The sequence below is a fragment of the Nuphar pumila genome, chromosome 6, assembly GCF_984573655.1.
Source record: "Nuphar pumila chromosome 6, dmNupPumi1.hap1.1, whole genome shotgun sequence".
Classification (NCBI taxonomy): Eukaryota; Viridiplantae; Streptophyta; class Magnoliopsida; order Nymphaeales; family Nymphaeaceae; genus Nuphar; species Nuphar pumila.
The window spans coordinates 78,426,345-78,498,433 of NC_143254.1; positions in this window are offsets into that span (position 1 = coordinate 78,426,345).

Consider the following 72,089-nt stretch of genomic DNA (forward strand, 5'->3'; position numbering starts at 1 on the left):
TTTTTTAGGACAATCCGAATCTCCCACAAGGGTGGTGCCGGAGGTTCTTTTCTGCTAAGACAAAAATTAAAAATTCCAGAGGGTTCAAAACCCAGTTCGGGATCCGATTTATTAGAGAGGGTTGAAAAACCCAAATCTGTCCGGATTTTTGTAAACAAATGAAGATTAAACTCATACATCTATCATAAAAATTTTGGAATTTATAGATGAACAATTAAACATGAAACAAAGGCTGGATTGACGCTTAAAATCAAAACCTATAAACTAATAAGCAAACACTAAAGAAACTAATCAAAATACCTATAAAGTATTAAAATAATCTAAATATAAAGCCTATAATACGAAATTTACATGAATTTAATGATAAAATCAAAACAATCAAGGGATACAATCTAAATTAGATATTGGCCATTGAAGTGAGGGATCCAGTCCATCCATCGGATGGATCCTCTCACCTACATGGCCTTGACATGAAGAATGGACATTTTCAATCATATAATCCCAGTTCTAAACTATTCTCTCTTTTTTTTATTGAATTCATCACCTTAAAGAGGACATGCTTTTTTTCAAAAAAGTCGGTACAACACAAAGAGGAGTCTGGGCTTACCTTGGATCAGCTGAAGGAGGGCGGATGTGGTGGCTGCAGTGGAGATGGTGGCTTCCACCGTTGAGTGGACTGGAAGTAGTAGCCTCCACAGTTGGGAGGACTGGAGCAAGGTAGATGGGTGCGCCAGTTGTAATGGCTGTCACTATGTGTAGAAGCTGCAGCAAAGGGGAAGACTGGCTGCTACTTTGATGGAGTTGGAGCCAGGAGGTTGCACCGGTAGTTGGGGCTGCCTTAGAGGGGAGAAGATGCTTATGGTACCCCCCTTTATGTGGATGGAGCAAAAGGAACCATGAAAGAGTGGCTAAGAGAGAGAGAAATAGAGAAGGTTGAAGATTCTTTGGTGTGAATGGGAGAGAAGGTTGAAGAGCCAAACTGCCCTGCCGTATGATAGGGTTGATTCCCTTGTGAATGAGAAGGAAGGGGATGATATGGTGTTATCTAGGAAAAATAAAAAGAAGACCTAGGTTTTAATTAATGAGAGGGATGGATTTAATGAGAGAGATGAGAGGTGTGCGTGAAAAAAATCCACATGCCCAGCCGTGTAGCCTCTTTTATTTGGAAAGAGATGGGAGTAATAAGAAGGAAGGAAGAAAGGGAGGGAAAGAAAGAAGAAAGGAAAAAGTAAAGAAAGAAAAGGAAAGAAGAAGGAGAAGAGAAGAAGAAGAAGAGGAAAGGCTGTACGTGAGTGGACTGGAGAAGAAAGAAAAGAGGGAAAAAAAAAGAAAGAAAGAAAGAAAAGAAAAAGGAAGAAGAAAGAAAGAAAAGAAAGAAAGAAGGAAAAGAAGAAAGAAAGAAGGAAAGAAAGGAAGGAGGAAAGGGAAAGGAGAGGAGGAGAGAAAGGAAATGGAGAGGAAGGAGGGCTAAGGTGGTTGACCCCCTTGTGGGTCCCACCTTAGGTAAAATAAAATAATAAAATAAAAATTAAATAAAGAAAATAAAGAAAATGTAATTTTTTTCTTTTTTCTATGTAAATTAAAATAAAAAATAAAAATGGATGGACCATCTTAGAGCGGGTTCAAATTCCACTTTTAAAACTCATTTTGACAATAAGAGGGGTAAAACAGTCTTTTCAGAAAATTTCCAAACGAAACGAGCTATTTTTGGCAGTTTTTGAAATGAGCTCGGATTTTGAAGTTCAATACCTCATTGCGAAGCAAATCTAGTGTAGAATTTGAAAATTTAATTTTGAAAGAAATCCAGATTGTTTTTCTCGAGGAAATATTTCCAAATTTAGACTCTCGGGGGTAAAAATGTCAATTTTGAAAAACTCGGGATTTGAAATTGATTTCTGAAAGCTTTTGAAACTTGATCTGGATTGAAATTTATAAAACTGGAGTTCTGGACTTCGAAAATGAAATGAAATGTGATGAAATGTTATGAAATGCTGAGAAATGATATGAAATGATGAGAAATGACATGCGAAATGCAGACCTTAATGAAGAATTTTGAATGTTAGACCCCGATTGGCAGTTGTACCAGTTTAAAAAGCAAAAAAACTGATAAAATTTGCAAAATAGTTGAAGAAATGGTTTTTGGACTCTATTGGGTTAGAGTGACACTGAAAATTGGGGTTTGAGCTGAATCAAACTGAAATGAGCTGGATTGGGTTGGGTTTTAGAGTTTCAGAACTCAAATGAACTGATCAGACACTGACTCAACTGGACTCTCCGACTAAATTTTCAAGAAATACTGCCATTTTTAGAGAAATGGTACGGAATGGTCACTGGAGTGAAGTGAATTAGGGATCTGAGCTGGCTTTGAGCTAAAAAAAAGGCCAGTAATACTGACATGAACTAAAATCGAAGCTCGAACACTAGCTCAATTGGCTGAACTCAGCTCAATTTCAGCTGAAAGAGCTGAAATGGGCTAAAATGGGCTCTTGGACACTTAGAAATGGTTTTGAACTAAAACTGGAGTGCTTGAACTCCTGGTGAACTCAAGTTAGACTCTGGGGAACATGACTGACTGTAAATAACTGACTCAGAGACAATTGGCTTGGATTTGAGTGAGAAGTGAGCTCATTTCTGAAGAAATGATCCCATTTTGGCAGGAATGGTTAGAAATGAGAATGATCTGTTCATTATGAGCTCGAGTGAGCTTGAGATAGCTGATATTCTAACTGTTCTGAACTGACCAACAAGTTTGGTTGACTCCGACTGACTGGGGTCTGGGATGTCCTAGGGGTAAAATGGTAATTTTCCTAATGAAAATGCGTAAAGTGATGATTTTCTGAAACTAACTCCGGGTTTGACTCCTACACTAACCTAACAGGATTGGCACTGCACGAGGAGGGTTATTTGAGAATGGATGTGAAAAATTTGGGGTGTTTACAATATGACGACCACTGCGCGTTGATAGGTTACTCCAGCAATCTTGAGCCCAAATGGCATGACTGTGTAACAGAAAGTGCCCCATGGCGTGGTGAAGGATGTTTTGAATTGGTCACGAGCGGCCAGTTTGATTTGATTATATCTGGAGTATCCATCCATAAAAGAGAACATGGCATGACCGGCCATGCTATCGACCAAGAGATCAATATTTGTGAGCGGATAGTCATCCTTTGGAGTAGCCTTATTGAGATCACGGAAGTCGATACAAATTCGAACTTTACCATTCTTCTTGGGAACTACTACAATATTTGCCAACCAATCCGGATAATCTATTGCTTGAATGAACCCTGCTTTAAGCAAATTCTCCAGCCCTTCCTTGACCTGCTGCTCGATTCGAGGATCCATTTTCCTTAACTTATGCTTAACTGGCTTCACATCAGGCTTCAAAACGAGTCGATGTTCCACCAATTTAGGATCTAACCCTGGCATATCCTCATAAGTCCATGCGAACACTTCTTGATACTGCTTGAGAAAATCGATGAGCTTTTCCTTCTCATATGTGCTTAGGCTGGTACCGATCTTGAGAATTTTAGGACTAGCTTCTGAACCAATATTGATGTCTTCAGTTGGATCCTAAACTAGGGTCGATGGCTCATCTTGTTTCTGAATCGCTGTAAATTTTGGCAACTCTGGAAGTGATGAATCAAATTATGCCATTTTTTCTGGCTGCTTTGTGACCTTACTGTCCTCCGCTCTTGCCCTGACCCAATAAATCTTTGTAGGTTTCGATGTGATTGAAGAATTGATGACTAATCTTCTTATTGATTGGGAAGACATTCTAAATTTTTTAAAAGGAATAGCTTTTTAGAAAAAGTTCATTCATTATGGCATAAATTGCATGAAATGAAAAAGGATAAGAACAATGAATTTTGAAGACAAATTGCAGAGGAGTAAGAGAAAGATGACATCCAGATAGACGAGAAAATTGATAGCTTTATTGAAGACTTAAAATGAAATGATGACAAAATGAACTAAATGGGACATTGTCCCTACAAACTGCAGAAATCAAATGAATGAAAAAGGAGAAAGACAGATGCTAGAATCTTTTAATGAATTCCCTTAATGAAGACAGTATTTTTGTGAGGTCTTTTGCCCATGAATCCCAATCCTGCCCTGCGCGGATGATGGTCAGGGATCATTGGCTCTAGCCGACCATCTTCATTCTTGCCCAAGCCTTTGAAAGGCTGATAACCATGCTTCAGTAACAGGTCAAACCCTTTCTTGGTTCTTATAAACTACGGGAAAAGAGGATGGTCCTTGAAAGTGATGTAGTCGAGGCAACCTCCAATTTTGAAGAAATATGGCCCTTGCCATTGGACCATTGCTGCGGTATGCTTTACCTCTGGAGCTGCCTCTAATCTTAACATTTCCAGACTTTCACTGAGGATAACTTCTTTGCTTTCCCTGATGCTAGGAATATCAACAGTATAGGTCGGCCGAGGAATCATAGGCTGAGGCAGCCTCTCTTCTAGATCTTCCCCCAGGACAGTAGTTATCATGCCACCATTAGACCACTTAATACACTGGTGTAGGGTAGATGGCACTGCATTGGCATTGTGAATCCACGTTCGCCCCAGTAGAAGATTATACGTTGGCGGCACATTGACGATGTGAAAAAACACTGTGTGAACAGAGTAGTTGATAAATATTTCCAAGAAAATCTTTCCCTTTGCTATATGTCCGTGATTATCAAATCCATAAATGGTGATCCGATCTGGCGTGTATTCTTCTTCTTTTATGCCCAGAGCCTTGGTAGTCATTTCAGGGCAAATGTTGAGGCTACTACCTCAATCTACAAGCACATGGGGTACAGTCATTCCCCGAGTTTGCACTACAATGTACAGAGCATTGTTATGAAATGTGTGAGGTTTGGGCAGGTCCTCATTTGAGAAAGTTATGGGAGCATTGGTCATGGCCTGATTAACGATCTGAGCCATGTCTTCAGGCATGGTGCCTAGCTTGACCTTGATTTTCCGCAATAAATCGTCCAGGACTTGCTGATGCTTGGGAGAGGCACGCGCCATGTCAAAAATGGGGATATTAGAGAGGGCAATAATTGGTCTTTGCACTGTATCAACCTTTTCTTTTGATGCTTTCCCTGTTTCTGAAACGGGTTTGATAAAGCCCTTGGGAAACCACAACATTCTTTTGGCTACTTCTGGAGATACTCCGGTAGGTTCCTTTGAAACTTTTAGCTTGTTGAAGGCGGAGACAAGGTCCATATTCTGAGAATGGGATTGGGCCTTATGCAGTACTAATACCTGATGTTGTACATCGATATCACTGCTAGGGCATGGTTAAATATGATCTTGTGGCTGAAAAGGATGATCAGATATCATTGCAGTTGAATGCTGCAAGAACGACTGATTTAGTATTCCCATTTTCTCGTCTTCGGCCCCTTCTACCAATAGATTTTTGTCAATATAATCTTGTATGATGTTTTTTAGAACAAAACAGCTCTCAGTATCATGTCCCACTGTTCGGTGGAACTTGCAGAATCTGTCCTTCATTTTACCCATAACCACTGGTGGATCAGCTACCCTTGGAAGCTTAATCATGTCATTGCCAAGCATATATTCTAGCACTGTTTCGAGGGACTGATCCAGAGGGGTAAACTTGCAATTATAACTCCATCCTTCACGCTTTGGCTTTTCTTGATGTCTCGACCCTTGATCAAGAGTCTGTTTTGGTTGTCGGTCATACTGAGGGATCGATTTGTCTTTCTGATAATTTTTGTTGGGATTTGACCCTCCTGAACCATAACTGTGATCTTCCCATTTTCTTTGTTCTGATTCTTGTTGTTATTGGCAGAGTAGGTAAAATGAGTTTTCTTCTTTGATTCTTGCTGATTGTTGCTTTTGGTGAACATGAAACCTTCAAAAGATCCATTTTTCATACTCAACTCAAGTCATTCGGCTCATTCTGTTAGTTCTATGAAGGTCTTTGATGGGAAGGTGAAAATTAGTCCCCTTAGGGGTTGCGAGAAGTTACTTAGGATTAAAGATAGTGTGTGTCCCTTTGATATCAGATCATGCATCTTGTTACAAGCGGATCTCCACCTATGAATAAAATCCCTGGCTTTCTCATTTTCTTTCTGCTTCAGACTGCAGAGGTGGCTAAGAGTCGGGAGGGCTTCAGCATTGAATAAAAAGCGCTCAATAAACAAATTGACCACTTTGTCAAACTCTTTCAGCTCTATAGGGTTAATGTGTTCTGAATACCATTTCGCTGCAATACCCTTCAAACTGCGAGGAAAACAAAGGAACAGGGCTCGATTATTCCTTCTGAACTTGGAACACTCTGCAAAGAATAGGGCGATGTGCACCTTTAGGTCACCCGAGCCATCGAATTTGATAAATTTCTTGGGGAGATTGTCAAGATCATCATCCCCATCCAGTCCGTCATAGAAATCTTCATTTGTGAAGACCCTTTTGCCCTTGTCACGGGCCTGCAGATCCTTGACCATTTTCACTACGTCTCTAAGCTGTGGCTGAGTAGAGTCATTGACAGATTGATTCCTGGATTTATAGGCCGACCCCTGCCCTTGAATCGATTTTTTAAATGCTTGCTGAGTTTCATATTCTTCGTCAGTATCTCCCGCTTATTCTGCCTCATCAGAGGTTTCTTCATGACGACTCTGCTTCTTAATGATCTTCACATTCTTTTTCACTGTTCGGCCTCTGACCTTTTTCTTATTGTGCGCCTTTCCTGAGCTAGCCCCTGTTTCCTCAGTCAATAACTTACTCATCATTCTCTGGAACAATGAATACATCGGTGGGTCGATGTCATCATTAGCTCGCTGATTTCCATTTTCGACAAATTGTGAAGAGGCCATTTCTTGCACTAAAGCTGATGGGGAACTGGTAAGCTGGTCTGGCACGGTCTTCTTTCCGGACCTCGTCTGAACCATGTAATGATGCAAGTGCTCTCTGTAGGGCAAAACTGAGGGTTAACTGCTGAAAATGATTTTTGAATAAGAAATATTTGTTGGATATCTGGTAGACAATTTGAAGGATGTCCCACTACTAGGGACTGAGTCATCGCTTGAGTCACGACAATTGCACTGCTATTCTTTGTAAAATAAACAACTGGAAATATGCCTTGTTACCTAGGCGAGGTCGTCAAACCAAGATAGAATGGAAATTAAAGGGGTTTTATTGAAGGAAAAAAACATGATTTTATTAATAATAAACTTGACAAAGGGGAGGGGGACAAACAATTTTCCACCACTCCTGATAATCAGAGGACACTCGAGGACCAGGAAAAATAGTGAGAGTAACAAAAGAATCCCAGCCATGTCTGGTATAATGATATGCTCCAGACCACTGATCTGATGTGAGATCGAACTCTGGCAAGATCCCTGATAGTAGACAAATTTCTATGCTCTTTTGTCTCTGAGAGAATTGCCTGACACACCGCTCTGGATGGTAGTATGCACAGAAGAATGGGCCAAGTAGCCTAAATCGCTTGCCATATGCATAAGTATATCTGAGAGGTGATTCTTGACGATCAAAATAGTCCCACACGACTTCTTCCTCCTGAAGGTTATCGATCAAGAATCGGTATCGCGCAACTGGAAGAAGCTTTTCACTATTGTATCTGAATGAACTGGTTCGGGCTGGCACATGTCGGACGAACCAAGATTGCAATGCATAGGTGCACCCTTCGACTAGAATTGATTCTTCGAGTGTGAAACGGGTCAACCCTCGGTACAGGAAAGCGAGTGCGGTCATGGCTACAAAGAGGCGGCTGGTCTGTCGACTTCCCCACCTTCGCAGAAGTTGAACTATCCTGATATTCATGTAATTTCGTCCATCTAAAACGAGAGCCAATCCCATAATGCATAGGACCATCGCATGCTGGACTCTCTCTCGAGTTGTTTGAGATAAGGAACTGACTTCTATAAATGCCCCATATTGTCTGTAGATTTTGAGCAGATTCACATATTCGTTTCCATTCTCCTCGATTAATGGCCAAGACTTGCATCTTGTCATGTGAGCTAAAGCATCTCGGGGATCCAGACCCTTGACATTGATAAAAAATTGATTCTCCAGTGGATCTCCAGGCTGACCAGCTGGTTCAGGTAATCCCATAATTTCTAAGAATTCGTCCATTAACAAAGTCATTTCCCCCCATGGGAACCAGAGGATACTAGTACTCGGGTTGCACCGCTCTGCCAGTGCGTAGATCAAATTGCCGTTGACTGTCTGCTTTCCCACTGCGGATGCCAGTTCCAATCCACAATCGTTCAAATGGTCCAGAAAAATACGAGAGAAGTTCTTGAGCCATGAATAATACCATTGGGGAAGGAAGGATCTGGTGCTGAGGACTCGATGTTCAGGAAGACCTTGTCGTACCTCGTAGGAGATGTGACCCTCAGGAAAGACTGAATCGAATTGACCGGATGCCATCAGACTGGAAAACATGGAAAATTTGGAATAAGACTTAAGGATTTTGAAAAAGATACAGGCAGGATAAAAATGAAGCAGAAAATTCGAGATCCAGAAGAACGAAGGGATGGAAAATCACCTGGAGTTTTGAAGAAAAATAAAGGAGGATTTGAAAAATCGTTCAGGGTTTAAATAAAACAGAAATTTTAGACAGTATATGAAAATAGATGGAAAAATTAGGGATTTTTGAAAATCGTCTAGTATTTTGGAAAACTTGTGGAAAATGTAATAAAAGAAACTAACATTCAATCAGATCTTGTACAAACAAGTATGCACATACAACATTCTCTAAAAGCTGACTCTAGATGCACAAGTTTTGAAATAGCTGTACGACCTTAATCCTAACTCTAAGGTTCAGATCAACAGTGTCCAATCATGCTGTGCCGATATACTTAGGCCGAGGACCGATGTACGTGGCATAAAATCAATTTATGTAGTTCTAAGTTCAAGTTTTCGAACATCCTTGAGCGTCTGCCGATATACGTTGGACTATGGCCCTTGGTACGTAGCAGGGAGGCATTAACCCAAACAGGTGGCCCAGTTGTGAGGCTTTGTCCCGAACTATGGTTCTGGAAGAAAGCCCAGCAACGTGAAGACCGGGTAAAGATAGGTGGGGTGGTTTTTGAAAACATGATCACATGCAAGAAAATCAGAAGGCTCTAAAACCTAAAGAGATAGAGATTTTAAAAATTTTGAAGAAGCAAACATTGTTTTCATACAAATCCTAGATTAAGGAGTGTTGTATTAGACCTAGGTCTATGTGAGCATGAATAATTCTCCTCAATATGGTCCTACCAAACCATGCCTAGTCTACATGCAATCCATGTCAGCTGGGTTCAAGTCTAGGCTCCTAGGTTCACATGATATCATGAAGTAAAAGCTGACATTCCATGAAACATGATTTTGACAATTTGAACTAAGTTAAGCACACAATTGATCAGGCGAAGACAGGTCCCATCACGGTCGCCAAACCTGTTATCATCGCAAAATTTTACTTTTGCAAGTCAAACTGACCTTTTAAAAAGTTTTTGAAAATAACTTGCCTCCGTTTTTAAAACGCAGAATAATTCCGAAGAATGGGACTCGCCTGTCGGTACGAGGTTCAACCGTTTTGGGTTCCTTTATAAGGAGTAATTGAACCAAGGATCAAAAGTGTGCTTAGCTTTGCTCAACTTGTCTAAATCGTGTTCTATTTCCTAAATGCACAAAGAATCAGGCATGTGCTATGAATTTTCAGAAAATGCAGATTTGAAAGCATGATGTTTGCTTCTGAGATTTGAAATACTTGGAAAATTCTTGGAAAAGATGTCACTTGGAAAATCATGAATCATGGTGAAAGAATATTTCTGAGAAAAATGAAAATCGATTTCTGAAGAAATTCAAGTGTTTTGTGAAAATCAATTTTTGAGGAATTTCAAATAACTTTGAAAAACTTGATTTCTATGAATTCAGACTTTGAAATTGAATATATAACTTGGAAAATCAGGATTTTGAACTTGAGAAACACTTGAAATATCCTTTAAAAACTCAGAACTTTGAGAAAATCGATTTCTGTATAAAAATTAGAAAATTTTGAGAAAATCAATTTCTTTGAATTGGAATTGGGATTTGTAAATAGAATGAAATGAATGAATATGGATTTGAAAGACTTGATTTTGAGGAATTGAGAAAATACTTTTATATTTTTTGAGAAATGCAGTGCATTTTGAAGTTAGCCTAAGAGTGTAGGCTGAATGTGACTAATACGAAGATCATAAATCTGGGTCTCATTCGTATTCTGACTATGACCATAAATACAAATTCCACCGAGTTTGTCAACTCTATAAGAGCTAGTGCATGTGCCATTCGTGTAGACCATGGTGAATTTGTAAAATGTGCATGAATGATAAACATAACAGTTATATATCAAAGTTCAAACTATATGCAATGCAAGTCCTAATCTAAGCAGAAATTGAAATTCTTATTCCAAATTTAATTATAATTTACATCACTAATTGAATTTAAATACAGGAAATTAAAGGAAAATAAAGTCTTCAATATCCCTGCAAAACTAGAAAACTTGTTAGTTAAGATATGTTGGCTTTTCTAGATTTATCTAGTAATATATGGAAATTACTGGATTTTGCTAGATATAAGCCTTTTTTCATGATTCCCTGAGATAAACATAATGAAATAAGAAATAAAATTGAAGAAATATGAAAAAAGGATTTGAAAATTCGAAATTAGGATCAAAATGACCAAAATACCCCTGATAGCAAGACTATGGCCTTTAAATCAGGGTTTCAGAAAGATATTTTGTACAATGCAAGTTTTGAAATTCAAATAAGGATAAATCAAACATAAGATGACATGACATGATTAAAAATATGAAAATTAGGGTTTAGAATTTCGAAATTGAGGCCAAATGACCAAATTGCCCCCGATAGCAAGACTATGGCCTTGAAATCAGGGCCTTTTGAAATAAATTTTGGTAAAAACTTGGGATTTGGGATTAAAATAAACATAAAATCGACCATGAAGCATCCTAATATGATTCTAAACATGAACAAACCCTAAAAACATGAACTTATACATGAAAATCAAGAAATATCATGAAAATCATGATTTTATCAGTGTTTCGGGATCCTGCGGGCACCCTGTTTTGCAATTTAATCCATTCAAGCATCCAATGGATTCAAAAATTCCTAAAAATAAGCACCTGCACTTGTTATCACCCTAAAAGCAGATTGGAATCATAAAAATATATTTTTGACATTATTCCAATTCGAAAATTACATTAAAACCCTAAAATAAGCTATTTTTACCCATGGTCACATAACAGTTTTAGTGTTAGACCCGAATCAGGAGTCAATCCACCATGCAAATTTCTGAAATTTTACAGAGGTAAACTAGACATAAAAATAAAGAATATCCCTTTTACAAATCGGAAAAATCATCTCTGATGAGGGAGATACCCTTCCGGCAATCTGGACTTAAATATAACGAATCTAAAATTGGTTAAAACAGGTACTTTCGGTTAAAAATACATAACAAATAGCAGTTTTCATCAAAAATTTCTGAAATTTCGGAAGTGAATAGTAGAAAAAAAAATAATGAACTTTTGTTTTTACAGATCATAAATCGAATATACGGTTTGAGATCTATGATCAGTACAAGTCCGATTAGGGTTTTGGTAAACCCTAACAAGTTTTAAATTTTGAATCTGACTTTCTGACAGAGGAAAAATATGAAACAGAGGTAAAAAATTATTAAAATTTCACAGTAAATATATCACATCAACACAAAGCCACTCCACTTTACTAATCTCAAATTAGATATTGGATGAAAGAAATAACACATCTGCAAGTTATGCTTGAATTTAAATAATGATTTTAATCAACAAAAATCCAGATTTGACTTTGTATTTTATTAACAAAGTTCCCGAATCCCAAAACGTCTGAATTTTTTACAGTAGTTCACTGACACATCCTTGTATCACATATAAAAAAATCAACAATTTTTAAGAAGTATTTCAATACGAACTAACATGCTTTCTATCAATCTAAGCTTAAAACACACAAAAATTTAAGAAACCCCAATAAAACATGCTTTAATCAATGAAAACAATAAAAAAAAATACTTAAACAATAAAAAAAAAATAATTTAAATGCTGGAACACATGCAATAACCATTAATATACTAAAAAATAAATAAAACACAGGGAATCCATGGATGGAATTAATTTTTACCTTTGAAATCACGGATTTAACCCATTTAACGGGTAAATCTCATGTTTTCTTGGTTAAGAACATGAAAACCAATGCAATAAACGATTCTAACATATTAAAATCCCTAGAAAAAAGTAAAACAGGGTTAGATCATCTTCTTGGACCAATCTTGAGGTTCTTGAGGTTGAATCCATGGTTTAATCCATCCAAGGGGAGGCGCCAATGGCTAAATTCTCATTAAAATATGAAAAGGCATTAAATAAAACTAAAAAAAATAGAAAATCATTACCTTGAGGTTGCAGCAATGGAAGAAGGGCTGGAAAGGAGAGAGAGGCTCCAAGAATCCAATAGGAGAGATATAGGGAGGTTGACCCCCCTTATGGGCAATTTATAATAAAAAAATTAGGTTTTTCTACTTTAAGCTTTTTTGAAAAAAATGGACTCTAAAGGGGGGGGGGGGGGCGATTTTCCTGGAGGATTACCTATATACCCCTAGCCTAATTAACCCTAATTAACACCTAATTAAACTCCTAACTAGACCTAAAGAACCCCAAATATGGCGCCACTTGGCATTTTTCCACATTGGGTTTTTAAAGTTTTAACTAAAACCTTTAAAAATAATAGTTTAAAAACCAAATTTTAAAATGGATTTTCAAAATAGATTTTGACTCTTCTAAACTTCTAAAACTAACCAGGACACTAACTAACCTTAGTCTAACCCTGATTTTCTCAAATGTGGCGCCACTCCGAGTGGACCCCACTTGAATTTTCAAAAACGATTTTATAACTTGAAATTGAGAGGATTTTCAAAAGTAAACTTGGAATTAAAAGTTTTGAAATGACATAGAATTCCAACTGGGTCAGAACTCCTCTGGATATGGTGCCAATTGAGTGGGCTCCATATCGAAGTTTTGAAAATTTGAAATAAAGACTGAAAATGGCTTTGAAAAAGGGTTAAAATCAACAATTGAAATTCAGAATTTTTGGCAATAGAGTCTCAAGCGAACTGAAACTCTGGGCTAGAGTCCTGAAATTTTAAGACTCTCAGATTTTGGATTTTAAAAGCCAAATGAAGGAGTTTTTAAAAGATTTTATCAGAACTAGTAAAAAAATGAGTCAGAAAACACAGTCAAGGTTAGAGTCCTAACTCAACCGAAACTCTGAAATAGAGTCCTGGATTAACTGGACTCTGTAAAATGACCTAAATTTTGAAAAACAAATAAAAATGAATGAAAACGGAAGTAAAAACAGACTTCAGAACAGATTCCTGACAGGATTAGGTCTCTCAGACAGAATCCTGATCGAACTAAAACTCTACATTTTTTTGGTATTTTCTGAAAAACAAACAAAAGAACTTGTGAAAACAGTGAAAATAATGACAAATATTGAAATAAAACAAAGTTCTGATTCAACTGAGACTCTGAGAACAGAGTCTCGTTTGAACTAGGACTCTCAAATTTTTGGATTTTCTGAGAAAACAAATGAGAGAATTTTGAAAAATAGTTAAAAATAGAATAAAATTGAAGTTTTGGTTCAGAGTCCTGATCTGATTAGGACTCTGAGAAAGAGTCCTGATTCGACTAGGACTCTAAAATTTTTTGGTTTTCTGATAAGAAAATGGTGAAATTTAAACAAAGCTTTTGAAAATCAGTGAAAATAAAGTGCGAAAACACACTTTGGATAGAGTCCTGATTCTATCAGGACTCTAAGATAAAATCCCAGAATTTTGAAATTCTTTGATAAAAGTGTAGTAGTTTTGATAGATGAAAAGATTTTTGAAAGATTCTCTCAAAATTGAAATTAAGATCAGAGTCCGGATCCAACTAGGACTCTCTGAACAGAGTCCTGTTTTGACTAAAACTCTGAGTTTTTGGCTCATTTTGAAAGATTTGGTTAAAAATAGGTAAAAATAGTGACAAAAGACAGAGTCCTAGTCCGACTGAAACTTTGAAGAAGAGTCCTAATCCGATTGGGATTCTTGAAGAAGAGTCCTAATCCGATTGGGATTCTTGAAGAAGAGTCCTAATCCAACTAGGACTCTGGAATTTTGACCAAAATGGAAGATTTTGAAAGGTTTTCTCCAAAATAGATAGAAAAGGTAGTAAAAAGTAGAGTTCTGATCCGACTGAAACTCTGGAAAAAGACAACCTGATCCAACTAGGACTCTAAGATTTTGGCAAAAATGGAGAAAATGGACAAGGGATATGACCATAACTGGTTTAAAATCAAAATAGAATTTTGAAAATGTTTTTAAAAAGGTAAAAAGATAAAAAGACAGAGTCCTGATCTAACTAGGACTCTGAAATTTTTGAGAAATTTGATAAGTGAAGGAATCCAGAAGCGACACCACCTAAATGGGTCTCATCTGAGAATTGAAATCAGTTGAAAATTGAGTTTAAAATGAATCCAGAGTGTTTTCTGAGAAAAATATTTCAAAATATAAGGTCCTGGGGGTTGGCAAATGACAAAATGCTGATTAAAAACCTAGGTTTTAAAACTGATTTTGAAAGAAAAGTTTTAAAACTCAAATCTGGATTAAATATTTTGATAACAAGAGTGCTGAATCTCGAAAATTAGATGTAATGACATGCAATGGTATGCAATGCAATGAAATGGTATGCAATGCATACAATGATATGCAATGACACAAGAAATATATAAACACTGGATGAAGGTGAAAATTTGGGGTGTTTACACTTTCTCTGTTACACTGCAATCTACATTCATTTGCACTTCACTATTGTTATATCCACCTTAGCACCTACCTACATGCTTTACCCACTGTAGTTTAACTTGCATAGCTTCCCACTTATCCACACTGTTACAACACTTGCAATCACTATATTGCTATACACTACATCCACACTCCACACTTATCTCTTATTTTTCACTGTAACTGCCCTTACTCACCAATCCCACACCTGTTTGCCTCTCTAATTGCTGCAACTACAGCAATAGCACCATCTCCACCTTACCTTCACAACACCTTCCCTGCCAACCACACACTCCTGTAGTTGCATCTTACCTTCACAAATACACAACCCTTCACTACTTGTTTGTTGTGATTTTCTGCATCACTAATGCAGAAATCCCTGCTACAATCTCCTATCACAGATTCTCACAGCTGCCTCATTTCACCTCTTATCATCCCTGCACTATTCCAACACACATTACAACACATTGCCATCACACCATCACTACTGCACTCATATTTTATCTTCTCTGCACTTTATATTTACACCTTAATAGTGTATTTTGCATAGCCATTTGGTACCTCTTTAATTCACTTGTGCATGTCCATAGGCTGCTTGACATTTCTAGCTCATCTCATTGTCTCCTTTGCATATTATATGCATGTTATCATCATGTTCGCATTTCCATGAATGTATATATCATATGCATCTTAGTTCCAATATAACACCTTAATATTTAGCATATTGTTCTATGCTAACTCTGTTTTGCAGGAATATATGAGGAATTCAGGTTTCCTTTCTTAAATTAGAGACTTCTCATCTTTTCAAATTTCATTCAATGATGTAATAGCTAGATGATAATAAAAATTATTTACTTTTCAGTATTAGATTAGAATGCATGAGCATGTAGATATCACAAATTGCTTGTTTCATATTATTTTCTTTTATTTCAAAAATTCACAAATGGAAACACAAATGACACGTGCACCATTCTAATAAAAGGTAATTAATCCTAAGTAGACGATTTGCATTTATGGCCATAGTCAAAATGTGAACAATACTTAGGATTTTTATCTTTTATGAGATAACATTGTGTGAACACCCAAAATTTTTCAAAATTTTATAAATATTCCCCTTTTGCCCCTGGCCCCATTTTCTGAGAAAATTGAGTCAAGTTCAATATAAATTTCAGTTATTCTTCAGATATTCTGGAATAAAATCCATTTTCTATATCTGACTCAATTTCGGATCCGGATCCAGTTTAGAATCTAAATTTGAGCCTTGTTATCCAATTTTAAAACCAAATTTACAAAAATACCAATAATAATTTCTGAAAGGCTCAAACAGTCCATCCGATGTCTGTTTGATCTACGACTCTGTATTTTTTGATTCAAGGTTAAAAACTCGAATATTTCCTCAAAATCTGGATCTAAACCCGTTTTTTGAAGAAATCAAACCCAAATTCTCATAAAACCCCTTTTCTTTGTAAATATTTCTCAAAAATCCAAAAAAATAGTTTTGAATCACTTAGTTTTAAAGTTTTTTTTATGTCAAAAATACAAAAAAATCAGAAAATGCAAAGAAAATACAAAAAAATAGCTCTTAAACCTCCTTTTGAAAACATCTTTTAGCTAAAACCACTTTTTGAGAAAACTTTTGAAAAGGACCGCCTTTTTTTGAAAACCTTTAAAAATGAAGACGCGTTCTTTGTTAAAAGTTTTTTTAACAAACTTTCTGTTACGAAGGCTCTCACTCTCTGCCTCGAGCTCTCTCGACCTTTCTCGATCCTTCTCCAAGGGTCTACATAAATGAGCACCGCCTTCACCAAAAGGGGGCATCGATTCTCACCTCCTTATGGTTCACGTTGTTAGGAAATGGCTTTGAATACATTAGGTTCAATAATGAACCAATACACATGCACATGAAGTGCGGATATACCCACCAAAGGGGAAAACACAAGCACATAATGTGCTAACACATAAACCCACGAAAGGGGCAAAAATGCCTATAAGGCATAAGTTAATATTATTGAAGAGAAGAAGAGTGTAACACCCATTACAATGGAGCAAAAGCTCCTCCAAGAATTAGTAAATACAAAGGGGAAAGCCCCTATTTATGCACAAAGAAGAGAGGAAAAGGAGAGTTCAAAAGGGGCTCCCCATAGAGACGTTGGGAGTCCCCAACGACCACATTTGTGACCGTTGGAGGCCCCAACGAATCTATGTGGGCCCCCCACTTGCATGGAATAAAAAACAAAAAACAAAAATAAAATATAAACTAATCCTAAAAAATAAATAGTTGTTTTCTAAAAACAACTATATAGCAAATACAAAAAGATAGAAATACCCCTATTGGGTATTGCACACATATATGTATATATTTATATATATATACATATATGTGTACGAGTACACATATTTTAATATCCCCCCTCAAACTTTGCGGAAAAAAAAAAACCGAAAGTTTGGAAAAACAAAAGAAAGTCTTGAAAAGAAGTCCAATTCTTCAAAAGTCTTCAAGGGAAAAACTCCATCTTCATGACATCTCCAATGATCGAATCCATGATGTATCCAAGGTACCACATCTTAGCGATCCTGTAGAGAAAAACAAACAAACCAAGAGAAGACTCAAAGTATACAAGAAAAATAAAATATTCTAACCCAAGAATTGCAACAATAATATATTGACAAGCAAAAGTGGTTTTAAACAAGATAGTAACAACTTTTCAAATCATTAGATAAGAGGCAGCATTCCTTAAGGATGACGGTAAATCATGATTTACTAAGATGAAATATGTCTATTAAGAGACATTTAAAACAAAATCCAAAAAAAAAGGATATCTAAAAGAAAGATCATAATAGGATAATTAAAAAAAAAAAAACTACTTAATCATTTCAGTACTATGTGAAAAAGTCTTCAAGAAAAACAATGTATAATGTCTTCAAAGAGACAATGCATATGAAGTGCACCAACTTCCACAAATCGTTTTGCACAAAGGCCCAATAAGTACTCAAAGGAATTTATCAATACTTGAAAGGAAGAAATATGGGCACAAAAGAACACAGATACAAATGTCCAAAGGCATGATGAATATGGACTTCAATAAGAGGGGCTTTATAAAAGCATATTTAACATGCATAGATCATCAATAGAGTTTTTCACATCTTTAGGGAGAAGATCTATGTCAAACAAATGTCATATATAAGAAGCATGATTTGACTAAGTATATTAAAACATTCACCCAAGATTCAAGAATGAATGTTATTTGAGTAGAGAACCTTACATATTTAGGAACATCTCACTTAAATGATTGTAATTCCAAAAACTCATTTTGCATATCAAATACAAAGGTGGTCAAAACCATAAGCACTTAATATGTAGATTAAATGCCAAAAAATCAATTTGATTCTAAAATATGCATATAATGATATTATTCACTTGTATCTTTAAAAGACAAAATATGAATGAAATTTCAACAATAGTTCATCCACTACAAGCAACTACCTCATTAGTCCTCCAAAACCCACAAATCAAGTGTATATGCTACTAGATCAAAAACATAAATATAATGCCATTAAAGGCCAAAGACACACACAAAGGTGTGTAAAAGAACCTCTTGTCTACATGTAATAATACTTGAAATGAGTACATCAACGATAAGAACAAGAGAATACACGCCAACATGGACAAAAAGCATATCTTGTCTACGTAAAAATACACTCAAGATCAAGTATGTTCAGCTACTAGAACAAGAGTATCAAGCCAACCATGGGCTAAAACACAATACATCTCTTGTCTACATAAAATGACACTTGAAATGAGTGAAAGAAGCCAACCATGGGCATACATCTCAGCGACTAAAACAAGAACACAAATGCCAACATGGATTAAAATCACACACCATGGTGTGAATCAACGTGCCTTGTCTACATATAATAACACTCAAGACAAGTGTGTTCAGCTACTAGACCAAGAGAACAAAGCCAGCAAAGGGCTACCAACACACAAAGGTGTAATAAAATTCTTGTCTACATATGATGACACTTAGATAAGAGTTATAAAAGGAAAAGACTTTGAAGACAATAAGACTTATAATGACAAACATATAACAAATAAAACATTAATTTTAATATACCTTAAAACATTTAAGGTTCCAACAATCATATATCTATCACAAGTTCACATAATAATGAGCATCCATAAAAATAATGGCCAAAAATAAGTGACACACTCATAATTAGAGATCACATAACAAGTCATTTTAGGGTCAAACTACAAGTTGACAACCTAAAAAGACATAACACTAGGTGCCCATAACTTACCTCAACAAACATCTCTTAATATAACAATAACAAGGCCAAAAAAAGATTGATGCATCATATAAAAAATAAATGCCATAAAAAGGCAAAGAATACATAAGAAAATCATTTTCCAAATACGTGATTTTACAAAGCGAGCCGATTTGAAAAAATCAAATCAAAGGTCCAATATAATCAATCACAACAATAATTTTGTATAAACACGAATTATGTTTAATCATGATCAAATCTTTAAAAAGAAATCATTTATATCAAAAGGCTTATTTATGCCACAAACACAACATAGAATATTAAGCAACGTCATGTGCAAGAACCGATTTGGAATAATCCAAGAATCAAATCAAGCCTTTAACTATGATAGATATAAACTGCAATTATATGCACATTAAATGATAATAGATGCATTTTTACGCAATACAAGATGTCGAATAACAATAATCTTAAAATGAGCAAATAACAAATTTAGGACAACATATAACAAGATATTGCGGAAGCACTTACAATGATAAAAGAAACAATCTCACAAGTCCATTAAGGGACAAAAACAAACACAAGCCCTAAAGAAGACAATATAAACAACTCTTATTGAAAAAAGAGAGAGAGCTCCCACGCATTCATAAAGATGGTAATATTTAAAAAATCTCATAAAAACCAATATTGTCATTTAAAAAGAAGCTTACAACAATCATGAAATCTTCTCAAAGAGTATATACTCATAAGAAGATTCATAAGGATCAAAAGGCCTCTCAAAGAGAGATCCAACACAAAAATAAATTCTCAAAAGAGGGTACATACGAAAGGAAGAGGAAAAACTTCATTAAAGTAGAGAAAATCCCAACAAAAAAGAATAATAGGATTGCATTACGGCATAAATCTATAAACAAAAATTAATAATAATATTAAAAACATATGACTTAATAGATTATAATCAACTCCTAATGTAATAAGTATGCAACAAATATTAATGAAGACCATAAATTTTATAATAAAACACATTCTTGAAATTGAATTGAAGAATATAAAGAAAATAACCATATTCCATGAGATCATTTTTAAAACTTAATTCAACAGGTATTATAAAATGCCTTCTTAATCAAATATTGCTCATATGAAAAGAACTCATTAGGTAGGAAAAAAAAAATTAATAAGGAATTTTTCATAGTTAATATATGTCAATCACAGGATATTATGAAAAGTCTCATATAGGACATTTTAGTGGATAAACACATACCTTTAATATGAACCAACAATTTTGATGAGAGTATGTGAGCAATGCTACATATCTCACAAACATTTTACTTTTAACATAACTTTCTTAAAAGACTTATTTTTCATATAAACGGTATTCTTACAACCAAAATTAGGTATAAATTCAAAAATTCCAATGGTCATAATTTTTTATCGACCCATTAGACCATGTTTTGAGCAATCACATATTTAATTATTCGAAAAACAAGTTCACCGGTTTTCGAATTTACCAATAAAAGACTTTCAAGAAAAAACATACGAAAAAGAATAATATACGAAAAAAAAAGTTCAATGAAATGTTAAGAACCCAAACTCATAATGACAAAGAGAACACATATGCAAAACATATCTAATTCTTCATAATGCACAATACTTAAAGAAATATAATGCATACCAAATAATTTTAAGAAACAAAAGAGAGAAATGAGGACTTCACCATTTTTCTTTAAAATTTCTTGAATAAGACACTTTCCGATGCAACAAAGAGCCACTCGATCCCAACCTTGCTCTGATACCATGTTAGGAAACAGCTTTGAATACATTAGGTTCAATAATGAACCAATACACATGCACATGAAGTGCGGATATACCCACCAAAGGGGAAAACACAAGCACATAATGTGCTAACACATAAACCCATGAAAGGGGCAAAAATGCCTATAAGGAATAAGTTAATATTATTGAAGAGAAGAAAGGTGTAACACCCATTACAATGGAGCAAATGTAATAAACAAAAAAAAAATTGTTTTGATTCAGGCCGGATCCGGACCCAACCCGAACCACCGCCTCTCGCTGTCATTAAAGACAGCGAGGCAGGCGATAGGGGGGTTACAAAACCCCCCCTCACCGCCTCTCACCCTCTCGTCTCTTCCTGACTCTCCCTCGCTCGTCTGCTGCTACCACCAGCGACCCCCCTCCGACGCCGACGCTGCTGCCGTCGGCGACCTTCAGGTACGCTCCCCCTTTTCTTCTCTTCTTTGTTTCCCCTCTTTGCTCTCTCGTCTCTTCCTCGATCCCCTCTCTTTCTCCCTCATCTTTTTGTTGCACAGGGAGGGGTTTGAGTCGCTTCCATGCTGCCCTAAATCATAGGGGAGGGGCAAAGCCCCCTCCCTGCGACTCTTTTCAGCGAGGGAGGAGTCAAGCCCCTCCCTGCGCTGTGTTTGGTAAGGGAGGGGCCGAGCCCCCCTCCCTGTGCCACTATTAGGAGGGGAGGGGTCGAGCCCCCCTCCCTACTCCTTACTCCCCGTGGGGTCACGGGAGCGGTCGAACCCCCTCCCTGTGCCCACTCTTAGCAGGGGAGGGGCCGAGCCCCTCCCTGCTCCCTATATCAGCAGGGGAGGGTTCGAGCCCTCCTCCCTGCCTCCTGTTCGGCAAAGAAGGAACTCGCCCCCCTCCTCTCTGTTCTCTTTGTTACGGTACAACAGAGGAGGGGCTCGCCCCCCTCCACTCTGTTCCCTCTGTTCGGTAGGGGAGGGGCACGACCCCTCCCAGATTCTGTTACGGCAAGGGAGGGGTCGAGCCCCTCCTCCCTGCTCCCTGCTTTGTGTTATGACATGGGAGGGGCTGAGCCCCCTCCCTGCTCTTTGTGTTGGCAGGGGAGGGACTGAGCCCCCTCCCTGCTCTTTGTTTTGATAGGGGAGGGGGTCGAGCCCCTCCCTGCTCCTTGTTGCGGCAGGGGAGGGGGGCCGAGCCCTACCTGTGCCTCTTTTCTCGTTCGGCAGGGGCATCGCCCCTGCCTTCGCTGTTTTTCGGCAAGCCGGGGCAAGCCCCCTCGCCTCGCTTTTCCCTGGCATCAAGCGGGCCTCCGTTCGTTGTTGACAGGCAGAGGCTTTGACCCTGCCTCTCTTCTACCTTCTCAGGCAGGGGCACAACTCTGCCTGCCCTTGCTTTATGAGGGCAGAGGTGCAACCCCCTACCTCGTCGGAGTCCGCCGACGATAAGTCAGCAGGGGTTCGCAGCCCCTGCTTTTGCTTCTTGCGCTTATAGTAGGTGTGCATGTGCACGATGCCCCTGCCTCTGCTTCCTTTAAGTCAAGATGGCGACAGTGCCCCTGACCTTCTATTTTTGGTGGTAGCTTGCTAAGATCGTTACTTTTGCGGTTCGTGCGACGGATCATGCTCGCACTCCGTGACCCGAGCCGCCAATCGCGTACATCCGCAGATGACAACAACCTTGCAACTCTCAAAGGTAGGGGAAGATTGCACAGAAGACTTGGACAATTGAATTAAGTTCAATTAACTAAAAAGGGCAATTAAATAAATATATATGCATATATATATCATATATATTTATACGAGTATGCATTTAACTCAAGGACGCGGTTTCGCGATGTGACGCCTCAAACCCCGACCTTGTAAAAACCCTTGGTTTTTTAGCAAAATTTTTTTTTTTTGAAGGATATACAGAGTGAAAAACAACTAGCGGAAGTAAAGGATGGAAACAGGGGTGAAGCAAAGGTTGCGAGTCTGAGCGAGCCACAATGAGAAAACCAAACCACAATAGACAAATAAAGTGTTTTTCATTTCCACAATAGTTACAATGATACAAAAACGAGACTGAGTACAAAAAGGGTCAGTCTCCCAAAAAGGAGAGGTACAACCCCTCAAAACCCCAAAACTAGAAGAAGCCAGAATCTGCTACAAAGTGTGGGTCTCAAGGCTTCTGCTGTGTGCCGTCGCATCGCGCTGCGTCTACTCGTCACCTGTATCCCCATAAAACGGGGTCAGTACTCTTGTGAGTTGGTGAGACAAACCATCCATGCATTATCATTTTTAAGGAAAAACAGAAAGTAAGCAACATGCTGCAAGTGTGCTAAGTACCAGACTGTAACTAGCATGATAGAACAGTTAGAAACATTTAAATAAAAGTACAAGTGCGTGTCAGGTAGGTGCACGTGCCACAAGACTGTAAAACTACAAGTAAGTAACAGTGCAACAACTAGAGTAACAGAGTAGAAACTGAACAACAGGAAGTAGTAGCTAAGTAACAGAGTGGGAACTAACCAACAGAGTGTAGCAACTGAACACAAGTATATACGGCTCTAGAGTAACAACTACAGTAAGTCAGTCTGATTGGTTAGTCCTTATGTTTATCTTTTTACCTTTTTCGGGTACGCGAAGGAAAACCCTCGAGTTCTGTGAGACATGCACCCGACGTCTGTTATTCAATTTCTAATATGGTAACCGAGGATGCTACAGAACGAGAAAACCACCTGCGGGCGACACGCAACCAGGAGAAACCTATCGCAGGGGCAAAGGATTGTAATCCATACTACTGCAGTAGCAAAGGTCCCTGTAGAGGGCAACCTTGACCTCCCTAACTCCGAGTGACTGGAGGTCAGAGGGCATATCGGCTCCTCAAAAGAACAAGTCGTAGTAACGACACGTCACTCGGGGTTGTACCATTCACCCTCTCCCTGGGTGACCAAATTGTGAATGGGGCACAGTAGGTTTATCTTATTTAGGCTCAAACTTCAAGTCATACCTCCTTTCGAGGTAGTTGTGCCTCATGGTCCCCGTGGGGTACGCAAACGAGGACTTGGCCTGCCCATTCACGTGCTCAGCCTCACACGTCCACTACGAGCACACCGCCTGTGAAGACAATAATAATATACCATTTTTATTTTATGCCTAGGGCGATACGAACACGTGAACATATTCTCATAAACCCGGGCCATTGCCCGTAGACTCCAACCGAGTCTCAGAAGCTCAATAGGTCAAAGGTGTCGAACCCTATAATATTTTCAGTTCTTTTCCAAGTGTATGTCATGTTGAGTGTAAAGCACGCCACTGGTGCAGCGTATATCCGTCGATATACGAATGGAAGCCAAACAGGAAGGCACTCGACATCTGAGCTAGTGACATACGTGTCAAGACGTGCCAACTTGCACGGGCGAAACAGGACACCCCACACAGGTATAATTTCGCACAAGTATCGTGTTGTGAGCAACGATACGTCGACAGGAAGGTAAGGTACCGCTAACTACAAGTTCTGAGTGGCACAAGGCTCAAAATACATATACTATAGTTACGGGGTTTGCGAGGAGTGTCCCGAGCCTGGACTACGTATTTTCCTCCAAATACGCATACAATTATCATAACGCGACAAAACTCGCGTAGCAAAGCCATCCCAAAGGATCCTCGCGAACCCGACACTCACGAGTGTCAAGGGATAGAATCCAACCTAATCCCCTGCTTATGGGAACAACATTAGCATATCCAGATGTGCAACCACACTCTGCTCGAACAATTGGGGCACGAACAAGACTGAAAGCCTGAAAGGTCCATAGAACCGGACAAACCCACGCGAGCATGTGTCACGACACCGCTTGCAAGCTCAACCGCACGGCCACCCCTACGGGGATGCGGGGTACGAGCAACTGAAGCCTTAAGCAGCAATGTATGTTGCTAGCAAGCGACGCATTCCGCTATAAGGCTATAACATCGCCTATCGACACGGAAGAGCAAACGTTGCCACGGGAGAGTTTCCGGGGAACTCCACGGGGTCGTGCCATCCTTGTTGAAACCCGCAAGTGGTCTGGACCCCATGCCAGAGTCCAACAAAGGGCTGCTCTACTGGCGGCAAGGTGGCCGAGTGCCTTAGCACCCGATGCGATTTGGCGCTAACGGGGACCAAAAACCTGGAGGGGCTGAACAAGTGGCTAGGCCACGGGGGCCCTGCCACCCCTAGTCCACGCCCAGTTGGAAGACCAAGAGGGACTGATAGCCATACGGCTACAGCCAGCATGGCAAACTCGGGTGTGTCAACACCCGGCTAAGCCTAGAGCGCCCACAAGGGTGCTAGGCTTAGCCCAGGGCCCAACGGGCCAACCAAGACCTCAAGCGAGGTCTGGTCCGCACGTGACCAGACCCAGCTGGGTGTGATCATCGCAAAAATTTTCCTCTCTGGTGGTTTCTCTCTCTTCCTTCTCTTTTTCCTTTCCTACCTCTATGTCCTCCTTTTTGAAGGGAGAAAATAGAAGACGGAAAGAGAAAAGAGAAGAGAAAAGAAAAGAAGAGAGAAGAGGAATTATTTTGCACGGTCTCACTTGACCTTTATTTGAAAATATTTAGAAAATTACTCGCCTCCGTTTTGAAATATATTGCGGGAAAAATGGAGAGACGGGATTCGCTCGTCGGTACGAGGTTCGACCGTTCCTGGCGCCTTTACCAGGGGTAATCGAACCAAGGATCGAATCTATGCCTTTTTGCTTTGCCTATAATCTAAGAATTTATTCTAACTCTAAATGCACAATGAATCATGCTTGTGCAATGCAAGAATGTATGCTCCCTTTAAAAAGATGTTTTGAAAAATTTTCAAGTATTCTGAGATGAACTTGATAAAGGAGTGAAGAAATGATTGAATCTAACTTTAGAACTTTGAGATAGATCAGAGGAGTTCTAAGTTTTTGAAGTAAATCAGGATTGGAAGGATAAGTGGGAAAGGATCACTTGAAGCTTTGAAATGAAAGGAAATAAAGTTTCAAAGTAAAAAAAAAATGGACTTTGAATTTGAATTTGAATTTAGGAAAGGAAATGAATACTTGAGATGGAATTGAATTTGGATTTTTAAGTTTGGAATGGATCTGAGATAATCAAATGGTATTTAAGAATAGAAATGGATTTAGGGAGTTTTGGATGAGATCTGAAAGTGGAATTGGATTTTAAATCTAGAATTGAGAATAAAATTGGATTTAAAGATGGATTTAAGATCTGAGATCTGAGATTCGAGATAAAATTGGGTTCTGGATCCTAAGATGGATTTAGATCTGAAGTATGAGACCCAAATGTAGAATTGGGTTATGGATCCTAAGACGGATTTGGATCTGAAGTCTGTGATCCAATGTAGAGTTAGACTCTGGATCCTAAGATGGATTTGGATCTGAAGTCTGAGATCCAAGGTGAAATTGGATTCTGGATCCTATAAGGAAATTGGATCTGAAATCTAAGATCCAAAAGTAAAATCAGAGTCTGGATCCTAAGGAGAATTGGATCTGAAGTCTGAGATCCAAAAATGGATTTTAAGTTCTGGATCCTAAGGAGAATTGGACCTGAAGTCTGAGATCCAAAAGTGGATTTTGAGTTCTGGATCCTAAGAGGGATTGGATCTGAAGTCTGAGATCCATTATGAGTGTTGAATCCTGGGTCCTAAAACGGATTTGGAGTTAAATTCAGAAGATGAATCAAGAACTTCTAAGTCTGATTTTGATTTGGGAAAAGGAATTTTTAGAAATTGAATCTTGAATATACAGATGAATTTCAAACTTAAATTGTACTTTGAATTTGAGATAGAATTTGGAATTTGAAATATAAGATGATTCTGAAGTTTCAAAGTCAAATGGGACTTTGAAATTGGATTCTTGAATTCTTTTGAGAAATAGAGTTGAATTTGAATTTATGAATGGGGTTTGATCTGAGAAATGAAGGAAAGAATTACTTGGATTTATGGAAAAGAATTTAAAAATATGATGCAATTCTATCTAAATGATGAATGAATTTAAATTTTTGAAATTGGATTTTGAAAAGCTATTCCATTCTTTAAATGAAGTAAAACAAGATTGAAGATATAATACATCCTTGACTATGGTCATTGAATGTATTATATAATAATCTATATTTAAATTCAAGAGAAGAATAAAATACATTTAGTGCTTTTATAGAATTTAAAATAAAATTAACTCTCAATATACCCTGACTATGGCCATTGGTATATATTTTGAGTCAATTTTAAGTTAAATTCTAATAAAAGGAGAAAATATTTAAGGAAGTATGATGAATTTTGAAAATGGATCCAGTGTGGATCCAGTGTTATTTCGTAAAAGATAAAAATCCTAAGTCTTGTTTACACCCCGACTATGGCCGTTGGTGTAAATCATCAACTTAGGATTAATTTACCACTTATGAAATGGTGCACGTGCCATTCGTGCTTCACCGTTTGTGAGAATTTGAGAAATAAAGGAAAAAGCATGAAAACAAATAATTCATGGTATTTACAATGCTCATTCATTCTATCTAAGACAGAAAATGTAAATTCTCATTTAAGATCTAACTATTACAACATGTAAAATTGATTTTACAACTCCAAATAATGAATATTTCCACATATTCCTGCAAAACAATTGGATTAATATGAAGATAGAAGAAAAAATGCATATATCATATGGAGGTTAATGGTAAAAATGATCATAAGCCAATATGTTTATAATGGAGAAAGTAAAAATGACATACACCTGTATGTATACCCATGCACATGTGCGTATACGCATGTAGATATATGTGCATATATATATATGACATATACCCTACCTTAAAAAAAAAATGAGAATTGGGATGCACACTCACACTATGATGATGAGTTGAACTATTTCAACTTATTGATATGTTGAACAGACTACAAAAATCATTTTTTAAAATCAGGCTCAAAACTGATTTTAGGGTAAAAATAGGCCTCAACAGATGAAGAATGTGCAAGGTGTTAACAAGACAGATGGTTGTATGTTATGTGTAGAAATCATAAGATACACAGTGAAAATGTGCAAGGATGAGTTGTTGATACAAGAGAAATATATAGGTGAATGCACAGTAATAACAGGAAAAAGAAAATGCCATTGATATGCCAGGTGGTATAATGATATGAGGGGTGAACAAAAACTGGGAATAGGCTGGGTTGTGCAGAGGTTAACAGGTAGGCAGTTGAGTATGATTGGGGTATGAGATGCAGACCATGAGATGGTGGAAATGCAAAAGAGAAAAGACTAGCAGGTTGCGGCTGGTAATAGATAAGTATGGATAATCACGATGTGGGATGCGACAGTGAATGGACGCTGCTATCAGGGTCATGCAAGTATTACTGCATATCACTGTATGCCAATGCCATAGATGACCACTAGATGCAGTATATGAATGGAGGTAAAGCATGAGCATGATAGGCAAGCCTAACAGTGACGAATCATACCTATGTGATAAAACAAAATGGCATGGATGGGCTGAGTGCAAGAAGTGTGCACGGATGATGGGGTGAAGCAAGTGTTTACAGTGAGGCTGAAGTAGGAGAAATGATAAAATGGTGAAAATGAGGTGAATTACCGATGTGATAAAAAAAAAATGTAAATGAGGACCCTACAGGTGAATAAGATGACGTAAAGAAAGAGAAAAATAAAATGCAGTAACACACGCCTGTGCTATGGATATGTAAGATGGATGACTTAACCAGATGATTACTTCCCAACATCAAAGAGTGTTATGAGATAATACACCTATGATTCACAATAACAAAACAGAAGGACAAATGAAGGGGCCCATATAAACCAGCTTATAGTCATGTAGACTGCCATCTGGAGAATTCTATTGAGCATTCAGATCTTGATTTTGGCCAGCAAGATCAACCGAAATATCCGATACCTTCATTTCAGATGGAGGTGAATGCTTAGGGTCAATGGTGAGATGGGTTATATCCAGCTCAATGGGTAGTGATTTCGATCCCAACATCCTGTCCCCTTTCAATACCTTGGAACCTTCTGCTCTAGTGTTCTATGGTTCGACAATGTTATATAAAGGAGTTGACATGATTACACCATTGATAAAAAAAAAAAATCCCCAAAGCGAAACCTGGCTTGCCCACCATGGTTGCCTAACATAGTCTGTACTAAGAACAGAATCAGCGATCTAGCCCTTTTCCTGAGCTATAGAGGTGGAACAGATGGGAATTCTGTAGTGCAGAGCAGTGAAGGTACGACAACATAGGCATATATATGGGATGGATGTGAGGTGTTGATGGAGTCATGGTGAATAAAATGGTGGATGCAGAGAACCCATGATGATAAGATGAGTTAAAATACATAAAATATATAGAACACACATAAATGATGTAATGATATCTAATGAGATGTAATAACGAGAAGCAGGCTAACAGAAACAAAATAGATTTAAGCGGAATATAAGAAGAGCGATAATGGAGAGAGCTGTAAAACAGATAATCAAATCAACTACTATTGAGATACAAAACGAAAAGAAAGAAAACTAACTAAAAAAAAAATGTTGGATGATCTGAAACAAAATAAGTAAAGAGTGCAGAGGATCAAGAGTCTGATCAAGGGATTGGCATACATATGCAAGAAAAAAAAAATATGAGCATTGCCACGAACTTTATGAAAGAACGAATGTATATATGGAGGTAAAAATCTCAACAAAATTAGCATCTGAAAATCAACAGTTTAAACAAAACGCAGTGAAAAATTCATAACGAAATTTCAAACATCTAAATGTGGCACTGTTGCCTGCTAGCAGTGAATCTGAGATTCTCATATTGTGGGCCTCTAATTCTGTTGGGAACTCACTCCAATTAACTGCTAAAAAAAATGCAAATATTTCTGAACCCAGCTTTCGCCAGAGGATACAATACTCAATGATTTTAAAATCAATAAGTCTGATCGAATTTAGATTCCCTGGAGTTCAAACGCACACCAGCCTCAAATCATGACATTGGATTTTCATTACTGATCGTCAAAGAACCATAAGGGTGTTGATCAGGAATCTCAAGTAGTCATCATTGATAATTATGGATTAGCCAGAGTGGCGGTGAATAGAGATCCCCAGAGGAACACGTTGATCGATCTATCTGTAAAGAAGATAGAACTCGACAATCGAGCCAGATGAACAGTGTATCTAAACCACCATTTACAGAAGCATAATCTCACAGAGAAAACATAAGAAAAAAAAAGGGTGTTCAATGAACTTAATTCACAAACGAGACCAACCTATTCTCAGAGATTATGAATTACAGAGTTAAATCATAGAAATGTATTACCAATAACCGGATGTAAAAAAAAAAAGTCCAAAAGAAAGAGAAAAAGAGAGAGAAAAAAAAACCTGCAACCACAAGAATGAAATGTCGAAATCTGAGAATTCCTCTTGATGTTGCACAATATGCGTGAATCAATGTTTGTTATATGCAAAATTGATATCACGGTAGTGCTCCGATGGGGCCAGAACAAAAGAAATCCAAAACAGAAACGAGAGATGAATTCCTACCTTGTTTGCTTCAATTGAGAGATGGAAGAATAGATCGTTGCCTCTGTAGTTCTACTGATGACCAATCGGGGCTTAGTGGAGATTTCTTTTATATTGTAACCGCAACTCTCATTTTGTAGACGCTTCGGAACGAATGACCACTTATATTTCAGGACAATAGATGCTAGGGGCGATGGCGTTGATGGATATTCGCGCTTCTTTTTTTTTCTCTTCCTATCTTTCTCTCCCCCCATTTCCCTTCTCAATGCATGTTCTTATAGGAAACAGAAGAAAAGTCGAGAAGGTTGTGGTAGTTGAGGATCGACGGGTGGATGAAGGTCTGGTGATGTCGATCGGAAGGTTGAGCAGGAGGGGTTTCGTAACCCTAACAGAAATTTTTTATTGAAGCCCTCTTATTTTAGATATTTTCAAAAGACTGGTAGTTTTCCAAAAAGCTTTTACGAAAGCTGATTTTCTAGTAAAAAGGCTTATTCTTCAAAAACCAATTTTTGTTTCTTTTCTATATTTCTCTGATTTTTTTGTCATTTTTGGGCATTAAGATTCTAAACCTAAACAATACGAGGGACAAGACCATTTTTTGTATTTTTGATAAATATTTACAAAAAGAGGGTTTTCAAGGCTATCCTGGGAAAATTTCTTCAAAAGAATGGGTTTGAACCCAGGTTTTGAGAAAACGTTCGAGTTTTGACACTCGAATCGAGAAATACAATGTGATGCATCCAAACGGATGTCGAATGGACTATCCGAGCTATTTAAAGGCTATTTTTGGTATTTCTATAATTTTAATTTAAAATTTGAACAAGGAGATTCAGATTTGGATTTGGACAATGGATCTAGATCCAAAATCAATTTAAACATATAAAATGAATTTAATTTCAATAAAACTTGAGAAATGAACCAGAATTTAGATTTAAAATGACTTATTTACTCAAAAAATGAATTTAGGGGCAAAAGGGGAATATTTAAAAGATTTTGAAAAATTTGGGGTGTTCACACTGGGTCACAAAAACCCCTGGTCTGAACCCAGCCGGGGTTCGGACCAGGGTGTTGGGCCTTAGCCCACACCCTTAAGGGTGCGGCTAACCCAACCACCCAAGCAAGGGGGGGTCAAACCCACGGATTTGGCCTGGACCCTATTAGTCCAGGCCCAGCTGACAGAGAGGGGGCTGGGGCACATGGGAGTGTGCCCTATAGGCACCCCTGGTCTGGCCCAAAAGTGGGTCCAGACCCAGGGCACCCGCTGGGTGCGCAACAGACCACAAGGGGCGTCAAGATGGTGGGGCGCCCACCCGAGCTGGGTGGCGCCACACCGAAGGGAAGGTCTGGATCCCTGTAGGTCTAGACCAAGCCTTGTTACCCCAGCAACTGAGGTTGCTGGGAAGGCCACGCCTGGTCTGACCCTGCCGTGGGTCCAGACCAGGCCCACCAAGGGCCAGCGCGCCACCTAGGGGGCGCGCCCAGCACAGGCCCAGGTGTTTTAAACACCTGGCCACAAGCTGCACAGCAGCCACAAAGGTAAAGGGGGGCGGGGGGGGGGGGGTTCTGCCACCTGCTACAGACCCTAGGTCTGTAGCACCTGGCTTAACCCAGCCCAAGGTTGAGCCTAGTCGCACCAGCTTGGTGCGCCCACCATGTGGGTGTGCCAAGAGGATGGCCCAGGTGCCACGCGCACTGGGCTCTCAGCTGCACCTAGGCAGCGAACAAGGGGGCCTGCACAGGCCCCTGGTTCGAGCCAAATGGTGGCTCGGACCAGAGTTGTGGCCCTTTGACCACGCAGGTCGATACCCACACAAAACCACCGGGTGCTAAGGCACCCGGGTGGTTCGGTTGGGCCAACAAAGAGAGGGGCTTACCAATGGTGGGCTCACCTTATAGGTGGGTCCACTCCGGGTGGGTCTGAACCCAGGGTGGCCCAGACCACCCTGCCAAGCTGTGAACACCCCAATTTTTTCAAAATCTTTTAAATATTCTCTATCTGCCCCTAAATTCATTTTTTGAGTAAATGGATCATTGCAAATCTAAATCCCAGTTCATTTCTGAAGTATTATTGAAATTAAATTCATTTCATATGTTTAAATTGATTTCGGATCTGGATCCATTGTCCAGATCCAAATCTGAGTTTCATTGTTTAAATTTTAAATTAAAATTACAGAAAAATACCAAAAATAGTTTTAAATAGCTCGGACAGTCCATCCGACATCCGTTTGGATCCATCACGTTATATTTCTCGATTCGAGTGTCAAAACTCGAACATTTTCTCAAAACCTGGGTCAAAACCCCTTTTTCTGAAGAAATTTCCCCAAAATGGTCCGAAATTCTCAGAAAAATACTCTTGTAAATATTTCTCAGAAAAATACAAAAAAAATAGTGTCTAATCTTTGTTTTCTCATAAAATCTTAGATTTTGATTCCGAAAATACAAAAAAATAATAAAAATATTGAGAAAAGAACGAAAAATTTCAGAAATAAATGAAGGAATTTGCAAAAAGATTGGTTTTTGAAAAACCATTTTAGAAAAAAAAAAGACTTTTTAAAAAAAGCCCTTTTTTGAAAAAAGCTTATTTTCGATGTTAAGAGTCGAGTTAGGGTTTTGAAAACCCTAACTCTCGCCCTTCTCCTCCCTCAGCCGCCGCTCTCCTTCCCTCTCCATGGCGCTCTCCCCTCTCGCGGAACGACCTTCCCATCTTCAAACCTTCGATCCCCATGGGACCTCCCTCCACCCTTCATCTTCAACCGAATCCCTCCTTCTCCTCTTTAAAAGAAGCACGAAGGGGAAGGATTCGGGATCCGTCTTCACCACACCATCGGTCTCCTTCCCTTCTCTCTACTTCAGAAACCGCCTTCACCCCTCCCCTTTCCTGTACATAGCCTCCTCTTTTCTTCACTCACGATCCGTTCTCACCCGTTATCACCCCAGCACCCCTCTTCTCCTTCACGGTCGTCTTCTACCCCTCCACGCTTCTGATCTTTTTCTCCTTTTCTCACTTCTATTTCTCTCCCTTGTCTTATCCCCCATCGACGGAAGGAAATCCAATTACAGTTTCTCTTTCCCACTGTTATATTTGATCGGCTGAAGGCATCAATCGGATCCTGCAAACAAGAATACAAAAGGAATCAACTACATCTAGAGAGAAAGAGCCTCCCTCTCTTTTCAATCCCTACAATAACTAGAAGAAGATTTTCTTTCCTTCCTCAGGATTCCTCCAAAATGAAGGTAAGAAACCCCTTTCATTTTTGTTTTATTTCCTTCTTTTCTCTTCTCTTTCCTTATGAATTTCTTTTAATTTCAATGTATATTTAAAACCTGATTTACCTTATATTCTCCTCCATCATTTGCAATTTTTAAACTCCAATGTCTAAATTTTGTAGATGTTCGATGTTTCCTTGTTACTGAAATCGTTCCCTATGTACTGACGATCGATGATGCCTCGCAATGGCATCATCGATCCATCCATGTTTACTCTTTCCCTTCTCCCTCTGTTTTACTTCTGATTTTTCTTTTTCTTTTTTTTTTATTAAAAGCATCCATGTAATATCGGTTTGCTCATGGCAAGATCCGATTTACAAACATGCGACAAGAGAATAATTCCAACACTCTCTTACTTTTTTTTTTGACAATTTCCCTGATCCTCATGATTTTAAGGTGAGTTCATTTTTTTTTTCCTTTTCTGCAGTTTATTCTGTGTTCATATTTGTATAAATGCTATTTCTATCATTCGTATGGTTTACCCTCTGTTTGGTTTTATCCCATCCATATTCACTAAAAATATGTGTATATATATAGTCATTCATCTGTTTATATGAATTCATTGCGATTCCATTCCTGTGTTTCACTCCGCCTGTCTCACCATATGACGTCTACTTGATTACCCATTTCTCTGATCAAGCTTCCATAATATTGCAGGAATATGCTGGTTTGCTATGGTCTATCCCATTTGTTCTTCTTTTTTTTTTATTTAAGTAAAACGTCTGACCTGATCTAATATTAGATTAGGCTTTGCTCTAAGTAATCTTACATTTTATCTGTTATTTGCATGGTGACATTCATCTTTTGTGCTTGGATTTCCTTGACGCAAAGGCAATCGGTGTGCCCTTGCCATGTTCCAAACAGAAGACAAAAGAGAGGCAAAGGCATGGTGATGCAACGAAAGTTTATAATCATCTGTAAGAGATGTAGACAGGTACCAAAAAATAATAATAAACAAAACCTGATGTTAGATCCGTTAGCTGTGGAGATAAAAGGGACTCAGAAGATAATCAGTTTGCTGAATTTGAGTAAATTCTGAAGATAATCAGGTCCTTGAGTGTGTTTAATCATTTGTCAGGGTCTTTACACTCAAGGACCATTGATTTTCTCAAGGTTAACGTAAAATGCAACCCTGATAAGAGTGATACAGCTACCTGGTAAGAGCGATGATTTAATAAGAGAAGCAGAAGACGTTGGCAAATAGCCGTGTGATTGGGAACCCATCAAATTCCTTTATTCTCTCATCTGCATCTGACTGTATTCGTGAGTTATTAACATAAATTGCAGAAGATGTGCATGGACAGAGCGTTAACATATGGTTCCATGTCTCAGAAACAGAATTTTTTTTTCTGCGTCACTGGTTATCAAACAGCCACCAGCGCTTATGGCAATCAAGGAAAATTGGGACTCGATTTTGTCTGCAGGTTCAGAGATTCATTTTTTTTCAACAGCTGGGTTCATTTGCGACCATTGATGGATGGTTCAGTAACATTTCCGCAAGCTCAGCTTCTTATTTTTCATCTTTTTGATAGTCATTTTATTTTTATTTTTTTGATTCCTGTTTTATCTCTTTTTGGTCCTGAACTTTGATTCTTGTTTTGATTTGAATTTCTTGTTTTTCATCAGGTTTATTCAATTAAACATCTATATCATCATCTGTATAACTTTGCTTGATTCTACTCAATATGTTACCTCCGGCCTGGTACCCTGTAGTTGTATATTCTATATCTCTTCTCAGCAATCTCCTTGTAGAATTGCTCATGCACCATAGTTATTTTTTTTTATTTACAATTGCATTATGTCATTTATCATATGCTTATATTGCTGACTGAAAAGATGGCTGGGTTGTTAAGTTTAGAAATTTTGAAGATGTTTCGATAAAGTAACGAATGTTGGGAAGATCTGATTAAAGTTAATATATTTAAGCTTATTTTGAAGGTAGTATGGTGGGCTCTTCCATGTTCATTTGCTGAAAGAATGTAAATAACATCAGTGAAATAACATAAAAACAACCTGGATATGGATAGAATGCAATCACCAAAGCAAAACAGGAGATGGTGATAATCGACTTTCGAGCAGCAGACACTTGCTACCGAAGTTGGCTTGAAGTCCTTCAGTGCTACGTTGAACGACGAACTTCGTTATCTCCAGCATTTCTGCAGCAGCTAATTCACCATCATCCTCTCTAGCTTGTTTTATGCTTTCACAAACTGTCACATACCTTCACTACTGCTATGCATGTCATGCTCATCACCCACTGTATATCATTTGGTGTCATATACTATTTTTTTTTTAATACCTACTTTCAGCCACTTTATACAGCATGTTTCCATCTCCTTTCTTCTTGCTAAGATTTTCTGTATATTTCATCTACCTCCACAGCACCTACAACCTGTTACAGTGGTTCATCATAACATACTATCCACTTCACTACACAGCTACCTCCACCTGCACTAGTCATATCATTTGCGCCTCCATCTGCACTTCATACATTCCAAATTGTGTTCTAAGTTGTAGTTGTGAATATTAATTATATCTGGTAAACTTCATCACTTATCATATGCCAACCCATGTAGCTGCACCCAATTCGCCCGTGCATATTTTCTGCATATGTTTCCACCATTTTACATAATACACATCCTCTGTTGTCACATTTATTTCATTTTTGTGTGGTCTTTGTGCATTCACTACATACCTATACTCTCATAACCCCATAGACACACTGCACTTGATTGTAGGGTCCAATCTCAGTCCCTCTTTTGCAGCCACATAGGTGCTAAAATATCACTGCAGCTTTATCATCTTTTTCAGTAGGGCTAGGTATTGCTGTAATCACCATTAGTGTCTATAGTTATCTTCTATAAAATATAGCAATCCCCTAGATTGTTGTAGCTCCCTACAACCGGCCAGTAGATCGTTATGAAATACCTTCACTATCCCTTGACATCCAACATCATCATACTTATACATACAGCTTAGCAATCATTTACCTTCAATTCTCATCCACACAGCCCATCCTCATCCACCTACATTGAGTGTATATATATATATATATATATATATATATATATATATATATATATATATATATATATATATATATATATATATATATATATATATATATATATTGGTGTGCACACATGTATGATATGTATACGCATGTCTAGGTGTGCATATACATATATTGGTATATAATGTCATTTCTCCATCTTTTTCACCATTTATATCTTGACTTTTGCCATTGATATCCATGCGATGTATACAAATCTCCTCTATGATCATACTAATCAAGTGTTTTTGCAGGAAATACATGAAAATATCTATCTTCTTGGAGATTATTTCAATTTTTAATTAGATTCAAGTTGTAATCGCTAGATTTGAATAAGAATTTACATTTTCCTGTCTTAGGTAGAATGAATGAGCATTATAAATTCACAAAATTGCCTGTTTTCATGCATCTTTTCCTTTATTTTTCAAATTCTCACAAATGGTGAAACACGAATGGCACGTGCACCATTTCGTAAGAGGTAATTGATTCTAAGTCGATGATCCACATCAATGGCCATAGTCAGGGTGTGGATAAAAACTTAGGATTTTTATCTTTTACGAAATAACACTGGATCCACACTGGATTCATTTTCAAAATTCATCATATTTCCTTAAATATTTTCTCCTTTTATTAGAATTTAACTTAAAATTGACTCAAAATATATACCAATGGCCATAGTCAGGGTATATTGAGAGTTAATTTCATTTTAAATTCTGTAAAAGCACCAAATGTATGTTATTCTTCTATTGAATTTAAATATAGATTATTATATAATACATTCAATGACCATAGTCAATGATGTATTATATCTTCAATCTTGTTTTGATTCATTTAAAGAATGGAATAGCTTTTCAAAATCCAAATTCAAAAATTTAAATTCATTCATCATTTAGATAGAATTGAATCATATTTTTTAAATTCTTTTTCATAAATCCAAGTAATTCTTTCCTTCATTTCTCAGATCAAATCCTATTCATAAATTCAAATTCAACTCTATTTCTCAAAAGGATTCAAGAATTCAATTTCAAGGTCCCATTTGACTTTGAAACTTCAGAATCATCTTGTATTTCAAATTCCAAATTCCAAATTCTATATTAAATTCAAAATCCAAATTTAACTTTAAAATTCATTTGTATATTCAAGATTCAATTTCTAAAATTTGTTTTCCAAGTTCAACTTAAACTAGAAAGTTCTTGATTCATCTCCTGAATTTAACTCCAAATCCATTTTAGGATCCAGAGTCCAACTCTACATTGGATTTTAGATTTCAGATCTAAATCCATTCTAGAATCCAGAAATCAATTCTACATTTGGATCTCAGATTTCAGATCCAAATTCATTCTAGGATCCAGAACCCAACTTCCACATTGGATCTCAGACTCCAGATCCAAATCCATCTTAGGATCCAGAGTCCCACTTTACATTGAATCTCAGACTTCAGATCCAATTCCACTTCTTGGATCTCAGACTTCAGATCCAAATCCATTTTAGGGTCCAGAATTTAATCACACTTTGGACCTCAGTCTTCAGATCCAAAATCCATCTTAGGATCAAGAATTCAATTCCATTTCCAATTCTAGATTTCAAATCCAATTCCATCTACAGATCACATCTGAATTTATTAAATTCATTTTTAAATACCATTTGATTTTCTCAGATCCATTCTAAATTTCAAAACTTCAAAATCTGAATTCAAATTCCATCTCAAGTATTCATTTCCTTTCCTAAATTCAAAGTTCAAATTCAAAATCCATTTCTGACTTTGAAACTTCATTTTAAAGCTTTAAGTCATTCCTTCTCATTTATTCTTCCAATTCTGATTTACTTCAAAAACTTAGAACTCCTCTGATCTATCTCAAGTTCTAAAGTTAGATTCAATCATTTCTTCACTCCCTTATCAAGTTCATCTCAGAATAACTTGGAGATTTTCAAAATATCTTTCAAAAAGAGCATACATTATGGCATTGCACAAGCATGATTTTTTGTGCATTTAGATCTTTTAGAATAAATTCTTAGATTATATTTAGGCAAAGCAAAGGCATAGATTCGATCCTTGGTTCGATTACCCCTGGTAAAGGCACCAGGGACGGTCGAACCTCGTACCGACGAGCGAATCCCATCTCTCCATTTTCCCGCAATATTTTAAAAAATGGAGGCGAGTTAAATTTCTAAATGCTTTCAAATAAAGGTCAAGTGAGACCGCGCGAAATAGTTCATCTTCTCTCTTTCTTTCTTTCTTTTCTCTTTTCTTTCTTTTATTTTCTTCCCCTCAAAAAAAGGAGGAAAATAGAGGTTAGAAAAGGGAAAGAGAAGGAAGAGAGAGAAACCACAAGAGAGGAAAAATTTTGCGATGATCATAGGTTTGGCGACCGTGATGGGACTCGTCTTCGTCCGGTTGAATCTATGCCTTTGCTTTGCTTTTTTTATGATCTAAGTCTTTATTCTAACATATGTCAGCTACATTTTCCATGCAAACCTTAGGAGCCTAGACTCTGTCCTAAGCTGACATCGTTGCATATAGGATGTAAGTATGGTTTGGTAGGACCATATTGAGGAGATTATTCCATGTTCACATTAGACTTAGGTTTTAAATACAACTCTCCTCAATTTTAGGGATTGAATGCAAACAATGTATGCAAGTGTATGCTTCTTCTCATTTAAGTTTATCTCTTTAGGACTTGCATTAGAGCCTTCTGATTTTATTGCATGTTGGTCATATTTTGAAAACCTCCTTACCTATATTGTCCCGGTCTTCACGTTGCTGGGCTGTCTCACTGAACCATAGTTCGGGAGAGAGCCTCACAACTGGACCACTTATTTGGGTTCGCGCCCCCCTACAACGTACCTAAGGGCCATAGTCCGAGGTATATCGGTAGGTGCTCAAGGATGTTGGGAAGCCTTTTACCTTAGAACCGGAGAGATATCTTTATATGCCACGTACTTCGAGCTTCGGCTTGAGTATATTGGCATACCTTGATGGAAATCAGATGATCTAAATCTTAGAGTTAGGATTAAGATCCTATTTGCCATTTCAAATATTGCATATAGAGTCAGCTTTAGGGAGTGATATTTGTGCATCCTTGCTTGTATGTCTGTGATTGAATGATATTATATATGTATCTTCCTTATATTTTCCAAAACCCTGGGTATATATTATTCAAAATTCCCTCTTTTAAAAACCCAGGTGTATTGCCTTTTCATTCTGATTTCTTCAAAATCTTTTGATCCTGCCTGCTATTTTTCAAATTTTTTTAAATCCTTGTCATCTATTTTCAAAAATTTGTTTTCCTCTATCATGAGAGAAATGATATTGCCTATGAGGATTTTCAAAATCATAAAATCTCAAAAGTTTCTGCAAAAGTCTTTCAAAAGTTCAAATATTTTGATCTAAATCCCTTTTAAATAAACTAACATGTTGATTTTTCCTTTTTCAAATTAGGTTTCGAGAACCATTTGTCTTCAAAATCATCATCTCATGTTTGTTTTCTTTTTCAAAATTGGTTTTTAAACCACTATCGTCGAAATCAAACCTCATGATGATTCTCCTTTTTATAACATCAGATCTCGTGCTGATTGTTCTTCTTACAAATGAATTTTCCTCCCAAAAATGATTTTCACCTATCTTTTAAATAAATATCCTTTTTCAAGATCCCCTATGCAGGCAGGATCAGAAAAACTCCTTTTTTTCTTAAATCTTATAAATTTTCAGTTAAATTTGATATTTTTATCAGTTTCATTCATTTTATTCAAGTTTATATCAATTTTATCAAGTTTATCAATATTTCCTCAATTCCATTAAATTTTATCAATCTTTTTACCCTTTCAGGTTAAGGGATAAACCTGACCCTCGTTGTCCGAGGTGTTTCCCGCTCAGGTTAAGGGATAAACCTGACCCTCGTTGTCCGAGGTGTTCCCATTCAGGATAAGGGATAATCCTGAGACCCCTCGTAGGAGCAATAACGCTACCGATGAGGATTCTTTTGTAAATACAAGTTTTGTCAATCTTTGTTAATTTTTTAGATTTATATCAATTTTCCTTCATTAAATTTTCTTAAATTCTATTCTTTTTTCCATTCAGGATAAGGGAAAATCCTAAAACCCCTCGTAGGAGCAATAATGCTACCTACGAGAATTCTTTTGTAAATACAAGTTTTGTCAACCTTTATTGATTTTCTAAATTTATATCAATTTCTCTTCACCTTCTTAAATTCTATTATTTCTCCCATTCAGGATAAGGGAAAATCCTGAGACCTATCGTAGGGGCAACAATGCTACCTATGAGAATTCTTTTTGCAGATACAAGTTTTCTCGATCTTTATTAATTTCTAAATTTATATCAATTTTTCTTTAAAATCTATTCTTTTTTTTTCCATTTCAGGATAAGGGATAATCCTGAGATCACTCATAGGGGCAACCATGCTACCTTTGAGAATTCTTTTTACAAAAATAAATCAATTTCTTCAAATGTTCTACATTTTTTTCAAAATTCTATATCCTTCTGTCTTCTCAAAATTTATTCTTTCTATATTCCCCGTCACATACCTGGTCCATCTAAATCATAGATCATAAATTCTAAATCTTGTCATATCCCTTCTAAATTCAAGTCTCAGGTTATCTCTTTATAAAATCTGCTATTTCCCCTTCAGGTTAAGGGATAAACCTGAATCATTCTTTTCCTAAATTCTCATCAAATGTATATTCTTTTCCCTTTCAGGTCAAGGGGTAAACCTGAATCATTCCTTTCTAAATTCTCATCAAATGTCTATTCTATTTTCCCTTCAGGATAAGGGATGATCCTGAAACCCCGACCATTCTTCTTGCTTCGATCTCTAAATATCTTAAATAGGCCGATCTCCTTCCCGACTCTCAGTTGGAAAACCTAGTGTTCGCGCTAGCTATTTTGCTAAATTTTCAAAATCTAAAGATCAAGTTCAGTCATAAAACTCAGTCCTCGTACTGGTTGTCTTTCAAAAGTTTCGAACTTAAATCAGGTCATTAAATGAAATGTCCCAGCTACTTCGTTGGTCGTTAAATGATTAAATGAAATGTCCCAGCTACTTCGCTGGTCATTAAATGATTAAATGAAATGTCCCAGCTACTTCGCTGGTCGTTAAATGATTAAATGAAATGTCCCAGCTACTTCGCTGGTCGTTAAATGATTAAATGAAATGTCCCAACTACTTCGCTGGTCGTTAAATGATTAAATGAAATGTCCCAGCTACTTCGTTGGTCGTTAAATGATTAAATGAAATGTCCCAGCTACTTCGCTGGTCGTTAAATGATTAAATGAAATGTCCCAGCTACTTCGCTGGTCGTTAAATGATTAAATGAAATGTCCCAGCTACTTTGCTGGTCCTTAAATGATTAAATGAAATGTCCCAGCTACTTCGTTGGTCATTAAATGATTAAATGAAAAGTCCCAGCTACTTCGCTGGTCGTTAAATGAAATGTCCCAGCTACTTCGCTGGTCGTTAAATGAAATGTCCCTGCTACTTCGCTGGTCGTTAAATGAAATGTCCCAGCTACTTCGTTGGTCGCTAAATAAAAGGTTCCAGCTACTTTGTTGGTCGTTAAATGAAAGGTCCCAGTTTTTACTGGTCATTAAATGAAATGTCCCAGCCACTTCGCTGGTCGTTAAATGAAATGTTCCAGCTCCTTCGCTGGTCGTTAAATAAAAGGTCCCAGTTTTACTGGTCGTTAAATAAAAGGTTCCAGTTTTACTGATCAGAATGTCTAAAATCATAAATTGCAACTAAAGGTCGCATCAAAATCTATATTGAGTAAATATTTCACATAGAAGTCATGAAAACTTTGCCAATTTGCTAAAAATATTTGTTGATTCCAAATAAATCTTACTACACAAAAGAATTACCTCGGATTACCTCTAGTATTTTCTTCATAAAAGGTGAAACTTTTTGCGAAAAAGCGGTAAAATTCAAATCTTTTCCTGTTGATCAACTAAAAGGATGTAAGAAATGTCCTCGGTATGATCAGTGAAAGAAATATTCGATGACATTGAAAAGCCGGAAGCGAATCGATATTGATCATAGCTATGTTGCATGTTTAAAGACGATTTTCTGGCAATTAGGCAGTAGAAATATCCTGAGCCATAGAAGAACCCACTTAATCCATATCTCCTTATCCAGTTTAAAGTTGCAATCAAATATCTGCAAAAGGGATCTCTCAATTGTCGTCAAGATGAAGGCGAATTATGCGAGCAGATCCCCGGGGCCAAAGAAGATTTGGATCATCTACCGAGATGAAGGAGTTTGTGAAGGATCCTTCCAGGAAAAGTTCAGATCACCGTCGAGATGAAGGCGAGTGTGACGAACCTACCGACAAACCCTAAATGATATTTGATTTCAGCTATCATCTAAAGACCTTTGAGCCAATATCATATATAATCCCTGAGAAAAAGAAGGATTGAAGCATCTCCGAGATGAAGGACTTTGTGATGTACCCTCCCTTTGAAAAAGACAGAAAAGTCAGGAACATCCAAAATGAAGGATGATGTAAAAAGCCCGAAAAGCCCAATGACTCAAAAAGAGTGCAAGAAGATCATCAAGGGAAAAACACCCAGATATCAAACTGCCTAAATTGCCAGAAGTCGTCTTTTCTTATGTGAAATTCTTTTATCAATATCTCTTCACTACTTGCTTTTATGAAATTGAGAATATTGCTTATCTTCTCATACCATGGAAATGGATAGCTTCCTTGAAGAAAGTCATCAGTGCTAAAAACTTTGAATTTGACTCTTAAAATCAAGAAGTTAACCTCATTGGAGGAAATACTCTAGGTAAAAGAGGGAATATCTTTGCACACATGTGCACATTTTCAAACGTCAATGTTAACTATAAATTTATCTTATTGGCAAAACTTTCTAGATATTCTAAGAATGAAGTAAATATTCAATATCCATTTTGATGCAACCTAGCATTGTTTATATCTTCCGGAAGAGTTACCCCATTCAGTTGAAGTATCTCTCCTGTCCCATCACGGTCGCCAAACCTGTGATCATCGCAAAATTTTTCCTCTCTTGTGGTTTCTCTCTTTTCTCTTCTCTTTCTCTTTTCTTTCTTGTATTTTCTTCCCCTAAAAAAAAAGAGGAAAATAGAGGTTAGAAAAGGGAAAGAGAAGGAAGAGAGAGAAACCACAAGAGAGGAAAAATTTTGCGATGATCACACAAGCCACGGGCTGCAGTAGTCCAACTAGGACTGCTGCATGTCCAAACTGCAGCCTAAGCTGCAGCTGGCCCAGCCGAAATGAAGAAGGGAGCCAGACTGACCAACTTTGGGTCAGTCCGAGGCTCGTTGTAGGGCCTGCAATGGCCCAGCCCATAGGTTGTGGGCTCAGCCAGGTCACTAAAGGAGCTGGGTTGGCCATGGGAAGGCCCAACCCAGCGCCTTACCAAAACCCCAGCCCAAAGGGGCGTTCTACCCTTAATGAACCACAAACGAATATAAAAAAAAATTCAAACAAAATGACAAGGAATGGAAAGGGGAACTCACCTTATGCTGGGTTGGCCCAGCTGAAGCAACCACAACGTGAGGGGAGGAGAGAGTAGAGAGTTGGAGAAGAGAGGAAGAAGAGAGAGTGTGTCGACCCTCTCTCTCTTCCCTTCCCTTATTTAAAAAGAGAGAAGGAGAGATGGACGATGGGGAGGGAAGGAGGGGAGATGAGAGGCCTCCCCCTCCCACGCCCCACCCTCTCCTAGAGCCTATGGGGGGGAGGTCAAAGGTGGCCCCAACCACTCCCCTTAATTTAAGGGGAGTGGTTGGCCTTGACCTTTCAAGGTCAAGGTCAAGCCAAAATCGCCCTCCCCCTTTTTTATATAAATTATTATTTTTTTTAAATAAAGTAGGGGATACCCTCTAAACGGCACCCAGCCTACTCCCCCAAATCGTGGGCTGAGCCCACCCACTTCCCAAAATCCCATTTTAAGACCCCAAATTAGCTATTTTTGAAACTTTTCAAAAATGCCTATGAAAGGTGAGTTTTTTGAAATTAAGTTTTTCATAAACCTTTAAAATGACATGGGCTAAGGTGGAGCCCATGCCAAACCTTTTTTTAAATGTCAAAACCCACCTCATGTAAAAGTCTTTTCAAAAATCCACTTCTAGGTTTTTACGAATTTGCAATTTACCTCTTTTTTTTTTATAAAACTCAATACAATGAGTATTTAAATGGACTTGTTTAAACTAATTCAAAAACTAAAATTTTAAATTACATTTTGTGAATTAAGATTTAAACTATCATAAAGTATATTTAATTTCCCAACTACGACGAAATTGGGCCTCGGTATGATTCATAATTACCGATATACCCCAACATACTTGTTTAAACTAAAGTATATTTAATTTCCCAACTACTTGGAATAACGAGATATTTTTCTCGTTTAGGCTCCAAATTCGGAGCGAACCCATATGAATACAATATAAATATAATCCACAAGTATTGAGGTTCGATTCATCGCGGTTTGCCCCGAATCCTCGTAGAACGAATCTACGCGATTCAGAACCTCAGAAAGCGATAATTGCCAATTTTATGAGCAATGCTCGTGCCGAAACAAAAATTTCCCAATCATGAAAAATATATATCATTTAATATCCTTCAAAAAACAGTGGGGCTTACATCCTTCCCTCCTAAAAAGGGAGTTTTTCCGTGAAATCACGAACGTTAAACTACAAAAAGATCAGGGTATTTCTCCCTCATGCTGGCCTCTGGCTCCCATGTGCATTCTTCAATGCCATGGTGTTGCCACCGTACCTTAACCAACAGAATGGTCTTGGTACGCAGAACTTGATCACGATGATCGACGATCTCAACAGGTCTCTCGGTCACCGTTAAGTCCTCTTGTACTTCGACATCTTCGTATCAAATGACGTGCGATGGGTTCAGAATGTACTTCCTCAGCATCGACACATGAAAAACATTATGAATTTGAGCATACTGTTGCGGTAGCTCAATCCGATAGGCGACTCCACCGATCCTCTCAAGGATCCTGAACGACCCAACGTATCTAGGACTCAACTTTCCTTTCTTTCCGAAATGAAAGACGCTCTTCGTCGGTGATACTTTCACAAAAACCATGTCGTTAACATCAAACTGAAGCTCTCGCTGCCTCTTATCAGCGTAACTCTTCTATTTGTCTTGAGCTGCCTTTAGACGTTCTTGGATTTTCTGCACCTGCTGGGTGTAGTGCTGAAGAACAATCGGCGATTCACTAGATTGATCGCTGATATCGTCCCAATATGACGGTGATCGGCAAGGCCTTTCATACAAAGCCTCATATGGAGCCATACCGATACTAGCGTGATAACTGTTGTTGTAGGCAAACTCGAACAAACACAAGTGTGAATCCCAATCACCTTTCCAGTCGAGCATACAAGCCCGCAACATATCTTCAAACGTCTGAATCATCCTCTCTGACTGGCCATCAGTCTGAGGGTGAAAGGTTGTACTAAACTTCAGCTTCGTTCCCAAAGCTGACTGCAACTGTCCCCACAGTCGCGACGTGAATCTGGGATCATGATCCGAAATGATAGACGTAGGTACACCATGTAACCATACAATCTCTCGGATATACAAGTCTGCTAAGCTCTCAAGCGGCTGACTGATTCGGATAGGTAAGAAGTGAGCAGACCTGGTGAGTCTGTCCACAGTCACCCATATTGCATCGTGCTTTCGCCTGGTTCGCGGTAACCCTACCACAAAATCCATCGTGATATCCTCCCATTTCCACTGAGGAATCTCGATCCTCTGCATGAAACCACCGGGATGTTGGTGCTCGATCTTGATTTGCTAACAAGTCAAGCACCTCAAAACATACGCTGCTACTTCACGCTTTATCCCGTTCCACCAATACCTTCGTTGAAGATCCTTAAACATCTTAGTACCCCCAGGATGGATGGTGTACTTTGACAGATGTGCCTCATCAAGAATCTCCTTCCTCAACTCGAGGTCATTTGGCACCCAAAGTCAATCCTTCATGCGGATACAACCGGTGTCATCAATGCGAAAGACTGAGCCCTCTTCACGAGCTCGGTCGAGAAACTTCTGATATTGAGTGTTTCACTTCTGCACATCGATAACCTTAGAAAAGAGTTCTGATCGAATGGCCAACCCAGACAATCTAATCGTTCCACCTCCGATCGCGAATGGCTTCCAAGCCACGAAATCTTCGATCAACTTCTGGCTCCACACAAGACTAGCCAGAACACTGTTCGATTTGTGACTAAGCGCATCTGCAACGACGTTCGCCTTACCAGGGTGGTAAGACAACGTAAACTCATAATCTTTGATAAACTAGAGCCAACGACGCTGTCTCATATTCAATTCCTTCTAAGAAAATAAATACTTGAGACTCTTGTGGTCAGAAAAGACCTCGAATGTATCTCCGTACAGATAGTGTCGCCAGGACTTCAAGGCGAACACCACAGCCGCTAACTCCAAGTCATGAGTCAGATAATTCCTTTCGTGAATCTTCAGCTGTCGCGAAGCATACGCAATAACACGACCGTGCTGCATGAGCACGCATCCCAATCTTGTGCCTGAGGCGTCTGTGTACACCATAAAACCGCCTCTACCAGAAGGTAAAGCTAACACCGGAGAGGTAGTCAGCTTCGTCTTCAGGATCTGGAAACTCTCTTCGCAAGAGTCAGTCCACTCGAACTTGACTCCCTTACGCAGAAGCTTTGTCAAAGGAAGCACAATCCTGGAAAAGTCCTTAATGAAACGCCGGTAATAACCAGCTAACCCGAGAAAACTGCGGATGTCTGTAACAGACTGAGGCTGCTTCCAGTCCAACACTGCTTCGACCTTCGCCAGATCAACTGACACACCATCACTGAATATCACATGACCCAAAAACATGACTCGTCGAAGCCAAAACTCGCACTTGGAGAACTTGGCAAACAATCTGTGCTCCCAAAGTACTCCCAACACAATATGCAGATGCTCTCAGTGCTGCTCAGGGGTCTTTGAGTAGATCAAGATATCGTCGATAAATACGATCACAAACGTATCCACGAACAGACAGAAAATGTGATTCATCAAATCCATGAATGCTGCTGGTGCATTCGTGAGCCCAAAAGGCATCACAACGAACTCGTACAACCCGTACCTAGTTCGGAAAGCTATCTTCAAGACATGTTCTTCTCTGATCCAGAGTTGATGATAACCCGATCTGAGGTCGATCTTCAAGAATATCTTCGCTCTCTGCAACTAATCAAAGAGATCTTCTATCCTCGACAAAGGATACTTATTCTTAATCATCGCTTGGTTGAGCATTTTGTAGTCAATGCACAACCTCAGGGATCCGTCTTTCTTCTTCACAAACAAAACAGGTGCACCCCACGGCGATGCACTGTTTCTGATAAACCCTCGCTCCATCAACTCTTCCAACTGACGCTTCAGTTCTTCGAGTTCTGCCAGAGCCATACGATACGGTGCCTTTGAGATCGGAGTTGTTCCAGGTAGCAACTCAATATAAAACTCGATCTCACGCTTCGGAGGTAATCCAGGTAGTTCCTCTGAAAACACATCAGGAAACTCCCGAACTACTTCAAGATCCTCGATAGGGGTTAACACCGAGTCAACTAGGGCAATACTGACCAAGAAAGCAGTACCCCCATTTCGCAGATACTTCTGAACCTTAAACGACGAAATCATACGACTGTCTCAAATAGGTCGAGCAAGGCTAATCTCCAAAACCGGACGATCAGGAGGGTACAAAACCACCTTGCCTTCTCTGCACAGAACTTGAGCATGATACTCAAACAACCAATCCATGACTAGAATGACAACAAACTCTGTCATGTCTAGCAGGATCAAGTCAACTGGCAAGTTCTGACTCACCACTGGCACCTCTACGCTTGGGATGTACAAAGTACACAAGGACTGATCGCCAGTCGGTGTACGAACTTCCAACGGATAATTCAATAACACCGCAGACATAGGCAAAGAACTAGCAAATCTCGAAGCTATGAAAGAATGCAAAGCACCACAGTCAAACAAGGTAAAAGCTGCATGACCAACGACTGGAATAGTACCTTGGACCAACTCTCCCTTGGTCACTTGCTCGATAGTGGTTGCGTAGGCACGCCCTGCCACCGTCCTCTGGTTACCCATCTTCTGCTGGGAAGATTGCTGCGGCGGGTATAACTGCTGCTGCTGAGGAAGTCACTGAGGTGCCGGCTGCGACGTTCCTGGCGTGTTCCTCCTTAGATCATCAAATTGCTTCTTCCGACAATCTTTGATGTAGTGGCCCATCTGGCCACAATAGATGCATCCTCTGAGGTCCCGTGGACACGGTCGGCCAGGATGATCCATCCGACATTTTGGGCAACCCGATGCTGCCACCACCTGTCTTTGCTGTTGCTGGGGCTGGCGATTCTGTCGCTGCCGGTTGTTGTTGTTGCGGTTCTTCTTTGCTGGCAGGGCAGACTTCTTTCCACCCAAATTCTGCTAGAACGAACGCTTCTTAGGCCAACTCTTTTGGCCTGGCTGCTGCTGGTTACCCTTGGACTGCGGAGTCTTCTGGGATTCTGTCCACTCCTGCTTCAGAAGTGTAGCCATCTTCAGGGCTTCCTCAAGAGTCGAGGGAGCACGCGTGAACACTCTCAGATGTAAGGCTAACTTCAATCCACTAGCAAACTTCATCGCTCGTTCCTTCTCAATCACGTATACATGAGGGCAGAAGCGTTCTAGGCTTCTGAACTTCGTGATATAGTCCGCCAAAGTAGAGTTCCCCTACTGAAGGTCAAAGAACTCATGCATTTTCCGACTGCGCTCGTGGGTCGGGAAGTAGGCCGCATAGAAAACCTCTATGAACTGTTCCCACGTGACTGAACCGCCTGCGAACTTGATATCCAAGGTGGTCGCCCACCACCTCTTGGCATCCTTCCGGAGCCGATACGTGCCAAAATCCACCTTTCTGTCGTCACTGACCTGCAACACACGAAAGATTTGCTCGATCTCTCATATCCAGTCCTCGGCCGCCTCGGATGAAGACTTTCCGTCGAAGGAGGGAGGGTTCATAGCCATGAACTGCTTGTAGGGCACGACTGTCACTGGAACTGAAGAAGGAGTAGGAACCAGAGTCTCTCTCTCCTGAGAGGTTTGCATGTTCTCTCCCATAGCATGCATGGCCTCGGCCTGCCTGCCCACAACCTCAGTCAGGTTGCTTACGGTGTCCATAATACGATCGCAACGCTCGCACCAAGCCATCTTAACAAAAGAAGACACGTATAAGCAAAGAGACAAGTTGAAGCATAATTTCATTACTTAAAAAGCAGATGCATGCAAATATTCAGTACAAGCCAAATTTACCCTTCTACAACATGGTTACAATGCATAATCCTCCTCAACAATGCAAAAACAAGGCAAGTCTACAAAATGAACACTGACTTAATGTTCCAACCACACATGTTCCCGTCTGAATAACACAATCACTGCTGCCTACGAGTGTAGTAGTTGCGGTAGGTGTTCCGATTCCCGTATCGTCTCTGCATCGGACAAAGAGGAGAAGCAGGTGTGTACTCAAGAGGACTCACTGCCTAAGACCACGGAGGAGAAGCTGGCATGTACTCGGGAGAAACAGAGTGTGAGTAGGAAGCTGGCGTGTACTCGGGAGAACCTGGCGCAACCCGTGCATCTCCCACTTGGTCAACTGCTGACTGTGCCTGACCGCCCTCAGGAGCCTCGTTCTCCTTGGTCTCAGCGTTACCCATCGCAAGTTCATCGCCCAACTTACGCTGACACTCAACCTCAATATGCTCCCTAAGGCCACAGTAGGGGCATACGCTCAAAGCACGAGGACAAATCTATTCTGCGTGATACTGGCCATATCTCCCACAAGAAGGTGCCGAATGTGCAAGTATTCGAGCACTCCGTACAATCTGCTGAACCGCTTGATCGAGGGCCTCCGTGCCCCGAATCAAGTCGATAAGAGCTCCGAGCATTCGCTCATTCCTCGAATCAGCAGGCATCTAACAAGTTATGTAACCAATCAAGCATGCAAAACTAAATACTACAGAAACCATTAAGAAACAATTGAAAGCAATAATTTAGAACATACTTACAGTGCGATGGACGATGCATGCAGAAGTCTTGGACCCCACTTATAACTGCAGCTCTGATACCAATCTCTATGACGCCCCAAACCTCGACCTTGTAAAAACCCTTGGTTTTTTAGCAATTTTTTTTTGAAGGATATACAAAGTGAAAAACAACTAGCAGAAGTAAAGGAGGGAAACAGGGGTGAAGCAAAGGTTGCAAGTCTGAGCGAGCCACAGTGAGAAAACCAAACCACAGTAGACAAGTAAAGTGTTTTTCATTTCCACAATAGTTACAATGATACAAAAATGAGACTAAGTACAAAAAGGGTCAGTCTCCCAAAAAGGAGAGGTACAACCCCTCAAAACCCCAAAACCAGAAGAAGCCAGAATCTGCTGCAAAGTGTGGGTCTCAAGGTTCCTGTTATGCGTCGTCGCATCGCACTGCGTCTACTCGTCAACTGTATCCCCATAAAACGGGGTCAGTACTCTTGCGAGTTGGTGAGACAAACCATCCATGCATTATCATTTTTAAGGAAAAGCAGAAAGTAAGCAACATGCTACAAGTGTGCTAAGTACCAGACTGTAACTAGCATGATGAAACAGTTAGAAACATTTAAATAAAAGTACAAGTGTGTGTCAGGTAGGTGCACGTGCCACAAGACTGTAAAACTACAAGTAAGTAACAGTGTAACAACTAGAGTAACAAAGCAGAAACTGAACAACAGGAAGTAGCAGCTAAGTAACAGAGTAGGAACTAACCAACAGAGTGTAGCAAGTGAACACAAGTATATACAGCTCTAGAGTAACAACTACAGTAAGTCAGTCTGATTGGTTAGTCCTTATGTTCATCTTTTTAACTCCTTTGGGTACGCGAAGGAAAACCCTCGAGTTCTGTGAGACATGCACCCGGTGTCTATTATTCAATTTCTAATGTGATAACCGGGGATGCTACAAAACGAGAAAACTACATGCGGGCGACATGCAGACAGGCGAAACCTTTCGCAGGGGCAAAGGATTGCAATCCATACTACTGTAGTAGCAAAGGTCCCTTTAGAAGGCAACCTTGACCTCCCTAACTCCGAGTGACTGGAGGTCAGAGGGCACATCGGCTCCTCAAAAGAACAAGTCGTAGTACGACACGTCACTCGGGGCTGTACCATTCACCCTCTCCCTGGGTGACCAAATTGTAAATGGGGCGCGACAGGTTTATCTTATTTAGGCTCAAACTTCAAGTCATACCTCCTTTCGAGGTAGTCGTGCCTCGTGGTCCCCGTGGGGTACGCAAACGAGGACTTGGCCTGCCCATTCACGTGCTCAGCCTCACACGGCCACTAGGAGCACACGGCCTGTGAAGACGATAATAATATGCCATTTTTATTTTATGCCTAGGGCGACACGAACACGTAAACATATTCTCACGAACCCGGGCCATTGCCCGTAGACTCCAACCGAGTCTCAGAACCTCAACAGGTCAAAGGTGTCGAACCCTACAATATTTTCAGTTCTTTTTCAAGTGTATGTCATGTCGAGTGTAAAGCACGTCACTAGTGCAGCGTATATCCGTCGATATACGAATGGAAGCCAAACAGGATGGCACTAGACACCTGAGCTAGTGACATACATATCAAGACGTGCCAAATTGCACGGGCGAAACAGGACACCCCACACAGGTATAATTTTGCCCAAGTATTATGCTGTGAGCAACGATACATCGACAGGCAGGTAAGGTACCGCTAACTACAAGTTCTGAGCGGCACAAGGCTCAAAATACATATACTGTAGTTACGGGGCATGCGAGGAGTGTCGCAAGCCTGGACTACGTATTTTCCTCCAAATACACATACAATTATCATAACGCGGCAAAACTCGCATAGCGAAGCCATCCGCAAAGGATCCTCGTGAACTCGACACTCACGAGTGTCAAGGGAAAGAATCCAACCTAATCCCCTCCTTATGGGAACAACATTAGCATATCCAGATGCGCAACCACACTCTGCTTGCACAAGTGGGGCACGAACAAGACTGAAAGCCTGAAAGGTCCGTAGAACCGGACAAACCCACGCGAGCGTGTGTCACGACACCACTTGCAAGCTCAACCGCACGGCCACCCCTACGGGGATGCGGGGTATGAGCAACTGAAGCCTTAAGCAGCAACGTACGTTGCTAGCAAGCGACGCATTCAGCTATAAGGCTCGAACATCGCCTATCGACACGGAAGAGCAAATGTCGCCACGGAGGAGTTCCCGGGGAACTCCACGGGGTCGTGCCATCCTTGCTGAAACCCGCGAGTGGTCCGGACCCCATGCCGGAGTCCAACAAAAGGTTGCTCCACTGGCGGCAAGGTGGTCGGGTGCCTTAGCACCTGATCCCGATTTGGCGCTAACGGGGACCAAAAACCCGGAGGGGCTGAACAAGTGGCTAGGCCACGGGGGCCCTGCCACCCCTGGTCCACGCCCAATTGGAAGACCAAGAGGGACTGACAGCCATACGGCTACAACCAGCATGGCAAACCCGGGTGTGTCAACACCCGGCTAAGCTTAGAGCGCCCACAAGGGTGCTAGGCTTAGCCCAGGGCCCAACGGGCCAACCAAGACCTCAAGCGAGGTCTGGTCTGCACGTGGCTAGACCCAGATGGGTCACAAAAACCCCTGGTCTGAACCCAGCCGAGGTTTAGATCAGGGTGTTGGGCCTTAGCCCACACCCTTAAGGGTGCGGCTAACCCAACCACCCAAGCAAGGGGGGGTCAAACCCACAGATCTGGCCTGGACCCTATTGGTCCAAGCCCAGCCGACAGAGAGGGGGCTGGGGCACATTGGAGTGTGCCCTATAGGCACCCCTGGTCTGGCCCAAAACTGGGTCCAGACCCAGGGCACCCGCTGGGTGCGCAACAGACCACAAGGGGCGTCAAGATGGTGGGGCGCCCACCCGAGCTGGGTGGCGCCACACTGAAGGGAAGGTCTGGACCCCTGTAGGTCCAGACCAAGCCTTGTTACCTCCGCAACTGAGGTTGCTGGGAAGGCCACGCTTGGTCTGACCCAGCCATGGGTCAAGACCAGGCCCACCAAGGGCTAGCGCGCCACCTAGGGGGCGCGCCCATCACAGGTCCGGGTGTTTTAAACACCCGACCACAAGCTGCACAACAGCCACAAAGGTAAAGGGGGGGGGGATCAGCCAGCTGCTACAGACCCTAGGTCTGTAGCACCTGGCTTAACCCAGCCCAGGGTTGAGCCTTGTGGGTGCGCCAAGAGGATGGCCCGGGTGCCACGCGCACCGGACCCTCAGCTGCACCTAAGCAGCGAGCAAGGCGGCCAAAAAAAAAGGGGCCTGCACATGTCCCTGGTTCGAGCCAAATGGTGGCTCGGACCAAGGCTGTGACCCTTTGACCACGCAGGTCAATACCCACACAAAACCACCCGGTGCTAAGGCACCCGGGTGGTTCGGTTGGGCTAACAAGGGGAGGGGCTTACCAATTGTGGGCTCACCTTATAGGTGGGTCCACCCCGTATGGGTCTGGGCCCAGGGTGGCCCAGACCACCATGCCAAGCCATGGGCTGCGGCAGTCTGTAAACACCCCAAATTTTCCTCCTCATTCAGTATTCATCCATTTCATGTGTCATTGCTTCTCATTGCATGAATTCAGCATATCATTTCATTGCATTGCATGTCATTACATCTCATTTTCGAGATCCAGCACTTCTGTTTTCAAAACATTCAATCCAGATTTGAGTTTTAGAGCTCTTCTTTAAAAAAATCAATTTTAAAACCTGGGTTTTATTCAATATTCTATCATTTTCCAACCCCAGGACCTTGTATTTCGAAATGTTTTCTCAGAAAACAATCTGGATTCACTTCAAATTCAAATCTCAACTGATTTTAATTCTCAGATGAGACCCATTTAGGTGGTGTCACTTCTGAATTCCTTTGTTTATCAAATTTCTCAGAAATCTAGAGTTTTAGTCCGATCAGGACTCTATCCCAGAGTCTTAGTCCAGTCAGGAGTCTGTTCTAAAGTCTGTTTTACTTCCATTTTCAATCCTTTCCGTTTGTTTTCGAAATTTAGGTCATTTTACAGAGTACAGTTAGTTCAGGACTCTACTTTAGAGTTTGGTCGAGTTAGGAGTCTAACTCTGACTGTATTTTCTAACTTGTTTTACCAATTTTTGATGAAATCTTTCAAAGACTATTTCATTTGGCTTTTTAAATTTCAAAATCTCAGAGTCCTAAGAGTTCAGGACTCTACCTCGGAGTTCCAGTTCGCTTGAGAGCCTATTTTCAAAAATCTTGAATTTCAGTTATTGATTTTAACCCATTTTTAAAATGATTTTCAGTGTTTATTCCAAAATTTTCAAAATTTGATGTGGGCCCACTCAGTTGGCACCATATCCAGAGGAGTTCTGACCCAGTTAGAACCCTATGCTATTTCAAAATTTTCAATTTCAAATTTTCTTTCAAAAATCTTTTGAAAATGCTTTCAATTTCAAGCTTTAAAATCATCTTTTTTGAAAAACTCAAGTAGGGCTCACTCGGGGTGGCGCCATATTCAAGTAAGTCAGGGCTAGACTAGGGTTAGTCAGTGTCTTGGTTAGTGTTAGGGGTTTAGAAGAGTCAAAAAAATCATTTTGAAGTTTACTTTCTAAAACTAATGTTTTTAAAGGTTTTTAAAGAGCTTTAAAAACCCAAATGTGGAAAATGTCACTTGGCAACTGTAAACACCCCAAATTTTCACTCACCTCCCCGACATCTTCACCAAGCATCATCATCCAGCCTCTGAAATCGCTGGAGGGCAAAATGGTCATTTTCTGAGCCAGACCTTGCAAAAGTCCAAATTTCATCTGCAACTCTCAAAATTTCTCTAATTTTAACTCAGATGTTCAAAATTTTATTCCTGACAGGAGACAGACATCTCCAAGTCTTGATTCAAGATTGCATTTCATAAGACATGACATTGCATATCATTGCATGAACATTTCAAATCACTGCACTGCACAGCATGTCATTTCGAGGTCCAGAACTCTCGATTTCAAAATTTTCAATCCAGATTAGAATTTCAACTCTTTTCAAAATTGATTTCAAAACCCTGGGTCTTCAAAGTTATCAATTCTTCCCATTTTACCCCCAGGACTCTGAATTTCAAAATATTTTCTCAGGAAAACGATCTGGATAGTTTTCAATATGGATTTCAGCCACTTCACCTCAGATTTTGCCCTTTTTCACAATTTCAAATATCTTCCTTTTACAAAATCGCCCTACAAGGAACAACTCTTTCCAAAATTTTTTATTTTACCAATTATTCCAGATTTTATGAAAATTCCAAAAAAGAGGTTTTGTTATTTTATCCTTATTTCAGTAAATAAGCAATGTGGGACCCACACTGAGGTAGTGTCACACAAGCTTTTCTTTTGAAAATTTGAATTTTGAAAAACCCAAAAATATAGGAGCCTTGTCCCCTGGATTGGTGCCACTTGTCATTTCTCTCTCCTTCCATTTACATGCCATGTGTCAGCATAGGGTTCACCTAGAGTTGGTGCCACATGTCACCCTCCCTCTTCTGCCAAGTGTCAGTGTGGGGCTACCTTAAGAAGCCGCCACATGTCTGCCATGTGTCAGTATCCATCCTGCACCATGTGTCATTTCAAAGACTACCAGGAGATGCCAAGTGTCATAGGTTGTCCTGTCTAGAAAAAGTGGAGTTTGTCTCCTCTGAGGTGGCGCCACTTGAAGTGTGTCTCCTGCAGGGGACACGTGTCAACCCCTCCTTCCTTCTAGAAAAGTAGCCTGACACATGTCCTCTTCCTACTTTTCTCAGAAAAGTAGAAGACATGTGTCACTCCTAAATTCCTACAGAAAAGGTAGGCTTGTCTCCTCTGAGGTGGCGCCATCTGGAGTGTCTCCTGCAAAGGACACGTGGCAAACTCTCATTTCCTCAGAAAAAGCAAGTGCCATGTGTCATTTCCTGCTTTCTTCAGAAAAACTAGAATTCAAAAGTTCAAAACTCCTCATAGGTGGCGAAAATCCAGAACTTCTACCTTTTTCATCTTATCTGAGATGGCGCCACATGGCCTGGCCCACCTTCTCTTTCCTCTGCCACGTGTCATTCTCTGCTTCTTTCAGAAAAAGTAGAGGACACATGTCTTCTCCCTACTTCTTTCAGAAAAGTAAGAGACACATGTCACTCCTGGCTTTCTTCAGAAAAAGCAAACCATTCAAAATTCAAACAAGGCACTAGGTGGCGAAAATCCTGAGCTCTGATTTTTCCAGATGGCCTGAGATGGCGCCACATGTCCTTTCCCTCCTTTTCCTCCCTCTTGCCACATGGCATTGTAGGAGCCACCCTGAGGTGGCGCCACATGTCCACCCTCCATTCCTCCAGGGCCAACCTCCATTTGAAATTCGAATTCTCCTCTGAGGTGGCGCCATCTGAAGAACCTCCTCCAGCAGGCTGACACTTGGAACCATCCTGGACTGCCACATGTCCAGATCTCCTTTCACCAGAAAAAGCAAAATTCAAATTCCTCTGAGGTGGCGCCTTCTGAGCCCACTGCTCTGACCTTCTGACATGTGTCAAACACCTTTTGAGGTGGCACCATTCCAGGACTCCACTTGGCTCCATTTTTATTTTTTATTTTATTTTTAATAAAGGTAGCCCACCATGAGGTGGCGCCACCTGAAGATTCCCTACAAAAAGTGAATTTGAAATTCAAACTCCAAGAGAGCACCCTCTGAGGTGGCGCCTTCTGGGAGTTCCCTGCAGAGAGAATCAAGCAAACTTTTGAAAAATTCCAAATTCCCCCTGCTGAGGTGTCTCACCCACAAAATTTCCATTTTTTATTTTTCTCAAAAAATCAAAATAGCCTTTTGAGGTGGCGCCACCTGAGGGTTCCCTGCAAAAGACCAATTCAAATTTCAAACCCCTCAGATGACACCCCCTGAGATGGCGCCACATGGAGGGCTCAGATCCAGCCTGTTTGAATTTCAAAAATTTTCAGAAAATTTATAAAAACAAGGGTTCACGCCCAGCCTGAAGAGATCATTTTTTGTGATCTTGGAAAATCCGACCTAGCCTTCCTAACATCTGATTTTGAACCTTGGAAATCGTGCCCCCTTTGGCGCATTGAAGAAGGTGGAGTAGAGCTTGTGCTGTGGCCAATTCGATTCCAACAGAGGTCGATTTTGGTGGACCATCCGAAGCTCGGAGCGAAGGACGAAGAAAGCTCGTGATAGCTGCCCCTTTCAAGAGCTCCTACGCTGCGTAACGAAGCAAGGTGCACTTCTTTTCCCCTTGATGTGATTCTATAATCCGAATCGGGAGTCGTTTGAAGAAAGAGCTCATCCGAGGGATGGATTGAGCTATTCTCATAAAACGACATATATCAAATGCTTCATTATGCTTCCTTGATGATTTTTAACATTCATATAGTTAGCTAGATTTAATTTGCATTTTATTTCATTCATTTAGCATATTTCATGAATTAATTAGGATTAATTTAGCCTTTATTTCAATTCTGCTTATTTTCAGTAGGTCTCTGTTTTTGTCAGTCAGTCCACACGTCATTTCATGCATTTGTTTTTTATTAAAAATCCCAAAAAAATCACGAAATGCGCCCTTAGGTGTCCCCAAAATTTTGCCAAAAATTCGGAGCCATTTAAATTTGTTTACTGCGGTAAACATTCAAAATGGCAAGTCGGGTTTTGTTACCCGGGATACATTTTGAAAATCATGTGCCGACTTTTAAAATCGAGATATCCCTCATGGGAGATTCGATTTTCGATCCGAAAGATGTTCTGAAGTAGGGAGAATGTCTAGTTTTTAATATGAGTTTTTCAGATTTTTCTGATTTTTTTTGTATCTGACAAAAATCCGAGAGTTCGGGACACGTGTCAGATCCTAATTTGGGCCTCTGAGATCTTGGATCGACTTAGGGCTATGATTTATTTTTGTGTGTTGCTCCAAATCCGAAACTGTAAAAAGTGCAAATGGTGTCCGAGATGTCCTCTGTTTGAATCTAAAAGCCTGTAATTTTTAGAACAGTGTTGACCCCTGCTTCGGATTTTTCTTGTCAGCTTTCTGTTTTGCTACATTTGTCTGTTCTGTTAGTTTAGGCAGAAATAGTTATATTTTTATCTGTGTTTCCGTTGATCAAATGTCGAAGTCATAAACATGAAAGTTGTTCATGTAGGTGTCTTGCATAGCTCTGCTTAATTTAATAAATTTCTATGGCCGTTTTGTATTTCTTTAGCATTTTGCATCAGATTAGTGTGATTTTTACCTTTGTCAGAACTAAATCTCTGTTATTGAACTCCCCATGGCTCAAATCCCGAGGCTACAAAAACCAAAAATGTTCCATTTCGGGTCTTTTAGCAGTCTGAAAAATATCAGAAGTTTCCATGGTGTAAATCTTGCATTATCATATTAGGCATTGCATTTGGTTCGGATCCATAGGCAAAATCCATCATTTTTAGGACTTTCCTTGAATTTTAGCATTTAAATCATATCATTTCGTGATTTTTAGCATTCTAGGTTGTTTATCAGAGTGTTTAGATGCTTCATGCCGAATTTGGTGAGATTTGGAATCCATTTAAGGTTCGGATCATCCATAATACCTAAACAGGGTCCCGCAGGACCCAGATCCAAGCGAAAAACAAGTGAAATTCGTTATTTTGGATAAATTGCAAAATGCCAAATTCTGATTTTACAGTCCTAATGTGTTTATCAGCATGTCATCATGTCCCTTACTGCATTTCATCATTATTTGATTCAATTTGAATTTCAAAATCTCAATTTTATCAAAATTTCCTTCAAAAACCCTGATTTTAAAGGTATCACTTTGATTTTAGGGGTATTTTGGTCATTTTGACCACCATTTCGAATTTCAAACTATTTTCCACTGAATTTCTTGCATTTTCATCATTTCAAATATCAAGGAAGCATGAGAATAGGGTTTATATCCAATTAAATCCAATAATTTCATAATATTATTGGAAAATCTTGGAAAAAACCACATATTTGAGCTAACTTTATTTCAAGCTTGGCAGGGACATTCCAAAGAAGGAGCTGAAGTCTGCAAATTTCTTTTATTTCCTTTATTTAGTGATGTAATAATAAAAAAATTTGGAATAAGAGATTTAATTTCCCTGCTTAGACTAGGATGCATATCATATAGTTTGATTTTATGCAATATCTTGTTTCTATGATTCATGCATTTTATTTCAAAAGCACTATGGATGTTCACGAATGGCACGTGCACCAACTCTTAGGGAGTTGATGGACTCGGTGGGATCCATATTTATGGCCCTAGTCGGAATATGGACGAGACCCAGATCCATCATCTTTCTACTAGTCACATTGAGCCTACACTCTTAGGCTATCTTGAAAATGCACATCATATTTCCAATGTTTTCAAAATCTTGTGCATTAAATCAATTAAACTCGAAACATATTCATGGCCACAGTCAGAATATGTGAAGGATTTACTTTGACTTAATACACATTTTTCCAACAAATTTCCCTAGAAAACCTTTCAAAGTGCATTCTTTCATTCATATCATTTGCATCATGAAATCATTGGTTTTCTTATAATTTTCTTAAGAAAATTTCATTCTCAAGAAATCGATTTCTCAAGAAACTCTAAGAATCTTTCAAAATCGGTTTTCCCAAGTCAATTTCCCCATAGTTTTCCCTGGAAGATGTTATTTTCTTAAGAGCTTCAAAAGAGTTTTCCAATCTTTTTCCAAGATCAAAATCGATTTCCAAGTATTTCAAGGGTAAAATTCCTAGGATTTCAATTTCCCAAGTTTTGAATTTCCTTCTCCAATGAGCTTTCCTATGAATTTTCATCATTTTCCTAAGAAAACTCTCAAAGTCCAAGTTTTCCTAAGAAGTATTTCCCTTTTCAAAGGTTCACCTTTTCCTCAAGAATCACTTCCATTTTCTCAGGATTTTCAACTATTCCTGATTTCCTCACATCTTTATAAGCTTTCTCATGTTTTCAAAAACCCTTTTTATCTGAGTTTCCTGAGAAATTGACCCTTTTCCTGAGAGATTCTTTCCAACTCCAAATATCTTCCAAGCATACATCATGTTTTCCCAAGCTGCATCTTCCAAAATCTCATAGCACATGCCTGAATTCTCTGTGCATTTAGGATAGAACATAACTTTGATGATTTAACTAAGTCAAGCACGATTTTGGTCCTTGGTTCGATTACCCCTGTTAAAGGCAGCAGGAACGGTCGAACCTCGTACCGACAGGTCGAGCCCCATCCCATGGATTTTCCCGCAATTTTCAAAAACGGAGGCGAGTATTTCAAAACAATTTCCAAAATCCGGTCAAAGTTTGAAGCGCGAAAGCGTTTCTCTCTTTTTCTCTTCCGCAAGGAAGGGAAGACGGGGGAAAAATTTCGCGACGATAACAGGTTTGGCGACCGTGATGGGACCTGTCCTCGTCTGATCAAAGTAATGTTTGACTTAGTTTAATTATCAAAATTATGTTCACAAAATGTCAGCTCTTTTACTTTCAATATCATGTGAGCCTAGGAGCCTAGATTCTGACCCAGCTGACATTGAATGCATATAGCTTAGGCATGGTTTGGTAGGACCATATTGAGGAGATATTTTCATGCTCACATAGACTTAGGTCTAAATACAACTCTCCTCAATTTAGGATCTGAATGCAAACAATGTATGCTTCTTCAAAGATTTTCAAAAGTCTATCTCTCTAGGACTTAGAGCCTTCTATTTCTTGCATGTGATCATTTTTCAAAACCCTCAATTACCTATCATTACCCGGTCTTCACGTTGCTGGGCTCTCTTCCAGAACCATAGTTCGGGACAGAGCCTCACAACTGGGCCAACTATTTGGGTTAACACCCCCCTACCACGTACCGCGGGCCACAGTCCGAAGTATATCGGTAGGCGCTCAAGGATGTTGGAAAACCTTACCTTAGAACCGGAGTTGAAATTCTATGCCACGTACCTCGGATTTCGATTCGGGTATATTGGCATAACGGGATTGGACAAAGATGATTTGAACTTAGAGTTAGGATTAGGGTCCTACAGCTGTTTTCAAATTGATGCATCTAGAGTCAGCCTTTTAGGGAGTGCTGAATGTGCATAAATGTTTGTGCAGGATGTGATTGTATGTATGATTTTCTCAATTCTTTATTTCCCAATGTTTTAACTCATTAGGCCTTTTTCAAAACATCCTTATTTTCCACAAGATGTTTTTCTCAAACCCTGGATGATTTTCTCAAATATCCAATTTCTTCCAAAACTCCAGGCGATTTTACATTCTACCTTTCTACTGGATCTCGAATTTCTAGCTGCATTTTTATCCTGCCTGCAAAATTTTTTAAAATTTCTCACATTTTCCTAAGTCTCATTCTGAATCTTTCTCTGTTTTCAGTTCAATGGCATCCAGTCAAGTCGATCCTATCTTTCTTGAAGGTCACATCTCCTTCGAGGTGCGATAAGGTCATCCTGAACATCGAGCCCTTAGCACCGGAACTTTCATTCCCCGGTGGTATTATTCCTGGCTAAAGAGCTTTTCCCGAATGTTCCCGGACCATTTGAGCGAGTGCGGATTAGAGCTGGCATCAGCAGTCGGAAAGCAGACCATCAATGGCAACCTGATCCATGCAATGGCGGAGCGATGGAATCCTCGAACGTGTACCTTCTGGTTCCCGTGGGGAGAGATGACTGTTTTAATGGATGAATTTTCAGAAATCATGGGGTTGCTAGAACCAGCCGGTCAACCAGGAGACCCCTTAGAGCATCAATTCCTTATCAATGTCAAGGGTTTGGACCCCCGAGACTCCTTAGCTCGTATGACAGGCCGCCGATCTTGGCCCCTGATCCAGTTAGAAGGAGATGAATATGTTGACCTACTTGAGTTGTACCGCCAGTACGGGACCTTCGTCGAAGTCAGCACGCTTTCAAGAACAGCCAAAGAAAAGATTCAGAATGCAATGGTTCTATGCACTGTAGGACTGTCCCTTTTCCCAGATGGACAGAATTACATGGACATCAGAATAATCCAACTTATGAGAAGATGGGGAAGTCGGCAAACCAATCGCCTCTCCATAGCCATGGCAGCGCTCGCCTTCCTTTATCGAGGTCTGACTCGATTCTCACTCGGAGAGTCCATTTTAGTTGAAGGATGCATCTACGCACTTCAGTCCTGGTTTTTCCAGCACGTTCCAGCCCGAGCAAGCTCTTTCAGATACAATGGTCAAGAACTCTTTCCAGTGGCGCAGTACCGGTCTATGATCAACAACATTCAAGAGGATGACGTTGTTTGGGACTATTTTGATCGGCAAATATCTCCTCCCAGATATACGTACGCTTATGGCAAGCGGTTCAAGTTGCTGGGACCATTCTTCTGCACTTATTATCAACCAGAGAGATGTGTTCGACAGTTCTCTCAAAGGCAGCAGTACGTTGAAGCCCGACTGTTATCAGGAGCTATGGCAGAGTTCGATCTCACTTCCGCGCAATGGTCCGGGGCATATCATTCTGCCCACTACGGCTGGGATTCCTTTGTCTCTCTTAAAATCTTTCCAGGTCCTAGAGTGTCTACCGACTATCGTGAATGGTGGCAAATTGTTTGTCCCCCACCTCTTTGTCAAGATCAATAAAATCTTATTCTTCTCATTTTAATAAAATTCTCTCTTTCCATTGTGGTTTGACGACCTCGCCTAGGTAACAAGGCATATTTTCGTTGTTTATTTCTTTTGCAGAAGGAATGGCAACACAATTATCGTGATTCCCACGATGACTCAGTCCCTAGTAATGGGACATCTTTTCCAAATTGTCTACCATATTTTCAGCAAATATTTCTTCCAAAAGCTAATTCCTTCAAAATCTAATCAGGTCTTTGCCCTGCAGAGAGCATCCATACCATTTGATGGTTGAGACAAGGTCAGGCAAAAGAACCACGACATCCCAGTACTCGTCAGCCTCGGAAGAAGAAATGGGTTCCCCTCGATCCGAGAAGAGTCAAGAGCAGCAACAAGAAGACGATGGCATAGACCCTCAAATGTATGCCATGTTCAGAAAAATGATGAACAAAATGATGAATGAGCAGCCCGGGACCAGCTCAGAAAGGAATCCATTCAGAGAAAAGTTTTATGGTCGTAGGAGTAAGAAGGCTCCCAAGAAGCAGATCCAGCCAGAAGAAATTTCAGATGAATCAGATTCCACTGAAAACACAGATGAAGAATATGAGGTGCCTCCGGCATTTCAGAAGTGGGGCCAAAGTAAAAGCCGCAGATCAAAGAGCAGAGATAAAGAAGAGCCTTTGCAAGCGCAGTTTAAAGAAATGGCCCGAGTTGTCAAAGATCTGCAAGCCCGCAACAAGGGCAAGAAAGTCTTCACCAGTGAGGACTTCTATGATGGCTTAGAAGGGGATGATGATCTGGAGAATCTCCCCCGAAAATTCATCAAATTCGATGGTTCTGGCGACCCAAAAGCTCATCTCGCCACTTTCTTTGCTGAATGCTCTCGGTTTAAGAGGGATAACCGAGCATTGTTTCTATGCTTCCCCCGCAGCTTGGAAGGAGTTGCAGCTAAGTGGTATGCTGAGCATATCAACCCCATCGAGCTCAAGGAGTTCGACAAAGTTGTGAATCTCTTTATTGAACGCTTCTTGTTCAACACAGAAGCGCTGCCTACACTAAGTCATCTCTACAATTTAAGGCAGAACGAGAATGAAAAAGCACGGGACTTCATTCACAGATGGAGATCAGCCTGTAATAAGATGAGAGATCCTATCTCGGAAAGGCATGCATTGTCCCTAATCCTCAACAATTTCTCGCAGCCGTTAAGAGGATTAATCTCCACAGCGCCGTCCAGGACCTTCATTGAGTTGACTGAATGAGCCGAATGGCTCGAGCTAAGTGTGGAAAATGGAGTCTATGAAGGCTTCACCTTTTCCAAGAACAACTCCCATGGTGAGCAGAAGAAGAAAGCTCACTTTACTTATTCTGCCAGCAACAACAACAAAGGCCAAAAACGATACAAAGGGCAGAAGAAAGATTACTGCTACGACACCGGCAGTTCAAACAACAAGGACCAGAAGGCAAAGCCTGCTCCTCAGTTCAGCAAGCCTCCTCAGCAGGATCAAGGGCCAAAACTGCGTGAGAAGACCAAGCATGAAGGATGGAGTTATGACAGAAAATTTACTCCTCTTGACCAATCACTCGAGGACGTGCTCGAGTATATGCTATCAAAAGAGATGGTCAAATTGCCCAGATTGGCCGATCCCTTTGTGCCCATGGGGAAATGGAAAGATCAGTTCTGCAAGTTCCACAGGACAGTGGGACACAACACTGAGAACTGCTTTGTTCTCAAAAACATCGTGTAAGATCTCATTGAAAAGAATTTATTGGTAGAAGGAGAAGAAGAAGAGAAGATGGACATTCTCAACCACCCCTTCCCTTCACACACCACAGCAGTAGTGTCTGCACAACCCTTTCTACCGCATGAACATATCAAGCCATGTTCTGCGCAAGATCTCCAAGTTCAGCATCAGGTGACGGTGCTACGACAAGCAGCTCCAGATTCTAAGAAGATGGACTTAATTTTAGCATTCAGTAAAATGAAAGTTGCGGAAGCACCTGTGAAGTCAGTTCCTAAATCAAAAAGAACTCTTGACTTCTTCAAGCAAATCGTTAGACCCAGGCTGGAGAATTCAAGTCAGAAGCCTCTGACCGCTTTATCCAATGTCTCCATCCTTGACTTGGCCAAGAATTCTAGCAAGCACCGACAAGTACTGGATGATTTACTCAGGAAAATCAAAGTTAAGCCCAGTACCACTCCTGAAGACATGGCGCAGATTGTGAACTCTGCCATGACCAATGCACCAATCACCTTCTCAGATGAGGACCTTCCAAAGCCTCATTCCTTTCATAATAATGCCTTGTACATTGTCGTTCGAGTCAGAGGAATGACGGTTCCCCATGTGCTGGTCGATGGAGGCAGTAGCCTCAACATATGTCCCGAAATGACCGCAAAGGCATTAGGGATCAAGGACGAGGAATACATTCCAGATCCCATCACTATCTATGGGTTTGACAATCATGGTCAAACGGCCAAGGGCAAGATATTCCTGGAGGTGTTCATTAATTATTCAGTGCATTCAGTGCTTTTCCATGTGGTTAACGTACCACCAACCTACAACTTGCTGCTCGGAAGGACATGGATTCACAACGCTAATGCAGTGCCTTCTACCCTCCATCAATGTGTGAAGTGGTCAAAAGGTGGAATGATTACCACAATACTGGGAGAAGACCCAGAAGAAAGGCTCCCGCAGCCCATGATTCCTCGGCCATCATTCAATGCAGATATTTCCAGCATCAGGGAAAGTGAAGAGATCAATCTCGGGGAGAATCGAGAAATACTTCAGGCACCATCAGAGCCATCTCTGCACACAGTAGCCACGACACGATGGAAAGGTCCTCAATTCTTCAAGGTTGGAGGTTGAATCGACTACAGCACCATTAAGGATCATCCCTTGTTCCCTCAATTCATGAAGTCAAGAAAGGGATTTGATTTACTCCTGAAGCATGGCTATCAACCCTTCAAGGGACTCGGCAAGAATGAAGATGGCCGCATCGAGCCAATGATCCAGAAACATCGTCCCCACAAAGCAGGATTGGGGTTCTCCGGAGGAAGCTCATCAAGGAAGACTGTTTTTGTCAAAGGGGCACAATGAAGACCATTTGCTATTTCCTTTCTATTATTTTCCAAATAAATGTCTCATTTTACCAATGTCATTGATCGATTCAATCAATAAAATTCCAAGTTTCTTTGTCTATTCGGATGCCATCTACTCCCTTTCTGTCTGTCTCATCATTTTATAATTCAATGCCATTTTATATATGGTTCTCTTCAAATGATTGCTTGTCTTACTATAGGCCAATTTGTCTGAACCAAATTTCTTCTCCAAAATTTCAGAATGACTTCTCGGACAATCAAGAAGCTCGTTCTCAATCCCAAGGCCTTTCAGAAGTCGACAGCAATTCACAGAATCAAAGCAAGCACCGGAAATGACAAGAGTGCAAAGCAGTCTGATGATTGTGCAGAATATGATCAGTCTCTTCAGGAATTACCGGAGTTTGCCGCAGTTCAGAAGCAGGACGAACCATCTCCTCTAGTACAAGATCCAACTGAAGGTGTCAATATCGGTTCAGAGGAAGATCCAAAAATTCTCCAGATCGGAACCAGTCTGAGTTCAGAAGAAAAGAAAAGGCTTACAGATCTTCTCAAAGCGGCATGAAGAAGTGTTCGCATGGACGTATGAAGACATGCCGGGCTTAGACCCCAAATTGGTCGAGCACCGTCTTGTCTTAAAGCCGGATGCTAAGCCAGTCAAGCAGAAGCTGAGAAAAATGGATCCCAGAATAGAACAGCAGGTCAAAGAAGGACTCGAAGATTTGCTCAAAGAAGGATTTATTTGAGCTATTGACTACCCAGATTGGTTAGCCAATATCGTCGTCGTCCCAAAGAAAAGTGGCAAAGTAAGGATCTGCATAGACTTCAGAGACCTCAACAAGGCAACTCCGAAGGATGACTATCCACTCCCAAGCATCGATCTTCTAGTCGATAGCACGACAGGACATGCTATGTTCTCTTTCATGGACGGATACTCCGGCTACAATCAGATTAAGTTGGCCGCCCGCGACCAATCAAAAACTTCCTTTACTACGCCTTGGGGCACTTTCTGCTACACAGTCATGCCTTTTGGGCTCAAGAATGCTGGAGCAACATATCAACGAGCAATGGCCATTATCTTTCACGATCAAATGCGCAAAATCATGGATGCGTATGTTGATGATATTCTCGTGAAATCTAAAGAGGAAGAAGATCACCTCGAAGCACTTGATCAAGTCTTTAAAAGACTTATTCTTTACAAGTTAAGGCTTAACCCGCAAAAGTGTGTCTTTGGAGTCGAATCAGGCAAACTGTTGGGTTTTCTGGTCAGCAAAAAGGGAATTGAAGTTGACCCAGCCAAAGCAAAGGCTATTATTGATATGCCACCCCCGAAGAATCTCAAAGAATTACGTAGCCTTCAAGGACGTATGCAGTCAATCCGGCGATTCATTTCCAATTTAGCAACGAGATGTGAACCCTTTAACCACTTACTCAGAAAAGGAGTGAAGTTCGAATGGGGACCAGAATGCCAGCAATCGTTCGATCGAATCAAGAAGTATCTTCTTAATCCTCCCATCCTGAAGCCGCCAGAATTGGGAAAGCCTCTTTTATTATACATTTCAGTCAATCAAGTCGCATGCGGCGGATTCTTGGCACAATACAAAGAAGGCAGCCTGATAGAGCACGCCATTTATTACGTGAGTAAGACTTTCATAGATTATGAAAAGAGATACTCTCAAATAAAGAAGACCTGCCTAGCTCTGGTATGGATGTGTCAGAAGCTAAGACACTACCTGCTAGCATCAGAAGTCAAAATTTTGTCTAAACTCAATCCCCTCAAGTATATCTTAGAACAACCTTTCCTCAGCGAACGAGTAGCAAAATGGCAAGTCTTATTGATGCAGTATGACTTAGAATATGTCTCGCAGCAATCAATCAAAGGCCAAGCAATCACAGATCAATTGGCGGATTTTCCTCTGGCCGAAGAAGTGAAAGCCGAAGATGACTTCCCTGATGAGCAAATTTGTAATACCCAGCAATTTCCAGTCTGAAATTTATTTTTCGATGGTTCTAAGAATATGGCGGGAATAGGCATCGGAATCCTATTAATCACTCCTGAGAAGGAGATGATTCCATTTTCTCTCAAGTTAGACTTTCAATGTACTCACAATATGGCTGAATATGAAGCCCTGATTCAAGGTCTAAGGATTCTATTAGACTTTAATGTCAAGAGAGTACATGCCTACGGTGACTCATTACTTGTTGTCAATCAAGTTCGAGCCGAATGGCAGGTCAAAGATCAGAAGCTATTCCCCTATCAGAAAATTGTTTCAGCTCTTATCAGCAAGTTTGAAGAATTCCAGCTCTCCCACATCAAGAGAGATTTTAATCAAGTGGCTGATAGCCTAGCCAGTTTAGGCTCCATTATGGCATTCAAGAATGGAGAATCTTGTCGCTCTTTTGAAATTGGCAGACTTGACCAACCTGCCTTCATTCCAGCGGAACAAGTAAACCAGGCTGAGCAAAAGAAGAAGCCTTGGTATTACAATATCAAAACTTTCATAGAAACTGGCGAGTTTCCTCCAGAACTCTCAAAGAAAGAGCAGCGAGCAATCCAACGTATGTCTACTCGATACTTCATTTTGGCCAATGTCCTCTATCGTCGAGGATTCAGTTCAGAGTATTCCAGATGTTTAGATGAAGACGAAGCCAAAGAAGTCATGCGAGAAGCACACGAAGGCATCTGTGGTGGCCACGTCGGCTACCAAACCCTTGTCAAGCAAATCATAAGAGCAGGTTACTACTGGAAGACTATGCAACAAGACTGTTATCATTATGTGAAGAAGTGTGTACAATGTCAGATACATGCACCTTCCATCCATGCTCCAGCAACTTATTTACAGTCTGTTGTTTCTCCATGGCCGTTCTCCATGTGGGCCTTCGATGTCGTAGGTCCCATCACTCCTTCAGCTTCAAATGGCCACAAATACTTCCTTGCCGCAACAGAATATTTCACCAAGTGGGTAGAAGCTATCAGTCTTCGCACAGTAGAAGGCCGACATGTGGTCTCTTTTATCCACAAGAACATCCTTTGCCGTTTCGGCATCCCACATGACATTGTGTCAGACAACGGCAGTCATTTCAAGAATGAAAAGATGAAGACATTCTGCTCAAAATTCAAGATCTATCACCATTTTTCCGCTCCATATTATCCTCAAGGGAATGGTCAGGCAGAGGCCACCAACAAGATTTTAATTCATATTTTGGAGCGAACTGTGGAAACAGGCCGTGACTGGCATGAGAAGATCCACGATGCACTGTGGGCCTATCGGACCACCATTCGTACACCAACGAATGCTACCCCATCAGAACTGGTCTATGGAACAGAAGTAGTATTGCCGCTACATGTTCAGAAGCCCGCTTTGAAATTTGCTTCACTTCTGCAATTACCTCTTGATCAATACCAGCAGCAGCGACTAGTGCAGCTAGACTTACTCGATGAAAGAAGGCTAAAAGCAGCAGAGCATGCTCAATCCTATCGCCAGAGAGTAGCCAGGCAATATGCGAAGTCTATCATCGAAAGAAGATTCAAAGTCAATGATTTAGTACTTCGATCCACAGCTTATCTCAAGCATCGTCCTGGCGGCAAATGGTCGCCAAATTGGGAAGGTCCCTATGTTGTCAAAGAAGCATTACCCCGCAGCTCATATCGGCTCATCAATGCTGATGGAGTAGAATTGCCAGATCCTATTAATGCTCGACACTTGAAAAAGTTTTATACTTGAAACATTTATCCTTCTCTTGTAATCCTTCCTGTTTTCTTCAAATAATGATCCAACTTTCTTTCCCAGTTACACTGGGGCATTTTAAAATTTTGTTCTATATACAGGCAGGATAAACAAATTCCTCATTTCATGCACTTGTGCATTCATATGCATCAACTCATATTCATTTGCATTCAATTGCATTAATAACAATCCGGTCGGTATTGGGATCTCAACAAACCGTCCCATCACGATTCCTAATGATTCAAAATCGAAAGGTCATCGCCAATACTGAACCAAAACCCAGCACTCAAACTGGTATTATTTCAAAATCCAGTATTCAAGCTGGTACATTTTCAACTTTTTGGAAAACCGAGTTCCAACTCGGGTTTTTATTCAAATCATTTTCCTTTGTTGATCCGGGTTCCGACTCGTGATCTCTCTACTTTATTCGAGCCTTGACTCGAACTCTCCATTTTCCTTTGTTGATCCGGGTTCCGACTCTTGATCTCTCTACCTTATTCGAGCTCAGAATAGAGCTCTTCATTTTCTTTTGTTGATCCGAGTTTTGACTCGTGATCTTTATACCTTGTTCGAGCTCAGATTAGAGCTCTTCATTTTTCTTTTGTTGATCCGAGTTCCGACTCGTGATCTCTATACCTTGTTCGAGCTCAGATTCGAGCTCTTTATTTTCTTTGTTGATCCGGGTTCCGACTCGAGATCTCTTTATTCATTCGAGCTCAGATTCGAGCTCTTCATTTTTCTTTGTTGATCCGGGTTCCGACTCGAGATCTCTTTATTTGTTCAAGCTTTGATTCGAGCTCTTTATTTTCCTTTGTTGATCCGGGTTCCGACTCGAGATCTCTTCGAGCTTGTCATTCTCATTTGTTGATCCGGGTTCTGACTCGTGATCTCATTACCTTACTCGAACCCTGAATCGAGTTCTTCATTTTCTTTTGTTGATCCGGGTTCCGACTCGAGTTCTCCTTATCTTATCCAAGCTCTAATTCAAGTCCTTCATTTTCCTTTGTTGATCCGGGTTCCGACTCGTGATCTCATTATCTTATTTGAGTTCTGATTCGAGCCTTCCATTTTCCTCTCTTGATTCGGGTTCCGACTCGTGATCTCATTACATCATTCGAGCTCAGATTCGAGCTCTTCATTTTCTTTTGTTGATCCGGGTTTCGACTCGAGATCTCTCTATTCATTCAAGCTCAGATTCGAGCTCTTCATTTGTTGATCCGGGTTCCGACTCGTGATCTCTATATTTTATTCGAGCTCTGACTCGAACTCATCATTCTCCTTTGATTAATCCAAGTCATTTCAGTCATCAAAGTCTGTCAAATGCTCAAATTTGATATTTTGCTCTCCAAATTCCAATTTAAATCTTCAAATCAGGCAACTCTCCAATTTTGACCTCTGGGTCACCCAATTTTCAATTCTCAATTTCAATTACCAATCTCAATTTCGACCTTCGGGTCAATCAATTTCAAATTTCGACCTTCGGGTAAATCAATTTCCAATCTTTGACCTTCATTTCTCAATTTCGACCTTTAGGTCACTCAATTCTCAATTCTCAATTCTGACCTTCAGGTCACACAATTTTGACTTTTCGGTCAACCAATTCTCAATTTCGACCTTTGTGGTCAAATCAATTCTCAATTCCGACCATCAGGTCATCCAATTTCGACCTTCGGGTCATTCAATTTCCAGCAACCAATTTTCCAATTTTCCATTTCGACCTTTGGGTCAATCAATCTCAATATCCAATTTCAATCATTTTCTCTTGCGAGAGACCCTTTTAGGGAGAGTTCGAGGGAGCTCGTTCTTTTCGCATGCTATCCAATTCGTTCACTTAGCCCCTTTTTAGGGAGAGTTTGAA